The sequence below is a fragment of the Rosa chinensis genome, chromosome 4 (genome assembly GCF_002994745.2).
Source record: "Rosa chinensis cultivar Old Blush chromosome 4, RchiOBHm-V2, whole genome shotgun sequence".
NCBI classification, from domain to species: domain Eukaryota; kingdom Viridiplantae; phylum Streptophyta; class Magnoliopsida; order Rosales; family Rosaceae; genus Rosa; species Rosa chinensis.
In genome coordinates this window covers 46,361,628-46,422,575 of record NC_037091.1, presented here as the reverse complement: position 1 = coordinate 46,422,575, position 60,948 = coordinate 46,361,628, and the positions used below count along the sequence as shown (strand labels likewise).

At 40.6% G+C, this 60,948-nt stretch overlaps 4 protein-coding genes across 5 annotated transcripts; 1 reads left to right on the top strand and 3 right to left on the bottom strand.

The window, feature by feature from the left end:
• Window positions 1–826: 826 nt before the first annotated feature.
• On the top strand, window positions 827–2,671 carry LOC112201169 (peroxidase 24). The gene is made up of 4 exons (XM_024342201.2): window positions 827–1,142; window positions 1,383–1,574; window positions 1,689–1,854; window positions 2,080–2,671. Exons 1-4 carry the CDS (start codon window positions 930–932, stop codon window positions 2,478–2,480), a joined length of 972 nt encoding a protein of 323 aa, XP_024197969.1. The 5' UTR covers window positions 827–929; the 3' UTR covers window positions 2,481–2,671.
• Window positions 2,672–7,251: 4,580 nt separating this feature from the next.
• On the bottom strand, window positions 7,252–9,655 carry LOC112197798 (cytochrome P450 CYP749A22). The gene is made up of 5 exons (XM_024338654.2): window positions 9,340–9,655; window positions 9,026–9,249; window positions 8,519–8,751; window positions 8,053–8,431; window positions 7,252–7,852 (listed from the first exon to the last, which is right to left on the bottom strand). Exons 1-5 carry the CDS (start codon window positions 9,614–9,616, stop codon window positions 7,424–7,426), a joined length of 1,542 nt encoding a protein of 513 aa, XP_024194422.1. The 5' UTR covers window positions 9,617–9,655; the 3' UTR covers window positions 7,252–7,423.
• A 9,965-nt stretch (window positions 9,656–19,620) lies between these two features.
• LOC112198406 (cytochrome P450 CYP749A22) lies at window positions 19,621–21,928 on the bottom strand. 2 transcript variants are annotated; one of them, XM_040518439.1, is made up of 5 exons: window positions 21,611–21,928; window positions 21,306–21,529; window positions 20,864–21,114; window positions 20,299–20,677; window positions 19,621–20,195 (listed from the first exon to the last, which is right to left on the bottom strand). In XM_040518439.1, exons 1-5 carry the CDS (start codon window positions 21,906–21,908, stop codon window positions 19,767–19,769), a joined length of 1,581 nt encoding a protein of 526 aa, XP_040374373.1. In that variant the 5' UTR covers window positions 21,909–21,928; the 3' UTR covers window positions 19,621–19,766. The 2 variants fall into 2 exon arrangements, with proteins under 2 accessions (XP_040374373.1, XP_024195286.2); XM_024339518.2 differs by having other exon boundaries at window positions 20,864–21,096.
• A 21,690-nt stretch (window positions 21,929–43,618) lies between these two features.
• Window positions 43,619–45,471, bottom strand: LOC112199421 (cytochrome P450 CYP749A22). The gene is made up of 3 exons (XM_024340443.1): window positions 45,259–45,471; window positions 44,879–44,981; window positions 43,619–43,992 (listed from the first exon to the last, which is right to left on the bottom strand). The coding sequence occupies exons 1-3, from the start codon at window positions 45,469–45,471 to the stop codon at window positions 43,619–43,621; spliced, it is 690 nt and encodes a 229-aa protein (XP_024196211.1).
• Between the last annotated feature and the right edge of the window lie 15,477 nt (window positions 45,472–60,948).

The following is a 60,948-nucleotide window of genomic DNA, read 5'->3' as shown; positions in this document are numbered from 1 at the left end:
TATAACAAAAACGAAAATTGGGTCTTCCCTGTTAACTTAACTATTCAAATGCAAATGTGAACAAATCATTTGCTTCCTTTCTATTCTAACATCAACTACTTTTGCATATCTCTCCAAGAACCGTTAAAATGCTATTGTATAATACATATGCCAGCCGCTCATATAATGATGTCTTTTTGAAGGCAACAACAGAAGACAGTTGTACGTAGATATATACTCGATCTAGGGACGTGCACAATCATGTTACTAATTATTTAGAGACGAAGAACATTAATAATAGTTAAGAAAGGTAACTACCAATTGATGCATGAACATTGAAATTTTCTCGCTTAAGTAATAATTAAAACCTGCATGTAGTTCTGGACCAATTGAAATATCAAATATCACAATCGAGCCTAATCCATCTTTGTCTCAGTCATATACTCATATATATGGGAATATTGACTATACAGATTGATTATTGTAACAGTACGTTCGTCAAGGGTACCTAGCTTACTAAACCCATGCATCTAGGTTTTTATTTCTGTAATGACTTTCATTACCCAATTAGTTTCACTTAGTGTCTACGTTCTCTCCACCTAGCTACGTACTCTTTCTTCTCCTTTTCCTTTGGCAACAAAGCCATGATTCATTGAAACAAGTGCAATGATTGGCTATGCTAGCTAGTATTAATTAGTAGTAGTTGACTCTCTTAATCAATTATATTTCAATTATCATCTATATCATGAAAGGCAGTTGCATTGACAAAGAGATTTAAATATGTTTTCAGATTATACCTCAAGGAACAAAGAATCAAGTTCGAAAATGTGTTTGTCCCCAGCTAGCTACCTATAAATAGAGAGCTTTGCTTCATTCAACCAGCAAAAAACAATTGGCATTTGCTTCTTGCAGCCATACATTCTCAGAATTCATTTCTGTTGCCAGAGAATATGAGGGCAAACGTAAACGTTGTGTTGGTTTCACTTCTTGTTTTTCTAGCTATTAGTTCTTGTAATGGAGGTCAGCTAAGTCCGGTGTTCTACCGCAAGAGTTGCCCGCAACTTGGAAGAATAGTGAGGAACATTACATGGAGCAAAGTTGCAGCAAACCCTACCTTCGCAGCTAAGCTTCTACGGCTGCATTACCATGATTGCTTTGTCCAGGTGGGTATACACGCATTATCAACCTTCTATATACACACCTTGTTTTATGTGTGCACAAATAATATAGACAATTGCGATCATTTTCTTTTTCATATATTGTTTGAATTGATAATGAACCATTCTTAATTTGCTGGAAGTTGTAGCTTTAGTGGTATGACGATGATGATGATGATGACGATGAAAAGACTCCTAAATTTGGAAAGTAATTAACTTGCTTTTATATTATCTTCTTGTACGTAGGGATGTGATGCATCGCTATTGATAGATTCAACGGACGGCAACACGGCGGAGAAGGATGCAAGACCAAACCGGTCGATTGGAGGTTATGAAGTTATTGACGAAATAAAAGCCAAATTAGAAGAAGAGTGTCCCGATATCGTCTCGTGTGCTGATATAGTTGCTTTGGCAGCCAGAGATGCTGTTTCTTACCAAGTTCGTAGCTCCATTGTCATAATATGTTTTAGCATATATATAACAATGTATTTATAATGTAGGGATCGATTTGATATTAATGTTGATGATCATGAATATTTGGCATATGTGCAGTTTGGCAGGTCCATGTGGCAGGTTTTTGGAGGGAGGAAAGATGGAAGAGTTTCACTTGCCACGGAGGCTGCAAGGGACTTGCCTTCCGGAGGTGCAAACTACACCTCACTCCAAGACCAATTTGCTGGTTTAGGGCTTAACTACATAGATCTTGTTGCCTTATCAGGTATATATAATCGTCATATATATTTTCCGACCTTACTTTAGCCTAAACCCTGGTTTATTGCAAGCCCTAGTTCATCTCCATCCCTAAACCCCTTTAACTCACTCTGATTACCTTGTAAGTTCATTCCAAGCCTCTTTTGAAATCAAGGTGTCAGAAAGTTTTTGATGTACAACCGTGTGTTTTATGACATTCTCATGACTTTAAAGTTCAAAATAAATTGTGTAGGGGCGCATACCATCGGAGTAGCACATTGCGTAGTATTTGCAAGGAGACTGAACTTCACAGGAAAAGGGGACATAGACCCCTCACTTGATACAGCATATGCAGAGTTCTTGAAAACACAATGCCCCAGTAGACCTAATCCGGATACCACCGTAGAGCTTGACGAAAATAGCTCACTTTCTTTCGACAGCAACTACTATGTGGGCCTGAGGCAGAACAAAGGCCTGCTCGGATCAGATGCTGCCCTGCTCACTGACCGGCGGGCGGCTTGGGTTGCAAGAAGATTCCAAAATTTCCATGTCTTCATGGCTCGCTTTGGTAAGTCAATGATGAAAATGGGTGACATTGGAATCAAAACAGGAGATGATGGAGAAATTAGGAAGAATTGCAGAGTTATTAATTAATGCTTAAGATCGTCATCTTGGAGTGATTCTCAGTTTCTATAATGTAATTGTTGCTTCTCTTTTTTTGTTTTTGTTTTTTCTTTCTACTAATAATGGGATGTTACTGGATATATAAATAGATGGTATATATCTTACGGATTTGTTGCAAGTCCATCAGCAAAAGGTGTACGGTATAAAATAAAGAAAAGAAAATCGACCTTCTTCATTTTTGGTTTGGTATTTTCATATTTATTTGTTAAACCATGTTCAGAACCACCAGATTATTACCAACGACGTACTGGTTTTGTGATATTTGAAAATTGATCAAGACCACCGTTTGAGATATTGATCTAAACAAGGATGATTTTCATGAAAAGAATCTATACACACACGCAAATAATATTCGACGGCCGCAAGGAAATATAATATGCGAGCAACTTATGAAGGTCGTGTGTGGTGTGGGGGTGGGGAGCGTTTATGGGATGAGGCCAATGAACTAATTAATATTATTGTATAATATTGTTTGGTATTAAAGCCCACCATGTATATTTTTTTTTTTTTTTTTTTTTTTTTTTTGAGAAAACCCACCACATGTATACTTGAATCCCTGAATATGTTAACTACGACTTTGCCAAAAAAACGAATATATGTCAAGTACTAAAGCAAAATCCCCAACCTTGTGGACAGTTGCGCATGAAATACTTGCAGCATTGCAACCATCTCCAATTTAACTATTAAAGGGTTCTTGACCTAATGTCCAAATTTTAACTAAAATATTCCCACTTCCCCTGTTCCCACCCGTCTATATGGGAGGGCAGAAGCACGCCACCATAAAGAAGAAGCTCAACGAGGTCCACAAACAAATCATCGACGAAAGAGAATGCTACGAATTCTATTAGCTCCAGGAGCAAACCTACCTGGTCGCGGAAGTAATTTTATTCTCCTCTTCTTCTAACCAATCAACCTTATCTACGATTTAAGGTTAAGGTTTAGGCTAAGGTTTTCAAAATTCTTTGGTTAATCCCCTAATTATCTTGAATTTATTGTTGTAATACCCCGAGTTATTAATTTCAGATGATTTCCGGAAATTAATAAGTTGTTGGTTTGGGTGATTATTTGGTTGGGGCCGTGACCACTTACCTAATTTCAACAACAAAATTGCCCACTTGCTCCATTAACTGTTTTTTAACCCAATTTACCTACTCTAACATCTACTGATAGTTTTGCCCCTATTAATTAAATTGAAACTCATCTCTCAGACTCTCAGACTCTCTCTCTCTCCCCGATCTCCACCTCCAGTTTCTCTCTCTCTCTCTCTACCTCCGGCCGACTGCCAGACTCTCTCTCTCTCTCTCCTCTCAGAAAAGCCTCCTCCAGGTCGTCCGGCCACCTCTAGGCGTTTCACAGGCGTGGACAATCCGGACCAATCCGAAATCCCCTTGGCCAGATTGTTCCTGTCGATCCAATCCGATCCCTCCGCCGACACACTCGATTTCAGATCCTCCCACTTCTTGTACTCGACGAATCGGACGGCATAGTTTTGGGGACGAGGATCTAGGGTCGTGTTGGGCTCTAGGGTTGGGGGATTCTGGTGGGGTTTGAAAATGGAAGAGAGAGAGATGGAGACGGAGATGTTGATGGAGACGATGATGAAGAAGAAGGAGAATGATGACGTGGCGGTCAGAGGAGTAGTCATAGCAACTATGCAAGTATTATTTTCATGGCTCTCTTTCTATCCATTGCGGCAACTATTATTTTTTGTTGTTGGTAAATTTGGCAGAAGGCTTATAAGGAAAGAAGAAAGAAGAATGAAAAAAAAAAGTTTTATTGAGTAGTTATACATGTCTATTGCGGGGCAATAATAAGATTATTGAGAGGCAATGATATGAGTATTGGGGGGCAATAATATGCATATAAATTGATCAATTGTGCCTGTAGTGTATGGGAGTTTATGCAATTCACTGGAGGGCAATAATATGATTATGGGAGGCAATAATATGATTATTGGGAGGCAATAATGTGATTACTGGGGGGCAATAATATGGTTACTGGGTATTATTAGGGGGCAATAAATTTAGACGCCGGAATCCGGTCACCAGTCCTGTAGCCGGATTCCGGTGAACGGTCGCCGGATTCAGGTCACCAGTCACCGGAGTCCGCGGCCGGCCACTGGTCACTGGAGCACAGCAAGGTGGAGGATGACTTTTCTCTCTAAGTGAGAAAGAAGGAGAGGGCAAAAATGTCCCAAAAATAAATAAAAAGAATAATTGGGTAGTAGGGAAATAATCCTTTAGAGTGTTTTGGGTAAATGGGGTTAAAAAACTGTTAGTGGAGCAAGTGGGCAATTTTGTTGTTGAAATTGGGTAAATGATCATTTCCCCTTTTTGGTTACCTTTCATTTGTTTTGTGGTGAAGTGGAAGTATTTCGGACAAATAATTACTCGAAATAAAACGCGGAAGTATTTCGGACAAATAATTATTCGAAACGTTTTATTTCGAGTGGTCAAGAGTTGACTTTTTATTCATTGAGTTTCTTCAAAAACTTTCTTCATGAAAGTCGTAGAGCAAGTCGATATAAGTTCGTGGACATACGGCACGCGAAAATTGGAGAAAGAAGTTATGATCAACGGTAGTTCTTTCCATTTTTGGAAACTTTATTATAAATAGGAATTTTGGTCAGAAAATATCATATTTCTATTTTTGGAAAGATTTCCAAAAAAATTTGAAACCCTAATTCTCTAAAAAATCTGGTTGACCTGACCCGGATTTATCTCAGCCGTCTGGCGTTCTCCAACGATGCCACCACCACAGACTTGATCGCTTCAACCTTGTCGTCCTCCCCTCCGAGCTGGTTTCCTCCTATTCACACTGTACATGGCAGATCGAACCTCGATTTCACAGCGCGGCAGACCCGATTGGAACTTTCATTTGCAGCGATGGTTTGGCTCGAAACCACATGGATTTTGAAGCTCTCCTCTTGCTGATTCCACCCATACCAGCCTTGCAACTCCATTTGAAGTGTGGAGCTCCGATTCCCAATTTGAAATGTTTAGCTTTCAGCGGGGATCTAGGCCAAATCGGCCCTAGTCCCAGGTATGAAAGCTGTTCATCTTAACTTGATCTTCATTCTAGACGGTTACATTGACCTCGTTATGAGGCCATTGTGGCGGCACGTGGAGCTCACGAGCAGCCACTTGTGGCAATGCGTCAGGGCTTTGTTGGAGCTACTATTTGCTCTATTATCTTCTACTCGTAGATACGAGCTAGCGTGTTGAAATATGGGTTGTGGCATTTTTCGTTCGTTTGTAACATGCTAGGTTTTTCGTAGTCTCAGTTCGTTTGGTTTTCGATTCACGAGGATTCAACGTTGGATCGACTTGTTGACAGATTAATCCTAGGAGCGTTTTAGAGAACCTGGGTGGTATTGAATGAAGTTTTGTCTCAATTGACGAAATCTTCGGTTTTTAGTTCAAGTGCGTGATTCAAACTTTAAATGCTTTCGTTATTCGTTGGGCACTAAGTTGAGACCTTATTTTTCTTAGGTGCTGGAACAGAGTATGTTCCATGCGCCATCTTTGTGTGAAGACGCAGCAGGATTCTGATGTGAGTAAATCTTACTATGTTTTTTTACGAATGGAGTTACTTTATTATCTTTGGTCTTATTGCTAAACTGTTAACTATAGTTGGTATTAGTTACATTCCTAAGAGAATGAGTACGTGTGTGTGTATGTGTGTGTCTCTGTGTGTGTGTATCTTGGTGGAATTATCTTGTGGTGTAAACAATATTAGTGATGTTGATCATATTATTGTTTTGAGATTTGACTCTTTCAAGAAAATAATATATTGTGAGGAAGATGATTTATATTATTTTGAAATGCTTTGAGTTGTGGAAATGATAGTTGTGAAGATTAATATCATGATTCTAATACACTGACAATTACACTGACATTGTAATATCAAGATTAATATCATGATTCTCCTTATTGTGTTTCTTTTCTCTGGCTCAATCAATTATTTAAGCTTGTTGCTCTTAGATTGATTACTATTATTGATTTGATACTCAGCAGGCAAAGGAGTATGACAAACATGAAGCCAAAACTTGTCCACAGAGAGATATTACATGTCTTTAATTCCAAGAGGATAGATACATCGTAGTTGTCAAAGATGGTACTCAACTTTTAACCTTATGCATTCTTTTAGATCTTTGGTATTTGTCTTAGGTAGAGCAAGTCGGCTGAGGGTTTGTTGTTGGGCAAAATTATCACTTTGGTCACAGAATTTTGATCTGTTTGACGCAACTACTTACTAATTGTGAAAAGTATCACTGTGGTCACTCACATTAAGCAGCGTCTTACACTTCGGTATTTGTCACTCACATTAAGCCAGCTGAGGATTTGTTGCTATTTGAGTCCAGATGCAGAACTCAGTTTTTGGCTTCCTCTAGTCGAAGAGAATCTGGTACGGTTAATTGGTTCTGTATGGCCTGTTGCTTTGAGATATTTATAGGTGTTTGATGGACCATATAGAACTCTTTCCATAGACTGGTATTTTAGGCATCAACATTAATCTCCCTTACTATAAATTGGTATTTAGCTGTTTACAGGAATATAGGGGGCTTCATGAATCACATAAAAATTCCAATTTTTTTAGGAAATACCAATTCTCAAGTGACAGAAAAATTTATCAGAATTACACTGACAAGACAAACAACTCCACAAGCCATTGCATTGGCATATGTAAGAAACCTAGAAAGGCTAACCTTGTATAGACAGTACATGGCACTACTGGTGGATTGCATATATTAACTGAGAAATGTGATTTTTATTAATTTAGATTTGGGACTGGTGTTTAAGCACTGTTTTGATTCATGACAATCAGTTGATGCATGAGAAGCATTTTTGATAAATAAGCTAAGAATATCCACCATGCCAACTGCAAGATATTCTAGGGAATCTATTCACAGCTCACAGAGAGTGCAGTATTACTTGAACTCCATATTGTGGACGAAGCGTAAGAAACTGAAAAGGTGAGTGGACATAACCCGGGGAGAGGGTAAATGAGTAGCATTGTAGAATCATTGACAGAGCAATCTTTGCTTCATTGGAGGCAAAGTTGAATCCCACACACGTTCTAGGTCCCATTCCAAAGGGTAAGAATGAAGCCATGTTATCATTAGTAGCTTTAGCAACACCTTCAGAGAATCGCTCTGGTTTGAAAAGTGCCACGTCTTGTCCCCATAATTGAGGATCATGGTGAAGTGCTAGAGTTGGGATAACCAATTCAATATTTGCAGGAACCAGGATTTTTCCCAGTCTGACTCCCCTTGCAACTTCTCTTCCAAGAAAATTAGCAGGAGGATATAACCTTAGAGTCTCATTAATGATCATGCTCATCTGCATGCATCAAAATATAAAAACACGAGAGCAAACCAAGATTAGTTAACTACCTTAATTGCACATTTCTGTCAATTAGACAAGCATTATATATATATATATATATATATATATATATATATGTATGTATGTATGTATGTATTTGTGTGAGTGTGAGTGTGTGTGTGTGTGTGTGTTAATTGAGTTACTGATGTTCTTACTGTTTTGAGTTTGGAAATGCCATCAGAATTGGGAGTTTGCTTTCCAAATAACTGCAGCACCTCCTTTCTCGCTTCCTCTTGCCAAGCTGGATGTTGTGCCAGAAGAAAAACAGTCCAAGAAAGCAAAGTATTAGTTGTCTCTTGTCCAACAAAGTATAACGACTTGCACTCTTCAACCAAATCGTCTATAGAAATCCTCTGGTTGTCATTGGTGTCATGATGAGCCTTCAAAAGTAAGCCAAGAAAATCACTTCCAAAGCTCTCTTCTTCCCTGCTGGTTACCTTTTCTTCTCTTTTCTTAACAATCTCCATTATGGAGGCACGTATTCCTTTCTCAAGCTTGTCTGCTTCAATCTCGTCACTGGTTCTAAAAACCTTACTGCAATTTTGAATGAGAAGTGACATGTATCAACCAACTAAAGAACATTCAACAGCTTAAAAAGAAAGATCGATTCTCGGAAGCTACCTCATACCAGGAAACCTGATCTTGAAAAGATTTCTGAATACTATGACGCTTAACTTCATCAACATTTCAAAAATGTTTTGTCCTTCTAAGTAGCTGCTGCCAAAAGCTGTCCTGGAAATCACTTCTGAAGTCAACAATCTAAATTCTTCAAACACATCAATCTCTTTTCCTTCATGATTTTTCCACCTTTCTACCATCGCCTCGGCACTAGCTATCATTTCTGGAAACATAGCCTTGTAACAAAATACCATCATATAACTATTAAGTTTAATATTCTTCTTATCATAAACATAGGAGAATTTTATAGATAACTCTCTGTTTTTGAAACCTTTTAAACTAAAACATTTTGGTTTCAACATTTTGATTGAAGGACCTATATATGGATGGTACAATCCTAGTCTAACCCATGACTTCCGCGATGTTAGTTTCACAAATAACCAACAGCCACAACTCACGGTATCTAAACGTACATATTCTTGTAAGATACGACTATGAAGTGTAACTTACTTTTAAGCTCTCTCCATGGAAGGCAAGGTTGGACAGCTTTCTCAACTTGGCCCATTTTTTTCCTTCTGTCATGGAAAGGCTATCTCCAAATAGCTTCTTCACAAAGACACTAGGCGTCGGTTTTGGATAAACTCCGTCTTTGTTATTGAGGATCTCTTTGCACAAGTCAGGTTCTGTAACAACCAAAACTGGTTGAAGACCAAACCACTGAAGAAAATTCTTCCCTGTGTAACATAGCTCTTAGACTTATTTAAAACATTCAACAGAATTTATATAAACGATATATAGTCAACTAATTAAGAGTTAGTGAATACCATAGCTCTTGGTCCATGAGTGAATGTGAGGTTGAACTCTAGAAAATATATCATGTGATAGACTTATGGGTCTGCTCATGGCTTCCTTCTGCATGTTGATGATTTCTTTGGCGTTTCCATAGAGAAGTCTGTAAGGAGGACCTTTGATTCCCTGCAGAATCATCAAATTCTGAATGCGAAACGGAGTCCACCATAGTTTGTAAAAGACCTTGATTAGAACTAAGAGAAGAAGAAACAGACAGAGAAACCTTAACATCATTATCATCTTTGATGTCATATATTCTCCAGCTCAGTCGGCTATTTAAGTTTGCTGCTGTTAGTTGATAATTATTATTGATTTTTATACTCGGCAGGCAAACGAGTATGACAAATACAAGAGGCCAATCTTGTCCACATCTTGATGGCACTAAATAAATATATGACGTGGATCTTACTCCAATCATGGTCGTTTATTATTGGTATAATTCATTATGTAAGTAAGAAATCCTCCAATAGTCTCCCTAGTCCCTACCATAAACTGGTAAGTTTCTATAAAGCCTCTGTTGACTTTAGATATTTATAGGTGCTTATGGATCACATGGAACTTTTTCCAATTGGTTTTTAGAGAAAGAGTCAAAAAACCAAAAGCAATTTCAAGACCCTACCCAAGTTTTAGCCAAATTAAGTTGCAGAAAACTGAAATGGAATCACCTATGCAAGACTCAAATACCCAGAACTATTGCCTTGGAATCAAATCCTTGGAATATGTCAGCAACTGAGAAGGGCTAGAACATGAACTGGTACAAATGCCACCATTGGTGTGAAAGTTAAAATACCAATAGTTATGTTGATGTTGAAGGATGTCGATATAATGTCTGCCTCTACAAACTAGGGTTTAGAGTTTTAATAGGAAAGTGTTATAGGTATTCAATTGTATTCGGATTATATTACCTTTTGGGTACCTTGTAACTCCCTATATAAAGGGCTCCTATTATCAATAATAAACACACGATTACAATTCTCTACAACACGTTATCAGCACGAGCCCTAACCCTAGCCGAAAAAGAAGAAAAGAAAAAAAAAACCTAAACCCTAAAACACCAAAAACTGCCGCAGTTTTTCCGACCCTAGACGCAGCCTCCTGCTGCCCCTGCCTCCTACCGCAACCTCCTACAGCCTCTCCAAAACTGCTGCAAAAACTGCTGCTTGTTGATGTCCAAAACTGTTGCAGAAATTGCTGCTTGCTGCTGTCCAAACTGCTGCCCAAACTACTGCAGAAACTGCTGCCAAACCTGCTGCTGATTGCTGCTGCCGCTACTTGCTACCATCTTTTTGCTGCTGCCCCCAAAACACACCTGCTCCAACACGCGCGTGTTCTCAAGCCCAAAATCATCACGCAAGTTTTTGTAATTAAAGTTGCTGCTTTCTTGTATTTAAATTTCTTTTATTTTCTGCAGAATATTGGAATATATGTTACCAAATGGTTTTGAGTATTTAACAAAGCGGAATTGTGGGGATTCACGCTTAACGAACTAAGAGTGTTCGTATGAACTAAGAGTGTTTGTATGAACTAAGAGTGTTCATAATGCTTGGACTAAGAGCGTCCGCAAGCATCAAATTGTGACCATATTAAAACATCATTGTTTGGTCTAATCCAAAAGAGATTCTTGAAAATTGATTTCTTGGTAGCATAGCTCGGAAATCTTATTATTTTAGTTTTCGTGGAAGTTTAACTCCTAAACTAATATATCTTCTCTTCTTATTTTCAGGATGTCGAATGAACCTAGACTCGACTTTCCCATGCTTGACTCAACAGGCTCGGATTACCACAGTTGGGTAACCGATGTTGAGAACCATCTCACTTCAAAGGGAATATTACCCATAATCCAGGCACCTAACCCGGATCTTGTGTTTGTGCGAACACCTACAAAGCATGCTCAAGCAGTTATCTTGATGCGACGCCATATGGACAAGGCACTCATATTGGAGTATATGTCGATCAAGAATGCAAGAGAGCTATGGGTAGCGTTAGAAGAGCGCTTTGGCAATGTCCAAGATTCCCTCTTCCCTGACTTGAAGGTTCAATGGAACAATCTGTGCTTTGCTGATTTCAAGTTTGTTGCTGAATATAATTCAGAAACTCTTCGCATATAGTCCATGTTGAGGTTTTGTGGACAACCTGTCACAGAGCAAGAGCTAATTGAGAAAAATCTCTCCACCTTCGCCATTTCAGCCATTGTGGTATCAAAGCAATACCCTACTGAAGTCAATGCTGGACGGATCACGAGGTTTCATCAGCTTATCAATGTTATATCTGTAGCTGAGAAACATGATAACATACTCGTGAGGAATTATAATTCAAGGCCCATTGGAACAAAGAGAGTTCATAATGCACCCAAAGGAGGGCGCAAGGAGCGGTACCCTAAGAATGAGGGACATAAGGGACGTATGGGCCCATATAACCGCAAGTTTGGTGTGGATACACGTGGTGGTAATGCCACACGTGGGAGAGGGGGTCGTGGTATCCTTAGCCGTGGTGGTGGCGCCATGGGTCGTAGTGGTGGCACCAACCCTCCTAGGGAACGCCGTCAACATGCACAACGTGCATCTCAATTAAAGGGAGGCAACCACAATAATGTGTGTCATCGATGTGGATCAATTGAGCATTGGTTCAAGCAATGCAAGGCAAGCGAGCAACTAGCTGTAAGATACAGGGCATACAGGGACCTAAGGGAGCAAGAAGTGTACCTTGCAGAAGAAGAAGAAGAAGATAGTGGAGATGTCAATCTCACCATAGAGGACTTCAAAGCTGAAGATGAAGTGCACAAGGATACAACAGACTTTAATTAGATTAGTCCTTTTATTTTTCCAAGAACTTTTGTAATGCCAATATGCCTTAGTCAATAAATGACAATTGTATTAACTCTTTCTTATGTGGCGGACCCAATAAAATGTGATGTCTAGGAAAGTCATTGAGGTTATTGGTACTTAAGAGAGCCTCGCTCCACCAACATCTCTCTCTACTTTCCTGGTCATATTTGATTGGAGTTACCAAACGGATAGAGTGACTACAATGTGTCTTAGTTTGATTTTATTTTGGATTAGATTTTGGAAAATTTGATGTAATCATCGGCTATTAATAAAGTGTCAATTCTTTTACTTAATGTCTTGGACATACCTTAATTCGAATTTTATTATATAAGAGCCAATGGTTTTCATGTGGAAACACATTATGAGAATGGACAGAGTTCCTTTGCATCACCTCTAATGACTACGGACATAAACGAGTATTAGAGAAACTTATGTGTCGCTCTAGTGGGTTGTATGCAACTACTATTCTAGTTATTGAATCCAACCATGTCATGAGAGACGACTTATGGGATTCTGACATATAGAGGCTTTGACATGATGATCCATGTATTAAAGACTTTAGAACGAAGAAAAGTAAGAACCAAGAATTGGTTCGAGGAGCTTTACATGCGCCTCATCGCGCCATGATTGTGCGAAGACCGACCACACATGGCCGGTGCCGCCTACCCCCTGCGGTAAATACATGGCATTGACGCCATAAACCCTTATTCAACTCCTCTCCCTACTTCTCAAGTCCATTGTGACATTGTGGCTTAACCAAAACCTTCATTGGTTGATTATAAGGCCCATGTTTCATTCTGTAAAGCCTGTTATTTAGGATTGAGACCATCCTATGCAAAGGAGATTGAGGAAATAATTCCATTCTCACAAAGAATCTAAGGGAATTCTGTGGATTTGATCAACCAACTTGCAGACCGTATAGATGTTTTATGGTGTTGGTTGATACGCAAACACGCTGGTCAAGTGTTGTGCCATTATCCACTCATAATGCTGCTTATACTACACGCCTAGCATAACATATGGCTACGGGCTCACTACCCAGATCATCCCATTCAGTCAATTTGACTTGAAAATGCTAGAGAGTTTACATCGAAAATTTTCGATGACTATTGCATATCATTGGGTATTGATATCAAGTATCATATTCCCATGTACACACCCAATTGGTCTAGCGGAAAAGCCACCATTAAAAGACTACGATGGTAGCCCGGACTTTGGTAATGCGCACCAATATTTCCGCTTGGGTTATGCAATATCGCATGCAGCTATGCTCATTCATCTACGACTCATAGCATCCACTCAACTTTTATTTGCGTTACAGCTAGTGACTGGGTTCGAGTCTAAATATCTCGTACTTATGCATATTTGAGTGCACGGTTTATGTGCCAATTGCGCCGCCACAGCGCATCAACATGAGTCATTGCAATGAATGCATATATATATATATATATATATATATTTGTGTTGGCCATAGGCCTCCAACTATAAGTCTGCTACGTAAAACCTTGATAGGCGATCTCCATTTCGCTGGATTTGTGAATTGTCACTTTGATGAGACAGTCTTCCCGTCGTTAGGGGGAGATTAGAACGTCAATGTTCAACAGGAACGACAGGAATTGTCGTGGTCTGTCCCCACTATGTCTCATCTTGATCCCCTAAAAGTGACGAGATCACATATACCTGCGGCAAACATGCCTGCAAGGATTGATGTCCCCACAAGAGGACATGGTGCCACCCAGAGAAGATGGGTACAGCAACACCACTATGGATGATGGTATGGTGACGCCACAAAGGTGGCATAATGGCGTCATAGGCCATGGGTTCCACTAGAGAGAGTAGGAGACCTATAGGTTCGATGGATTCTCGCCCTAAGAAGAGAGCGAGTTTGGCACAACTTAATCCATTGATTATTGATACTCAAAGTCTGTCTCATGAGAATATTTTGGATTGTGGTTATGTTCAAGAGACATCGTTGGGGGACGCCTCAATGTTAGAACCAATTCCTGAGAATATAGAGATCTCTACGAACTACACTAGTATACATGAGGACGTGGAATTGTTGAGACCAATGACATCGAACCTTACTCCGTTGAAGAATGCCAACGTAGAGAAAATTGGCCTAAATGGAAAGATGCGATCCAGGTTGAATTGGATTCACTAACGAAGAGAAAGGATTTCGGGCCTGAGATGCCAACACCTCCTAAAATAAAACCTATTGACATTAATAGGTCTTCGTTAGATAGCGTGATGAGAAAAAGAGATGGTAATCTCACCTTATGGCGCAAGGTTTCTCACAATGCCCTGGAATCGACTACGAGAGGACATATTCTCTCGTAATGGTTGTCATTGCATTCCACTACCTTGTCAGTTTGGTAGTTTCCAAATAACTGAACATGCAGCTTACGAATGTGGTCACTACGCATCTCTATGGGGATCTAGATACGAAATATAATGAAGGTTCTTGTGGACTTCATTTACCCAAGTCAAGTGGCTCTAGACCACGGAGCGTATTTGCAACGAGGTTGAAATGCTCACTAAAATGACTACTTGATTGGGAAGGGATATGATGAACTATGCCCACGCGTTTCCATGACAAGTTCCGGATTTGCAATTGTCGCGGTTTATGTTGATAAACATAATTGGAACCCTTGAGAGTTAAGGAAAACCGTTGAACACCTGAAATCCGAGTTTGAGAGGAAGGACCTTGGGAGAATACGGTTTTGTCTAGATTCAGAACTTGTATACCGTGTCAGTAGATGCTTAGGCATTTTTGACAAAGTCAAAGATGCACCATGGTCGTCCGTAGTCTTGGCCCTAAAAGGGATCCGTTTCGTCCTAGGGATGATGACGAAGACGTGTTAATAGCATTAGGCCTCATCAAAAAGCCCGCGGATCAAGTGGGCCGATGGAGGCCCGCCGGCCCTGAGGGCTAAAAGCCCGGCCCAGCCCGTCAAAAAGCCCGCAAAAGCCCTCCTCAGTGGGCCGATGGAGGCCCGCAAAAACCCTGCCCGGCCCATAGGCCCGGCCCCCCAAAAGCCCGCTAGGCCCGGCCCGTAAAAGCCCGTAAACTATCATATATTATATATATATATATATATATATATATCTATATATGTATGTTGATGTGCTCATATTTTCTTATATTTCTATGCCTCTTTCTCTTGGAGTCTTGGTATATATGTGTAGTCCTCCTTATTTATGGTTCATTTAAGTTAGTTAGTTTAGTGTCTTTGTAGGTGTGTTTCAAAGAAAGAAAAAAAGAAGCTAAGCTGAGCTAACTAACACAGAAAATTGTTGTGCAGAACACCTAACTTCGCTGAATTACTGGGAACTTCTCGAATGGAATTAGAAGCTGTACTCTATATGCACGGAAAGCCCTATGTGTCTAGTTTCTGAGGAAATTTACGGTTTGCGATTCTGACTTTTCTAGAAGGAGTTATGGCAATCTAAGTGAAGGCAGTTCAGCTTGGACGGGAATCTGCAACATCTTTTACAAGTTCATGTCTAGAACCTAAGTTCGCTGAATTACTGGGAACTGTTTGGATGGAATTAGAATCTGTACCCTATATGCACGGAAAGCCCCATGTGTCTAGTTTCTGAGGAATTTTATAGTTTGCTATTCCGACTTTTCTAGAAGGAGTTATGGCAATTTAAGTGAAGGCAGTTCAGCTTGGACGGGAATCTGCAACATCTTTTACAAGTTCATGTCTAGAAGGCCCAACACATATATTTGAAAATCTTCAGTGTGCCGCATCATCATTATTGAAGATTTAGGACTTTTAGACATGTTTATATATGTGTGTTTATATATATATATATATATATGTATGTATGTATATGTTATATATGTGTGTGTGTGTGTGTGTATCTTCGTGTGAGTGTGAATTTGTTGTAATTTGGCTTATGGTGAAATTGGAAGTTCTCATACTTCTATATAGAATATGTGCATATATATTCTACATGTCATGAATACGGTTGACCGATTCGATCGGATTCAAAAATATGGTGAAATTAGCCAAATTTTTTACCACACTCATAATTTATTATAATAATGTCATCCAATGGTCGGTTTTTCCATTTTATTTGAATTGATAGAGGTTGCCCTTTGGAGTGTATGATATATAAATATAGGTTTATAAGAGTAATTAAGTTTGACCTAGTTGATCGAATTTGAAATGAGACCCAAATTGGCTGGATTTTCTACAACCACCATAAAACATTACAATCTCTCCATTGAGCGGTTGGTTTCTCCGAATTCATGTTCAACTTCATGGTTGCTTTAGAATGAACCTCAACCATTTAAATGCAATGTATAAGTCATACAACTTTAGGAGGCAAATTAGTATAGGCCAACGTATTTGTAATTAAAATTGAAATTTTTATCTTATGTCCACTCACATCCATTGATAGAACATTTACATACTTGATAGGAAGCACGTTTCGCGGTCGTCATGTCATCGGTCAACCAAGAAGACATATAAGTGACAACGGTTGACCAATTCGATCGGATTCGAAAATATGGTGAAATTGGCTAAATTTTTAACCACACTCATAATTTATTGTAATAATCACATCCACCGGTCAGTTTTTTCATTTTATTTGAATTTATAGAGGTTGCTCTTTGGAATGTATGATATATAAATATAGGTTTATAAGAGTAACTAAGTTTGACCTAGTTGATCGAATTCGAAACGAGAACAAAATTGGCTGATTTTTTTACAACCACCATAAAACATTACAATCTCTTCATCGAGCGGTTGGTTTCTCCAAATTCATCTTCCACTTCATGGTTGCTTTAGAATGGACCTCAACAATTTAAATGCAATGTATAAGTCATACAACTTTAGGAGGCAAATTGGTATAGGCCAACGTATTTGTAATTAAAATTGAAATTTTTATCTTATGTCCACACACATCCATTGATGGAACATTTACATACTTGATGTGAAAAAATAAGCACGTTTCGCGGTCGTCATGTCATCGGTCAACCAAGAAGACATATAAGTGACAACGGTTGACCAATTCGATCGGATTCGAAAATATGGTGAAATTGGCTAAATTTTTTCCACACTCATAATTTATTGTAATAATCACATCCACTGATCGGTTTTTTCATTTTATTTGAATTATAGAGGTTGCTCTTTGGAGTGTATGATATATAAATATAGGTTTATAAGAGTAACTAAGTTTGACCTAGTTGATCGAATTCGAAACAAGAGCTAAATTGGCTGGATTTTTTACAACCACCATAAAACATTACAATCTCTCCATCGAGCGGTTGGTTTCTCCAAATTCATCTTCCACTTCATGGTTGCTTTAGAATGGACCTCAACAATTTAAATGCAATATATAAGTCATACAACTTTAGGAGGCAAAGTGGTATAGGCCAACGTATTTGTAATTAAAATTGAAATTTTTATCTTATGTCCACACACATCCATTGATGGAACATTTACATACTTGATGTGAAAAAATAAGCACGTTTTGCAGTTGTTATGTCATCGGTCAACCAAGAAGACATATAAGTGACAACGGTTGACCAATTCGATCGGATTCGAAAATATGGTGAAATTGGCTAAATTTTTTACCACACTCATAATTTATTGTAATAATCACATCCACCGGTCGGTTTTTTCATTTTATTTGAATTTATAGAGGTTGCTCATTGGAGTGTATGATATATAAATATAGGTTTATAAGAGTAACTAAGTTTGACCTAGTTGATCGAATTCGAAACGAGAATTAAATTGGCTGGATTTTTTACAACCACCATAAAATATTACAATCTCTCCATCGAGCGGTTGGTTTCTCCAAATTCATCTTCCACTTCATGGTTGCTTTGGAATGGACCTCAACCATTTAAATGCAATGTATAAGTCATACAACTTTAGGAGGCAAATTAGTATAGGCCAACGTATTTGTAATTAAAAATTGAAATTTTTATCTTATGTCCGCACACATCCATCGATGAAATATTTACAAACGTGATGTAAAAAAATAAGCAAGTTTTGCAGTCATCACGCCATCGGTCAACCAAGAAAACATGCAAGTGACTATGGTTGACTAATCCGATCGGGTTTGAAACTATGGTGAAATTGACTAAATTTTTAACCACACGTATAATTTATTCTAGTAATCACATCTAACGGTCGGTTTTCCTATTTTCTTTGAATTGCTAGAGGTTGCTCTTTGGAGTGTATGATATATAAATATAGAATTATAAAAAATTAGTGTCTTTAAAAATTTATTTATAAATAAATTAGTGTCTATATATAAATATAGATTTTTTTTTGGTACAATATAGATTTGTTCCGTTTGGTTGTATATGATCATTATCCAATGAATTTTCAAACCTTGATTAAAAAAAAAATATTAGTGTCTTTAAATATTTATTTATAAATAAAGTCCGCAAGGCCCGGCCCGAAAAAGCCCGCAAGGTCTGGCCCGAAAAAGCCCGCAAGGCCCGCTATAGATGGACGGGCTTGGATCCCTTGATTTATAATAAAGCCCGGCCCAGCCCGTTGACGAGGCCTAAATAGCATAAGTGCTTACTTATGTACAATAGGCGCATTATTGTACTTAGCACAATACAAGACCGGACACCTCAATTATTATGAACTTGTTGGCTAGATATAGCCCCGCTCCAACGCAACGCCATTAGATTTGTATAAAGACAATCTTTCGATATTTGAGAGGTACGATTGATATGGGCTTGTTCTATCCCTACAGAGAGAAAAGAAATGACGGAAGTGTGGGATCGGACCCCACAAGGCAAAATGCCACCTTCCGTGCTCCTCCTCCCCTACATCAAAATAACAACAAGCACTTCTAAATATTGAAGTGAACCAAATCCGATCAGAGGATAATGTAGCGGACTTATTTACTAAGTCGTTACCAAAATCCACCTTCGAGAAACATGTGAAGAGCATCGGATTGAGAAAGTTATCCGAACTCCCATGATTGTAGCAATCAGGGGGAGATACTGACATCAGGGGAGGCATGATGTCTACATGTTCGATCTCGAAGAGTGAAGGATGTGTTGTGCTTTTTTAGTCCTTCGACCAGGGTTATTTTTGTCCCACAGGGTTTTTGTTACCTGGCAAGGTTTTTAACGAGGCAACAATCAAAGCGTCATCACCAAGTTTGAGCGGCACAAGGGGGAGTGTTGAAGGATATCGACATAATGTGTGCCTCTACAAACTAGGGTTTAGAGTTGTAATAGGAAAGTGTTCTAGGTATTCAATTGTATTCGGATTCTATTACCTTTTGGGTACCTTGTAACTCCCTATATAAAGGGCTCCTATTATCAATAATAAACACACAATTACAATTCTCTACAACAATGTGTGCCTCTACAAACTAGGGGTTTAGAGTTGTAATAGGAAAGTGTTCTAGGTATTCAATTGTATTCGGATTCTATTACCTTTTGGGTACCTTGTAACTCCCTATATAAAGGGCTCCTATTATCAATAATAAACACACAATTACAATTCTCTACAACAGTTTATTCATTTTACAGGCTACAATATCCTATATATGGAATGCAAGATTTTACGTGAAATTTCGGTCTTCGCAACTCATACTGAGTGTAAAATTACTTGAAGTCCATGCTGTGGACGAACTGTGAGAAACTGAAAGGGTGAGCGGACATAGGCTGGGGAAAGGGTGAAGGAGTAGCGTTGTAGAATCATTGAAAGAGCAATCTTTGCTTCAATGGTGGCAAAGTTGAGGCCAACACAAGTTCTAGGTCCCATTCCAAACGGTAAGAATGCAGCCATGTTGTTGTTAGTAGCACTAGCAACACCTTTAGAGAATCTCTCAGGTTTGAAATGTTTCACTTCTTGTCCCCAGAACTGAGGTTCATGATGAAGTGCTAGAATTGAGACAAGCAATTCAACGTTAGCAGGTATAATGAGGTTTCCCATTTTAACTTCCTTATCCACTCTTCGTACAAGGGCAATGGCAGGAGGATATAGCCTCAGAGACTCATTGATGATCATACTCATCTGCATGAAAATAAAATATTGAGATCGTAACTCACGGTTAACTAAAACATTTCTCCCATTTGGGCAAACATATACATGAGGGCAGAGTTTTTGACTTTCTTACCGTTTTTAGTTTGGCAAGGCCATCAGGATTTGGAGTTTTTTTGCCAAATAACTGCAGGACCTCCTTTCTTGCTTCCTCTTGCCATTCCGGATGGAGGGCCAGAAGAAAGACAGTCCAAACAAGCAAAGAGTTATTCGTTTCTTGTCCAGCAAAGTAAAATGTCTTGCACTCCTCGACCAATTCATTCACTGAAATTCTCTGCTTGTCATTGGTAGCATGGCTAGCCTTTAAAAGCAATCCAAGAAAATCAGTCCCAAAGCTGCCTTCTTCTCCAGTCACTGCCTCCCTCTCTCTTTTCTTAACAATCTCTAGTATGGTGTCTCCTATTCCTTTCTCAAGCTTCTCTGATTCTTTCTCATCACTGGTTTTATAAAACTTGCTGCAATTTTGAATTTAACACTAAGCATGACTGTTACTTGAATGAAGACAGACTTTTGAGAGTAACTACATTCAGCAGTTGACATCAAAAAGTCTATCTTCATTCAAGTAATCCAGAACATCATATAAAAGAAGAGTCAACAATATCTACAAGGAACAACAATTCCTTCAATTTAGAGGAAGCTACCTGATGCCAGGAACCCTGAGTTTGTGAGCATTTTTGAATATTACAGAGCTTAACTTCATCAACATGTCAAAAATATTCTTCCCTTCTAAATAGCTGCTGCCAAATGCTGTCCTAGAAATCACTTCTGAAGTCAACAACCTAAAATGTTCACACACCTCAATCTCTTTTCCTTCATGCTTTTTCCACCCTTCGAGCATTGTCTCAGCACTAGCTATCATGTCTGGAATCATACTCAAGCAAAACCCAACACCCTAATTCAATTAGCAAATTGTCCTACAATTTGTTCTTCTTTTATAAACAATTGAGACAACTACCACTACCTAATAGTCTACTACTACACTAATCTTTGCAAGGATCACCATTCACCAGTAAGTAGTACTATTTATGCATAAATTAAACGACTTTTTTTTAAGTCAGAGATACATGCAACAAAGGAACTTACTTTTAAGCTGTCTCCATGGAAGGCATGGTTGGAAATCTTTCTCAGTTTTGACCATTTTTCACCTTCTGCCATGGAAATGCCGTCTCCGAATAGCTTCTTCACATAGATACTGGGCTTCTGTTTTGTATAAACCCTATCTTTGTTATTGAGTATCTCCTTACCTAACTCAGGTTCAGTAATGACCAAAACTGGTTGAAGACCATACCATTGTAGATAATTCTTCCCTGTAGCAGATAGTGACCATAAAAATACAGACCAAATCTTTGAAGTAAGACTTGATTTTGAGTTAAGAGTTGGTTAATTACCATAGCTCTTGGTCCATGAGTGAATGTGAGGTTGAACTGCAGATAGTACATCATGTGATAAATTCGGTATGGGCCTGCTCATGGCTTCCTTTAGCATGTTACTGATTTCTTTGTTGTTTCCATGGATGAGTCTGTAAGAAGGACCTCTGATTCCCTGAGAAGCCATGAATCTCTTTGTTCGAGTTGGAGTCCACCATAGTTTGTGAACTATCTTGATGAAGATCAAAGCCAACAGAAGAAGAAAGGTACACGAAACACCGGGAAGAGTGAGGACCGTGTCTCTCACCCAACTCATCATTAATTCTTCCTTGTTGTCTGTTTTCTCTTGGTTGTTTTTATCATAAATTTGTGATGTGTGCTGCATGCTATGCAGGCTGGCTGAGTGCGTGCTCACGTGCATCGCACGTGATTGAGATATACGTGGACCCGCCGGATGGGGAGGTGATTTGAAGGAACGGTCCAGAGTTGATGACCGGCTAACCCGTTGGCCTCTGTTACTTTCGTGACAATCCAACGGTAGAGAAAGCCTACCGGTGCGAGATCCGATCTTCAACCAGGACTGTAGCTTTAAATGGGGCGGGGGGAATTTGTGGCTTTCGCACGTGTGGAGATACCTGTTATAACCGGTTTTCTAGACAGAGATTTGCATAAGAGCAAGTTCACTTGTGGGTCACCTACTATTCACTGATTTTTATGTGTATTTTCACTCTCTGCGTCACGGGCACAGTGTATTTCATGCCCTGGGTCGCCATGTGTCATCATGGGTCACTTTCTGGGTCACCCTGGTGACCTGCAAGCTGACCTGGTGACCCAGGTCTTATTAGAAACTGTGCCCCTGACTCAAACAGTGGAAATAAACACTAAAAAAGCAGTGAATAGTATGTGACCTGATGACCCAACAGGTGAACTTGCTCTAATTACTCAATACATTGACCACGACCCAAGCTAGTTGCCACATTTGACCAAGACCTTACATTGCCAAAAGAAAAAGATAAAAAAAAAAGACAAAAGACCAGGTCACAACCTTAAACTAAAAGATTACTTTCTGAATATCAAGTCTATCTCATTTTGCACCCCAAAACTTTATCATTTTTGGTCTCACGACAAAACTGTATTATTTATCTACGGTGTTAGAGAAGTTATAAGTTCAAATCCTTGCTTTTCTAAAACTAAAAAATATATATTGATTGGTCTCACTTGACACCTTGAGGATTTGAAAGAATCTTCTAGAAAATGTTGAAAACAAAATTGCTAGTGTTGTGGAGATAAAGAATATTAGTCTCTGCCGACTGCTACTAGTGACCGCAATGCCGCATTCAAGTAACTTGATCTCCTCTATAAGAAGTTCCCAACTCACGCATCAATCCTGTTCTTCTTCTCTGTATTCTGTTAGGGAAAATCAAATTTGTCGACATCCAATATAAAACCCCTAGCTTTTGTTTCGGTTTCTTAATATTCTGTCATTACTTCATTATCGACCTTGAATATTATTGTAGTGTAATTCCATTTCCATCTCTGAGTGCAAATCAATATGGGAATGACCTATTGATCTCATGATCGAATAGTGTTATGAAAGATAGATGAGAGATAAAAATAAAAATAAGAAAAATTCATTGAAGATGAATGACTACTATGATGTACTTATATGAGCAATTGTCAAAGCATAATTAGCTATAATAAGCCACGCTCATACCACCGCCAGCGGTACCAACGGTGTGACCTACGAAAACACTGCCAAGCAGCTACTGCCTGAGCTCCGGATCACCCCCAGATCACCGCCGACGCACCGCCACACGCCGCGTCAAGACAGCCTCGCTGAAGCATCAGAATCTGGGAACTGAAGCATATCAGTCCCACATCGAAAATAAGGAAGAGATCAGTCTCTTCTCCACCTATGAAAGGTCCACTCCTCTCTCCTAATTAATTACGCATTTACTACTTACCTACTGTTATTCTGTCAACATAAATACATTGACTAACTTAGGCATCAGAGAAGAGAAGACCGCCCAATGTGGTCTCCCTCTGACGCCCCTTTGTATTTTATTTGACAGATAGCGGGAGCTCTGAGAACATTACAAGTAGCGATCCGCCCACCGGACCAGCGTTAACTGAGATTTGGGCTACCGCTCAATTTTAGACATTAACATTGGCGCCGTCTGTGGGAACCCTTGAACAAAAGGCCATCCTACCACAAAATCATCATGACTAACGGTAGCGGGGCAAACGCTGAAGAGCAGGCGGACAATCCCGCCAACCCCCATCTCGCCAACCCCACGACTAACGTTAACCCAGTGGTTAACATTAACCGTGCATTATTCAACACTCTGGTCAACCCTAGCGTGGAACCCCAGGACACATCCCAGGTCCCGCTGACTCAAATTGCAGCGGAGGCCCGACCAAGCAGAAGTCTGTCACCAGGATAGGATCTCGCCGCTATGTATGAGTTAGCATTAGCGGACCTCCACAAGGCAAACAGGGAGCGCGAACAAGAGAGCAGAGAAAAGGCCGAGGCCCAAAAGCAAGTGGCCACGCTGATGTCAAGATTCGACGAGCTAAAGAAGGCACTGGAGGCAAATGCCAACCCAGCGCAAAGTGAGCAATCGCAGAGCACCAGACGTAGTCGACCCAATACTGGCGGATTGGTACCCGCACCAATCATACAAATGCAAGTATCGCTGAACACCCACCCACCCGCGCGCGCGCGTACTCGCGCGCAAGAGTTATTGGCAATGGGACCACCTCCCCTGACCCGACTAATGCTAGAGCAGGAAGCAGAGTCACAACCACACACCAACCGCTCTGCTACTAGGGCTAGAACCGAAGGTAATCAACCTGTCCGCAGGCGGGAAATGGTCCAGCGGAACCTCCAGGCAGGGCCCGCGGGCGACGCAACCACCTTGATCTTGGAAAGGATGCAGCAATTAGAACAAAGGCTAATTCAAGCAGAGGCAGGCGCCCCAGCACCAACTCCAAATCCGCTCTTTGCTTCTAGACCAAGGCCACTAACCGCCAGGATTTTGCAGCGTCAGACTAGCACATGCAAAGAGCCAAAAATGCCACATTACAGGGCCATGACTGACCCCTTCGTTCATATGGACACCTTCAAAAAAGTTACTAACAACAAGGGATTTGATGACACCACCCTCTGCCACTTGTTCAGCGAAACGCTGGATAATGAGGCAAGGAGTTGGTACTTTGAATGCCCACTGGGATCCATCGATTCATTCCACGCACAATCAAACGCTTTCCTATCCCGGTTCATCCTATTGGCCGCTGGACATCACAACACTACTCAGTTGTTCAACGTCAAGTAAGGTGCAGAGGAAACATTGAACGCATTTGTCACCAGGTGGCGAGTGGTGGCATCTCAGTGCCGCGATCTTGATCAAACAATGGCATTGGCAACCTTTAAGCAAGGACTCCTAAAGGGACAGTTTCTTTATCATCTCAATTATAATCATCCAAACGCCGCGTATGACCACGTCATGAGCGAGGCAGTCATCCACGCGCAGGCATAGTTCATCATATATGGAGAGACCCCACCACATCGCCAACGCCAACAAAGTCCACTCAACCTTCCTCCACCTAGAAGGAGACAGCTAACAAAACCTCTGCTACGCTGCCAATTGATAAAAAGAGAGAGTGGCAATAAGGCAACTACCAGAGCAAGCGGCAAAGGGATCAACATTATCACAAAGGCAACCGCTCATCCCACGGGGATAATCGTAACAAGCAGACCAAGTCCTCCCAATGGTACGCAGTGTTTACAGTCCTCACAGCCTCGTATGAAGAGATATACGACCAATGCAAAGACCAGATCCCACCGCTACCCCCAAGAAAGTACCTAAGGGTGGGAAAACCAAGAAACACAGGCAAGTGGTGCAAATACCAAGAGGACAGCGGTCACAATACCAACAACTGCAACGCTCTCAAAACGACAATTGAGATTTTGTATCGTGATGGTAAATTGGAACAGTTTAAGGTGCGTAAGCCGCCACCTGTGGTAGCCCACATCGAGCCCATGCGCCGCATCAACACTATTGACGGCGGTGCTTCGATCACCAACATGTCCCATAGGGCAAGAAAGGGCTATGCACGCGCCAACCACCCCAAAGAAATTTGCAACATCCACTATGAAAGATCTGCGAAACTCCCAAAGTCTGGTTGGGAACCCATTACCTTATCGGAGGAAGAAGAGCACGGAGTGCATCTACCCCACGACGATCCATTCTTGATCGACGCCATGCTTGATAAATGTCCGTGGGAAGGGTCCTCGTTGACAGCGGATCAGCCGTCAATGTCATCTTCAATGGCTGCTATAACCAACTCCAGCCAAATAGGAAATTACTCCAGGATCACGAGCCCTTGCTCAGTTTCTCCGGTGACGTCACACAACCGCTAGGTTTTGACTACATGCGCCTAGTCATTGACGCTAGCCCCTACACAGCTGAGATACATACAGAGTTCATCGTTGTCGACTGCTTCAGTTCATATAATGCCATCATTGGTCCATCGGCGCTCAACAAGCTAAAATGCATCATAGCTGGGTACATGCTTCTCATGAAATTCCCTACACCCAACGGGACAGGCTGCGTGAAGGGAAGCCAACAATTGGCACGAGAATGTTACTTAACAGTGGCACGATCGACACACCGCCATGAGATCCTAACAGTGGGAAGCCATGTACCATCAACAAACATTTTTGAGGATCCTAGGGATGACGAGGAGAAATACGTGAAAAAGGAGCCTGTCAACCCAGAAACATCCTTGAAGGTTATCAGCATCTCCGACGAGTATCCTGAGCCGACTGTCAGCATTGGCGCTCAGCTAGCCCCAGAGATAGCGGCAGAACTCACCCAGATTCTACGAGACAATGCCGCCGTCTTTGCATGGTCCTATGCTGACATGCGCAGCATCTCCCTTGAAATTATCACTCACAAATTGAGCATCAAACTGTCTTTCTATCCAATCAAGCAGAGGTAAAGGGCCTTTGAGGAAGAAAGATATTGTGCAATAGGAGAAGAAGTAGCCAAGCTCCAGGGCATTGGGTTCATCCGCCAAGTCAATTACCCTCAATGGATTTCCAACTTGGTAATGGTTAAGAAACCTAGCGGAAAGTGGCGGATGTGTGCAGACTTCAAAGGTCTTAACAGGGCATGCCCCAAGGATAGCTTCCCGCTTCCACGCATCGACCAACTGGTTGATGCTACAGCGGAACATCAGTTGCTCAGCATGATGGACGTCTTCTCAGGATACAACCAAATCAAGATGCACCCCAGCGACCAGGAATGCACCACCTTCACAACCGACAAGGGCCTATACTATTACAATGTCATGCCTTTCAGTTTGAAGAACGCTGGGGCAACATACCAGCAGTTGATGTTCACGGAACACCTTAGAAAAATAATAGAGGTCTACGTGGACGACATATTGGTCAAAAGCATCAAGGCCAGCGGACACGTGACAAACCTCAGCATAATATTCGCCATTCTCCTGGCCTACGGTATGTGCCTTAACCCAGAAAAATGTTTCTTTGGCGTCACCGCTAGCAAATTTCTGGGCTAATCGTCAGCGAGCGGGGCATAGAGGCCAACCCTAACAAGGTACAGGCCATCCTCAACATGAAATCCCCAGTGTACAAGGTGGACGTGCAAAGCCTCCAGGGCAAGTTAACCACCCTTTCCCGGTTTATTTCCAAACTCACCGACAGATGTCTCCCATTCTTCAAGGCCATGAAGAGGACCCACAAGAAAAAAAATTGACTGGACCCCGGATTGTGAGGCGGCGTTCTAGAGCTTAAAGGAATATTTGGCGGTAGTCCCACTTCTGTCCATTACTGTACAAGGCAAGGTACTCTACATATATCTAGCAGTATCCTCATTAGCAGTTAGTTGTGCAATTGTAAGAAGGGAAGGACAGGATGAACTCCCAGTATTTTACGTCGGCAGAGGCATGATCAGCGTTGAAACTAGGTACACCCCCTAGAGCAGCTAGCCCTCGCACTCATCGTCGCCGCTAGACGCCTCCGCTAGTACTTCCAAGCCCACACAATCCACGTCTTGACAAACCAACTGCTGAGGCAAGTAATCCAGAAGTCTGAGCACTCGAGATGCCTCAGCAAGTGGGCTATCGAGCTCAGTGCGTTTGATATTGAATACAAGCCAAGAACCGCTATGAAGGGCCAGGCGATAGCTAACTTCATCGCTGAGCTCACGGAGCGTCAAGATGAACCCAACCCCATGCCAGCAGAGGGCCACACAGCAGTGGTAACCGCTGAAGAACCAGCACCCACACAGCAGTCAGAATGGAACCTTCATGTCGACGGCTCAGCCTGCTCTAAGGCCTACGGCGCCGGAATTATCTTGACGGGACCTGGGGGATTGAACATGGAATATGCATTGAAATTCAATTTCACAGCCTTAAACAACATGGCGGAGTATGAAGCACTCATCGCAGGTTTGCCTCTAGCCATTGACTCAGGCGCTGACAGAGTTAACATATTCAGCGACTCCCAACTAGTTATCAACCAGGTCAGCAACAATCTCCAAGCCAAAGATAAACAGTTGGCGGCATACTTAGGATACGTCAAGACCCTCCTAAAAAAATTTAAATTCCACAACATCACACAAATCCCCATGGAAAAAACGCCAAGGAAGATTCCCTGGCTAGATTGGTAACCGCTCAACCACACCAGAGTCTGGCGGACACAAGGGTGGAATGTCTTGACAGGCCAAGCATCACCAAAACCCTGGCGGAAATCTTCAACATCGAGGTCAACCCCAGTTGGATGGATGAAGTAATTGAGTACAAGGTCAATGGCACATTGCCAACTGACAAGGTCGAAGCACGACAACTCAAGCGGAGAGCAACCCGCTACAACATCCAGCATGGCAAACTTACTGCCAAGGGTTCACCCATCCCAACCTCCGATGTCTAACCCCTGAGGAGGGCAAGGCCGTTCTAGCAATGATACAAGCTGGGGAGTGTGGAAATCACTCAGGTGCCAGGTCATTGGCAAATCGCACAATGTGACAAGGATACTTTTGGCCCATGCTCGGCGATGACGCCAGGCAAGTCTCTAAATCTTGCCACAAGTGTCAACAATACGCTGACCTACCCCATGCCCCAGCGGACCCCCTATTGATAATCATCGGCCCATGGATCCACTCCACTTGGGGCCTCGACCTACTTGGCAAATTACCAACCGCTAAAGGGCAATTCAAATATATCATTGTTGCCATCGACTACAATAGCAAGAGGATTGAAGCGGAACCACTAACCGCAATAACCACCGCCAAGGTCACTCACTTCCTCTGGAAGAACATCTACTGCCGTTACGGCGTCCCCCACACCATCATCACAGACAATGGGACACAGTTCAACAACAAGGAACTCATTTCTTTCACCGCTAACCTGGGCACCAAGATTAGCTTTGCATTTGTCACTCACCCTCAAACCAACGGCCAAGTCGAAGCAGCAAACAAGATAATAAAAAAGATGCTAAAAAAGAAGCTCGACGACGCCAAAGGTTTATGGGTGGAGAAGCTCCCAGAAGTCCTGTGGGCCATCAGAACTACCCCAACATCTGTTACTAGTAAAACATCGTTCTGTATGATGTTTGGAACTAAAGCCGTCATTCCCATCAAAGTAACCCAACCTACTGCTAGGGTCGAGGGCTACTGCCCTGAAACCAATAGTGAGGGTATCAACCTCGATAAGGATCTCCTCGAGGAGAAACGCCGCAGGGCCCACTTGCACAACTTGCAAAACAAATAGCGGGTATCGCGTTTCTACAACGCCAGAGTTAAAGCCCGGAACCTCCAACTGGGGGACTGGGTCATGAAGGAAGTCATTCCACCTCCAACGACACTCCATCCAACTTGGGAAGGACCATGCAAAATTGTGGAAGTCGCCAGCCCAGGCACATGCTACTTAATGGACAAGGATGGCGTCACAACGATCCACCATTGGAATACCGAACACCTTCGGTATTATTACACATAGTCCTTCAATATTTAGCTAAGAGAAGCTACCCAACGGGTACAACCCCGCTTTTGTAAACGCTGATCTGTCAGCTATCAATGAAACGAGGAATTATTCAAACCATTGTCACCAAGTCTAGCACAAAAGTTAACTGGCAACGCCAACAACATTCAGCGGACAACGTCCGGTATATCGTGCACTTGGAACAATTTTAATTCCTTTAATGTTTCATTTATTAACAAAAGCACAAGTCAAAACTCTAGCGGTATATTAACATTCAAACAACTCAATCATGCTATCAACAACAATCACACTTAGAAAATTTCGAAGGCAAATAAAGATATTTCATATATTTAGGGTCGGGACTCCCCGTCCAAAAATATTGTATTACATACGAAAAACGCCTTAACGGTAGCAATAACAAAAATGAAATAAAGGCGCGGCGGAGCTAGAAAAATCTTCAAGGATTGATGCCAGCAGCTACAACATTTTTGCCATTAGCCGCTAGTTGTTGGTCGGCTAGGAGGCTTGTTTGGTCAGAACCATGGGCGGTAGGACTCGGCGTCACCATGGTGCCGTCTGCCCGAGTGTAGGCAGCCATGGAATCAGCACGGGACACTTTCGACTGGGTAGGCGGTGGGGTTCGATGCGAATCATCCGCCGGTCTATGCCCGCTTTCACCGCTACCAGAAAGCATACCTTCAGGCTGATCGGCAGTAGGCTCACCGGCCCACAAGAGCGGCTGGCTCGACGTACTGGCAGGCCGAGGAGCCTTGTCCCAGTTGATCACGCCCTTCTAGTTCAGCATCTCAAAGTTAGCCGCTGCACCAGCCTTTGCCGCCTCCAGCAGAGCTTGCTTATACTCTGGCGATTGTTTATATGCCTCGATGGCAGCAACATTGGCATGAGTCCTGTCCGACCCCAGTCAGGCAACCTCGCTTTCCAGCTTCTTCAGCTCAGCGGTTTTCCGGGCGGACTCCCGTTGAAATATTTCGCAACCCCACCTGCTCCTACAGCAAGGCCACATCCTGCTCCAGCTGGTTCACCCTGGCATTTCGCTCTAGGTCCCGCTCGATGGCCACATCCAGCTTGCCCCTCACATCCACCAAGTCACACTTCGCCTTGGACAGTTGGCGCTCGATGTTCGCCAGGCTCTTGGAAGTCTCTTCCAATGCCTTTCGGAGGCCCTCAACCTCTTCCCTCAGTTGTTGCTCAGCTGGAAACGACTTCGATGGCGCCAAGAACAGCTCGTGGAGCCCAATGGACAGATTCCCGAAGGCTGAACTAAGCGGTGACTGCTGGAGGACCGTCGGCCGTACCGTACAGTACCGTCCCGTCCAACCCACCAAACTCGAGCCTCTCGCAGAGATGGAATAAGAACTCCAACTCGGGATCAGTCAGAAACTCCGCATAAGCAGAGAATGAGTCCAAACCACCCTACGGCACCTCCTCAGCCGCGAGGCCTGCTTAGCCTTCTTTTGTTGGTGGGTCCTGATGGTCTCCGCATCATCTGTCTCATCTCCCTCGTCGCAGTCATTCTTCCGCCGCTTCCTCTGAAGAACCCCCTGTGTGGCACCAGCAGCGATAGGCCTCGAGGATGCCTGAGACTCCAACCCCGCAATGGTAACGGGTTCCATCCCTGACACCACCCTTTCCCTTTGGGGCCCACGTCGATTGGTGGGCACTCTCTCCTTCGCCTTCTCGAGAGTGCATTGCGCCTTGCTCCCGCCAGCAGCCCCACGCTAGGCGACAGTCCCCGCTTGCACCACGGGCGTACCGGCGGCGCCAAGATGAGAATGATGCGACATGGGCATCACCACCTCAGTCTCCGATTGGCTCACCGCCAGAGTCTGAGGGTCAACGACCTTTTTCTTCGCAGCCAACCTGGCGTTGTACGTGCCTTCAAGGAAATCTTGCAATTCTACGCAATCCATGGCTTTGGCAAATGCGTCGCGGTTGGCTTTGTTCCCAAGAAAGGAATCTGCACACGGCAAACTGAACAAGTTAGCATAAGAATAGAATGGGTTCGCAAGGGCACAAATTGGCGGACATCCCTTACCAAGGGCGCTAGTCAGTTTCAAATCAACTTACAGCTCCCAGCCGATCAACAGACGGAGATTTAGCAAATTGCGGTTCCGCCAACACCCTTTGATCCTTGCTACATGACACTGCTCCTCGCGCGTCAGGGTAAAGCGCAAGCCCGCTGCACAGGAACAGAGGCGGTGTTAGAAACATTATAAAGGTACATTACACAAGGGAAACCGCGACGGCGGAAACTAGCAACAACCTCGGATAGGTTGGAACTCCGACTTAATCCTAAATGTCGGCGCCCCATCGTTCGCCCCCACGTCATACTCCCATCCCGCTGTGGCAATACAGAAGGTCGACCACCAGGGGGACATCGAATCCTTCAAATTCTCTATTAACTTAGGCACCCCCTGGTGGCGAGTGAGATTCACCTGTCCGCTACAGCCCTGGCGCCTTACGAAAACCAGCTCGTAGAAGTGCATCACCTCCTCCACGGTCGGACCTTCTTAGCCAGAAAGCCGGCAAAGTGAGTTTAGCGCCATCAATAGTCTCCACATATTAGGGAAAATTTGCCCAAAGGCCAAGTCAAATTCGTAAATCAGAATTTGGAGGTTAGGCAGTAACGGAAACGTACTCCCTGGAGGAAAATGGCCTCATGAACGGCGGCGTACCTCATCGGAATAATCGAAGCCTTCTCGTCCTTCGTCGGTGGTTGTAACTTCACCACCCCAGGCAGACGAAATACCCTCTTCAGTCAGCTAACAGCCGACGCAGTCATCGGACCGCCGGCCTCGTCAACCGGTGTGCCATCGCAGAGAACCCAAGCCGACTCTATCTCTTCACCACCAGCATCTTCCTCGCCAGCAGAACTGCTAGCCGCATTGTTGCTAGCTACCCTATCCTCGCGCCTCTTACGAGCGGCAGGTTCTTCCCTTGCAGTCAAACTTTCTGGGAGACCAGCAAGAGCCATCGCTACGTCCCACGGTATAGTTTGCAAGGGTTGGATATTCAGCGGTTTTGAAAGTGAGGTTCCTGCAGGGGCAGACGAACGCAACGAATCAATAAAAAACCCTATCGGGACCGTTGAGTGACAAGACAGACCTGGAATCCTCACTGCTCGAGATCTCTATGACGCTAGCCATCTAAAAAACCCTAAAACCCAGGTTAGTCAGTTCCAAAATGATCTAAACTATCCCTATGACAGACTTTTTCCAAGAACACCAAGAACACCCAGAAAACCCAGAAAATACCAAAACAAGAAAACAACAAATGCATACCCAAAACCCAGATTCGACCATCTAGCAGGTATACAAACATAAACTCTCTGCCAAAAACACCCAAACCCACACCCAAAGCCCTTCTAGACCCTCACACACACCTTCGAATAACATCAATCACTTCAAATACCAAAAATAGAAACTGACAGAACCAAGAACCAATAAAACAGGGACGAGGCTCAGATTACCAACCTGAAGTATGGGAACCCTTGTGCGCTTGGGGAGGCTTGTTTTCACTTCGACGAATCTCCCTCGTCAAAGGGCAACACTCACTCGATTCGCAGAACACACCCCTCAACTCCCAGAAAGCAAAGCTTGAAGACAACGAGTTCAGTTTGAAGTGCAGAAGATGTCAAAACCCTGTTGAGTTCCCTCTCTTTTATGTCAACATCAAACCGATCCAGGCCATCCGCTGAAAAACAACATCGCACGACAGCCGTACACGTGCCCCACGATCGCACTTACTCTCCGAATTAACCGAGGCATCGCCTCGATTACAAAATCGATAATTACTAGCATCAATGGCGAAGAGACGGGTCTGCTGAGGCGACGTGCACTCACATGCCAACCCAATGCATGATAGCTATATGTCGGGCGCTATCAGACGAAGCGTCCATTAAAAGTAACCAGCAAAAAGACACCAATCAGCAAGCAAGACAGTCTCCGCTAAGCGCAACACCGCTAGTGAAACTTCTCCTTTCCATCTTGCAAGCGAGACAGTCTCCGCTAAGCGCAACACAGCTTGCGGAACTTCTCCCTTTCATCTTGCAAGCGGGACAGTCTTCACTAAGCGCAACACCGCTAGCGGAACTTCCCCCTTTCATCTTGCAAGCGAGACAGTCTCTGCTAAGCGTAACACTGCTAGCGGAACTTCTCCCTCCCTTCTTACAAGTAAGAATCCCCGCAACGCGTCACACTGCTGACCATCAACGGAGGGACTTTCGCCAACGGCGATTCTCTCGGCAACGCCGCATGCTGACGACAACCACCACGTGGCATCGCAGTCAAGCTACGTCCCCCTGGGACAAGTAAGGGGACATGTCAACAGTATTCGGCAGCCCTGATCAGGCACGCTGACCCCTGACACTCGAGTTTCAAGATTGGGCTCGCTACCCATACTACAAGAGAAAATAGTAAAAATGAGGAATTTCATTGTGACAACCCAAAATTCGTCGCAAAAACTTGACAAATACGAGGAAATTTCAGTTATCGCACATGATCCTATCGGCGACAACCAATTTGTCGCATAAAGTAGGTCTTTGCGAGAAATTGACAGTTGTTGCCAATATGATATTATGTGACACACGATTTCTCTCAAAATGTCAATTAGGTGACAATTTCTACTAATTGTTGATTAATGTTTTTGTGACAACTTTAACTTCCTTGCAAAAGATTAATTATGCGAATATTTTTGCAGATTGTCGCTTAATGTTTATGTGACAACTAGATTTTTGTCGCTGAATACTGATTTAGCGACCACTTCTGTGAGTTTTCTGTTAATGTTTATGTGAAAACCTTAAATTCCTTGATGAAAATCAATTTGGCGACAACTTTAACGGGTTGTCACTTAATGTCAATGTGACAATTTGAATTTCCTCACTGAAAACTAATTAGGCGACGACTTCTACTATTGTCACTTGTTAGTTAATATTTCTGTGACAACTTTAATTTTCTCGCAAAAGACTAATTAGGCGACGACTTCTATAGGTTGCCGCTTGGTGATTATGTGACAACCTGAACTTCCTCACTAAAAACCAATTAGGCGATGACTTCTACGAGTTGTCAGTTAATTTTTATGTGACAACTTTAATTTTCTCGCAAAAGGCCAATTAGGCGACAACCCGTTGGGGTTGTCGCTTAATGTTTATATGACACCTTGAAATTCTTTGCCAAAAAGCAATTAGGCGACGACTTCTATCAGTTATCGGTTAACGTTTATGTGACAACTTTAATTCTCTCGCAAAAAACCAATTAGGCAATAACTTCTGCAAGTTGTTTCTTAAAGTTTATGTGACAACTTGAAATTTCTCACTGAAAACCAATTGACTTCTATCAGTTGTTCGTTAATGTTTAAGTGACAACTTTAATTTTCTCTCAAAAGACCAATTAGGAGACAATTTCTAGGGGGTGTCACTTAATGATTATGTGACAACTTGAACTTTCTCACAACCTATCGATATATCATAAAGGAAAAATATCTTATCTTCCACTGCTTCTACAAAATTCCTCTGATATCATTAAATATCTCCAATAAAATAAAGAAATATTTGTAGAATGTGAGAAGAGATAAAAAAAATCAAAAAGTTACTCGATTATTCATAGAGAAACATACATTACCGAATATGGAGGTTATGTGGTGGGGGGGGGGGGTAAAATTTAAAATCAGTTTCTAGTCAAGAAATTGCCTAATAGAGAAGCAGCACAATCTACTTGGGGAAAATGCTTCGAGAAAAATCTAGGTGAGGTGAAAGCGTGAAACCTCTCAAGGTGGATGGGTGAGGTGAAATCCCCTCAAGGTGAATCTAAGTGAGGAGAAACCTCTCAAGACGGATTTAGGTGAGGTGAAATTGCCTTAAGGTGAATCTATGCGAGGAGAAATCCCCTCAAGATGAATATGGGTGAGAAGAAATCCCCTCGAGGGGAATTTGGTTAAAGAGAAATCCCCTCAAGAGTAATCCAAGTAATGAGAAATCTCCTAAAGGCGAATATAACTACAACGTACCTACCCGCAACTGGATACCAAATACTTTAATAAAATTAAAAGTTAAGCATGTATCACAGCTCATGGAAAGGATGATAATGTCTAAATTTAAGAAAAATTGAAGTTACTAAAAGAGCCATCATTTCTATCAAACCATGAGCATTTTAGGTATATATATTGCTTCAGGATCAGTCTATCATTTCTCTCATATCCCAACACCCTCTGCTCGGTACAGATCCCCCTCATCAAACAATATGTAGGCCAAATGGAGGCCCATCTTAGCCTGGGAATAGGGGAATCCCTAGGGGGCCTAACAAGGGCCCACCCGAAAGGGTATAAAGCGTTTGCTCAGTAAATCCATGGTTGACAACGCACTGACGCTAAATTATGCTGTTGCAAGTCTAGCAGAAGTAACGCTTCAAAACCGCTAGGCAACTCCCCAACCAAGATTGCCCTCCTTGACTGGGGACTTGGGGGACTTGTACTTACATGAGCATTTGCTAAAGCATAATTAGCTATAATAAGCCATGCTCATACCACCACCAGTGGTACCAACGACCACCAACGGTGTGACCTACGGAAACACCGCCAAGCAGGCTACTGTCTGAGCTTGGCTCACCCCCAGATCATCGCCGACGCGCTGCATCAAGACAGCCTCGCTAAATCATCAGATATGGGAACTAAAGCATATCAGTCCCACATCGAAAATAAGGAAGAGATCAGTCTCTTCCCCACCTATAAAAGGTCCACTCCTCTCTCCTCATTAATTACGCATTTACTACTTACCTACTGTTATTCTGTCAACATAAATACATTGACTAACTTAGGTATTGAATAAGAGAAGACCGCCCAACGCGGTCTCCCTCTGACGCCCCTTTTTATTTTACTTAACAGATAGTGGGAGCTCTGAGAACATTACAAGTAGCGGTCCGCCCACCAAACCAGCGGTAACCGAGATTTGGGCTACCACTCAATCTTAGATATTAACATATGAAGTGTTCAATAATCTTCATTCAAAGCTGATGCTGGAATATTGGCATAACTAACTCCAAAAAATGGATGAATGCTTCTTCACAGTATTAATGTGTATCCTTAAAATGTGTCGGTCCTTAATGAAGGATCTATTACTCTTAGAAATTTGCTTGCTAGTTAGTATTGGCATAATATACTGGAGTGATTCTCTAGAAGCATATATACAAAAATCATACTATTATATTGAGGGTGTGACTTATTCTCTACATTGTCAGTCAGCCTCCAATGTCCCTTATATCTTTAAAAAAAAAAATTAAAAAATTACTAACTAGGAATTGTCGTCTTCAGTCCTGACAGTTCACAGCGAGTGTAACATTACTTGAACTCCATGCCGTGGGCGCAGTGCCAGCTGCCTCAAGGGCAAGTGAACATAACCCGGTGACAGCGTAAAGAAGTAGCGCTATAGGATCATTGAAAGAGCAATCTTGGCTTCAGTGGTGCCAAAGTGAAGGCCTACATAATTCCTAGGTCCCATTCCAAATGATAAGAATGTCGCCGTGTTGTTGTTAGTTGTTTAGCAACTCCTTCTGAGAATCGGTCTGGTTTGAAAAGATGTGCGTCTTGTCCCCAGAATTGAAGGTCATGGTGTATTGCTAGAAATGGGATGATTAACTCAACACCAGTAGGAACAATGAGCTTTCCAAGTCTAACTGTCCTTTCAATACTCCTTGTAACGTAAAGAATGGGAGAATATAGCCTCAAGGATTCATTGATGATCATACTCATCTGCATGAATATATGAAAATGAATATATTGCAAGGTAGTAAGAATTTCAAAACTTCAAAAACCAACATCTTTTCCCCTAGCTTAGAGAAGCAATAAGTTCAAGGTTTCTTTAATTACTGTTTTTAGTTTGGAAAGGTCATTAGGATTTGGAGTCTGTTTCCCGAATAATTGCAGGACTTCCTTTCTCGCTTCCTCTTGCCAATCGTTATGGAGTGCCAGAAGAAAGACAGTCCAGGAAAGCAAAGTATTGACGGTCTCTTGTCCAGCAAAGTAAAACGACTTGCACTCGTCAACTATATCATCTATCGAAATCCTCTGGTTGTCATTGGTATCATGATAAGCCTTTAATTGTAAGCCGAGAAAATCACTCCCAAAGGTCTCTTCTTCCCCACTCATTGCCTTCTCTTCTCTTCTCTTCTCTTTCCTTAACAATCTCCATTATGGAGTTGCGGATTCCTTTCCGAAGCTTCTCTACTTTGATCTCATCATTGGTCTTAAAAAATTTGCTGCAATATTAAGTGAAAGATTAAATCTATGAAGATTGCTGCAATATGCACGTGTGTAATCTCCTCCAAGTATATATGAAGTGTTGTTAATACTAGTTTCTACTCTCTAAAGCTGCTGCATAACAAGGCTATTCTACAGTGTGTTAGTGTAGAACTGTTAACCTGATGCCTGGAAGCTTGAGTTTGAGATCAAAGTTGACAAGTAAGGGGCTTAACTTCATTAACATTTCAAATATGTGTTGTCCTTGCAAATAGCTGCTGCCAAATGCTGTCCTAGAAATCACTTCTGCAGTCAACAATCTAAATTCTTGAAACACCTCAATCTCTTGGCCTACATGGTTTTTCCATCTTCCTAGCATTGTCTCAGCACTAGCTATCATTTGTGGAATCATACTCTAGTAAAACAAAAACAAGACCATGCATCATGCATCATACAATCAACAAGTTCAACTAATAAATTAGTAGAGATCTTTAATGGTGTTCTCTATTTTCGGTTATATTTGTCGAAAATATGTAGTTAAAAGTTAAACCATGAGCTACTTTTCAAAGCCTTAAAAATTTTAATCCAACCATGCATACTCAAAACTGTAGGAAGGTATAACTTATTTTAGTCTTCTTTTTTTTTTTTTTTTGGTAAATAGTAACTTACTTTTAAGCTTTCTCCATGGAAGGCATGGTTAGCCAGCTTCCGCGATTTTGCCCATTTCTCACCTTCTAATAACGGAAGGCCATTCCCAAGTAGTATCTTTGGAACTAGGGACGTGGGTTTTGGATGAGCTCCATCTTTGTTATTGAATATCTCGAGCTCCTTGCACAATTCAGGTTCCGTCACAACCAACTGAGCTCGAGTACCTTGCCACTGAAGAAAATTCTTCCCTGTTTGCACGACCAAAATCTAATTATACGTGGAACCAAAGAGTGGTTAAAAATACCATGGATACTGCTCCATGCATGAACATGAGGTAGAACTACGGGTACTATGGCGTGCGACAAATCTAAGGGCTTGCTCATGGCTTCCTTGTACATATTGGCGACTTGTTTGGTGTTTCCATGGATGAGTGTGTAAGGAGGACCTTTGATTCCCTGCGAAGCCATAAATTTCTGTACTCGAGTAGGAATCCACCATATTTTGCGAAAAGATGTTGAAGATCAGAGCTACAAGAAAGAAGAGAAGCAGAATATTTGAATGACTGATTACCATGTCTGCCAAAGCCAAAGAACTCATATTTTCTCTGTTTGAAAAGCGTTATCTGTTAGAACCAATCAGTATATACGAACAGTAACCGTATATATATATATATATATATATATATATATAATCTAAATCACAAATTGAATATATAATAATATTAATCAATTGAAATCAAATAACTTTAATTTGAAATTGAATCACTAACTTGATCAGATAGAGGCCTGCAATGCAGTGACCTAAGACAGAAATTCGCCCCTACTTGTGCTGTAGTTTCAGACGTCTATCTAGAGGATACAACTATCTGGTACAAGTTCTTGCACAAGAACTTGACCCTGACGAATTCTACTTTATGTTTCTCAGAATAACTTTTTGGGGAAAGGAAGAAGAAGATCGATCGATTGATAATGACGACCGAAGGTCGTCCTTATATAAAAGCCAAGATGAACAGTTGCGTCGGCAGTTGTTGACGTTGTTTGATTCCATCTATTGCAACTGTTAGATTTTATCCGAAAATTGAACAGTTAAGCAAAAAAATAAAATCAGATTTAGTCAAACCGAGCCCAAGAGCCCCAAGGCCCAAGGCCCATCTTTGACTTATATATATTTGCATAATCCAATGGGAAACCCACTAGAAAAGCCCACAAAGCCCACTTCTATACATGTCATCCATTTACTTCTTTACATGGGAAGCTCCCTATAAAGGCCATTAGCCTTTAACACTTCTTCCATGTGGGACTAAAGTCCCACAAGTTCCAACATTATCACTAGTAGTACTGCACGAAATCTAGCCACGCTAAGATCAACCACTTGGAGAACGTGAAGCCGTTATTTCTCGGCCGATTCATGTGGTCGTTTGGCTGTATATAGAAACAGAGGAACCGGGGATTGGGATCACAGAGATGGTATAATGGACCCCTTTTAATTTTCGTTTGGAGTCAACTACAGAGAATACCAGAGGTGGAGGCACATAGGGAACTCATTTTTTAAAGTATAGTTTCCTTTTTAATTTTTTTTTGAAAGAATTTGATTTTATTAGATATGAAAGCCATGAATAAACAGGCCAGAGTCTAACAGAACTTACATAAGAAGAGCCAGAACAAACCGGATGTCCTATCTAAGTCACACCTAAACTCATTAAAGTCTAAATGGTTGCTCGCTGAAACAGCAAGCCAACAAACTAAGCAAGAATAATCTCACTTCCTAAGGCAAAATCATTCATCTAGTCTAATCTGCCAGCACTCAATTGTGGTACACATATCAACTAGAAACATCTTAGAGAAGCATATAGAAATCACTCCCACTTGAGAAGGCTTGAAGTTCAGAATGTCTTGAAATTTTTGATATCTTAAGCAAGCACCTGCTCTTTCCCCTTAGGGTTAGAACTAGTACTTACCTCAGACTCATCAGCAGCCAACAATCTTGGCATCAGGTTGGTCTTCTTGCTCTTCGTCTTGTCAGATTCTCCATCTTTCTTTGCATTCTTCCCTTTTCCTGCTGTCCCATATGGTAGTTTGTTGACACTGCCAATTGGCCGTCCCCTCTTCCTCTTAGGCTGTTCGATAGTATTGGAAGGTCCCTCTAGTAATCCCATGTTCACTGCATCCAGATTGTTCTTTCCAATGGTAAGACTCAAACGGAGTTTTTTAGGAGAGATTGTTATCTCATCATCTTCCCGAATCCTATGTAGTCCGATGATTGGGTTCTCATTGAGTCTTGGTTCAGGCAGTTCCCGAATCTGTACCTGTCTCTTGTGTCGTGGCATGTTCATCACCGATTGAGGAATAAGAGCTTCTGGTATACTCCTTGGCACCTGAGCTTTGAATATTAGGGTTTGGTTATTGATCACCACCCTATTAGAATGAGGGTTCGGTACAGGTTGTTCCGGCATGACAGCTAAGGCCGTGGGTGGTGCTACTGCCCCCATCGGTGTATCATTGTCTTCAACTAGTTTCGGCCCGGCCGGAGCAGGGGAGGCCAACATGAGTAACCAATCCACAAGTGCCGCATCGACCGAAAATCTTGTCATACCTGAACTGCACTATGAACTGGACTTCATCTTCTACCCAGAATTGACGACGGAACAACAGAGGTTTCACATAGTCGATCTCAACCTGAATACGCATGACTCGATTCCTGAACGCCGGACGATCGATTTCCTTGAGGTTTCACATAATGCGCTCCGATCTGAATGCCGGTGGTATTCCTTGTAGCGTCATCCAGTACGATGACTTCGTGAGGGGTACATCCACCGCCGAGCTGACACCGTCATACAGTGCAAGGGCTATCGGAGCTCTGTTATAGCCCCATGGTCCGCCTTTCCAGACACGATCAACATCAGATGGGTCTGTGAAGGAGAGCAAAACTCTGTCATCTTCTCCGACTTCCTCCACCCGGAGGCTTCCATTAATCCTCCATGCAGCTCGGAACATGCCCAGGAACGATCTGCGACAGTATTCCCTCGCCGTAAGGAGCTTGCCAATCATGAACGCTTCAGGTTGTCTCAACCCCTTGGATGGGCGCAGATCCACCGGTTTCTTCCGGTCAGCCAGGGCTAGCTAGGGAGGAGGCCAGGCGGGCTGCCATTGCATCGATCGTTGTCATTGACGTGACAAATAGAAAAAGCTACGCAGGAGGCTAAAAAACCCTAACCCTAGGTTAGAGAGAGCGGCTGCGACTTGAGTTCCTACAATTAGTTTCCTTTTTAAATTGCTATGTGACTATTTTACATTTAATACTTATTATTTCTTCTACGTTTTCTCTTTTCCTGAAATAAACACAATAAATACTCTATTTTTTTGGCTTATGTAATTATTCTCTCATTGAATTATTTCTAAAAGAATTTTGATAATAATGCTCAAATTAAGTAATGACTAGTGAGCGTGTGTCAATTGACATTTTTTACTATTTTTTATACTTTATTTGTGTCTATAATATTTTATTTAAAAAAAAAAAGAGTTTATTTTAGTAATTTCGTTAAAAAAATGTTTATTTTTTATGAAATTATGAATAACTTTTTTTTCTTCAAAAAAAAAAGTTAACTTTTTATTTAATAAGCAATTTTTTTTATTTAAACTGCCAACTCTTAAAAAAGAAATAGAAACTGCCATTGCAGTTAACAAAACAACGAAACGTCTAAGATCTTTTTTTTTGTAATTTCTTCAATTCAATTTGCTATTATATTTACTATTTTATCCTTCATGTGTTAAATTATAGATTTTTAGACTATTATCAAAGAAGGGTAAATTGTGGGTTTTTGAAAATTTAACCACAAGCCTTATTGGCTTAATTAATACTGATTTAAACTGCCAACTCTAAAAAAAAAAGAAAATAGAAACTGCCATTGCAGTTAACAAAACAACAAAACGTCTAAGATCTTTTTTTTTTGTAATTTCTTCAATTCAATTTGCTATTATATTTACTATTTTATCCTTCATGTGTTAAATTATAGATTTTTAGACTATTATCAAAGAAGGGTAAATTGTGGGCTTTTGAAAATTTAACCATAAGCCTTATTGGCTTAATTAATACTGATAAACTCGTTGTTATTCGTGCTCTTAATATTTGATTTCCTTTTTAGACTGCAATTCTTATTTTACTCCTTTTGACTTTTGATTTCAAGATATTTACTAATTAATTAATTCTAATAGTTATTGCAAATTAAGTTTTGTTCTCTCTATCGATTGCTCTAATTATAGAAAGATCTGCATGCAACGTACAAAAATTTATAGGCCCCATCAAATGTAAAAGCATGACTCCATCTGGGACTGGTTTTTGAAGTTGAAATGGTTACCGACTAGTACAGATATTCTTGTATTCAAGTGTATTCAAGTGATAGCAAGTTAGCAACGATACATATGAATCATAGCTGTTTGATGCCTCCATTCTAATTAGCTGGAAATTAATAGCAAAGTTGTTTGATGCCAAAAGTGGAGCATACTATTTCAAGTTCTGTGAATATTGCATGAACAATTGCGTTTCTGCCAAAGTATGGAAATTAAGGAAGACAATTTGAATGAGCATACAGACTATCACACATTAATTGATAAATCAACAATCTCTTCAACCAGAATGAATGTCGTGACGGTCTTGCACAAGAGAGGAGATAAGAACTGGGCTGGGCCGGCTTTTTGGGCCTAGGGGATTTTCTGGGCTCGTAATCTTTTTTTTTTTTTTTTTTTTTTTTTTTTTTTTTTTTTTTTTAAAGGGGATTTGGAACCTAGCCGAACTGGGAGGCTCAGCCCCTTTTCCTTTCTAAATTGTCTCTATCTTTTTTAGGAATCTATGCACTTTTTGTGTTTTAATAAGTTAGCATGGATGTCTTTTAATGAGTGGTACTATTTGCTCTCTATATTCAAGGCAGTGGAAATGTATGTAATGTATTACTATATTTTGACTTTATAATGAGAAATCGTTTTGATTTGATTCAAAAAAAAAAAATTAATTAAAATAGAAAAAGTTGGTACTATTTCATGTGATTAGAAGATGCCTTATTCCTGATAATTATTTAATACAGCTTTATAAGCTAACATATCAAATACACCAAGATCTTAGGAATTGTAGTCTTCAGTCCTCACAGTTCACAGTGAGTGTAGCATTACTTGAACTCCATGCATGCTGTGGGCTAAGTGTCATATGCTTTAAAGGCATGTGAACATAGCCTGGGGAAAGGGTAAAGGAGTAGCGTTGTAGAATCATTGATAGAGCAATCTTGGCTTCAATGGTGGCGAAGTTGAGGCCAACACAAATTCTAGGTCCCATTCCAAAGGGTAAGAATGTAGCGATGTTGTTGTTAGTAGCTTTAGCAACTCCGTCAGAGAATCGTTCTGGTTTGAAAAGTTGCGCGTCTTGTCCCCAGGACTCGGGCTCATGGTGAAGCGCCAGAGATGGAATGATCAACTCAACTTTAGCAGGAATGTAATCACTAGATGGAATAATAACTAGATGGTTTTAAGTAGTGAAAGAAGTTTTGTGATTAAACTACTCAAGAATGAAGAACACATGAATTACTGACGCAGTGTAAACCTCACCACTGAGGAAACTTCACTGCGTGGCTTTTAACGTAGCCAACACGAGGAACAAATCCAATATGAATCAAATTGTTACAAATCACAAGTCGTGGTATTCAACACAACCACGTTACAAGCAACAACGCTAACTTGTATACAATTTGAATAACCTATACTGCAAACTCAAATCTCTCAAAGTCAGGTGAGCTTTACAGAATCAATCTTTCCCTTTCACCTTGTATCAAGGACACACTAATCTCAAATACGATATAAGAGAAAGGATGCAGTGAAATGAATAAGTAAGTATGAGGGAGAGTTTTTCCAGAAATCAGTTTGTGAAGACTATGCAACACACAAAAACAAAAATACCTAACACCAAAAACTCTCCCATAAAATGCAGATTCAAAACCTTTTATAGAGGAGCAAGACTCCCCCTCAATCAAATCTTTTCTTAATCACCGAATAAGAAAAATATAGAAACTTTTTAACCTGTTTTGAGTATGCAATCAAACATGCGATCAAATCTCTATCGGATATGCAATTTTGAACAAATGAAATTTTTCAGATCAATTAAAAACAATGCATATCAATTTAGAATCATCAAAATGATACGGATTTAAAGACACCTTTATCTCAAGATCAGTGAGAGTTATCTTCCTTGATTTTTTCTCTCCTTGATACGATTCTGTAATCTTCATTTAGTTCCCTTGAGTCTTCGAACAAGTAGGAGAAATACTCTCCTAATGCTTTGCAACTTCTGATTTCCTAGTAGCTTTAGGAAAGTCATGTGTTGAATAGAATAGTCCAACTTACTTACAAGGAACAATGAGCTTTCCCAGTCTAACATCCTTTTCAACTCTCCTTGTGACGGAAACAGCTGGAGAATATAGCCTTAGGGACTCATTAAAGATCATACTCATCTACATGGATACATGAAAATGAATAAAGTGAGAGAAAGTTGGGATGTAAAATTTCGAAAGCAAAAATTTCTCCGAAATGGCATGCAGTAATATATTGATTGAGTTCATGGCTTCCTTACGGTTTTCAATTTGGCAAGGCCATCAGGATTCGGAGTCTGTTTCCCAAATAATTGTAGGACTTCCTTTCTTGCTTTCTCTTAATTGTCGATCAGTATGGAGTGCCAGAAGCAAGACATGCAGTCCATGAAAGCAAAGTATTACTGTTCTCTTGTCTAACAAAGTAAAATGACTTGCACTCATCAGCCAAATCGTCCACTGAAATCCTCTGAATGTCATTGGTATCATGATGAGCCTTTAAAAGTAAACCAAGAAAATCACTCCCAAAGCTCTCTTCTTCCCCATTCATTGCCTTGTCTTCTCTTTTCTTCACGATCCTCTTGATGGAGTCGATCGCGTATTTCTTTCTCAAGCCTGTCCAATTCGATGTCATCGCTAGTTCTAAAAAGTTTGCTGCCATATTAAGTGAAAGACACAAATCTGAGAAGTGACAACTGACACATGTAATCTCCTCCAAGTAGTGGAAAGTGAAAATACAAGGACAAAATATGATTTTCTGGAAAATGAGGATTGCAGTACATGGATCAATCCCTACTGGGCAGCAGAAACCAAAACAGAAAAGACAGCACACCAAGTTTTGGTTACGCAGTGAAAACCTCAAATATGAGATTAAAAACACTGCGGGGCTCTTACTCTTGAGAACCCAAAATAATAATCATCTTATTCAAAAGGATATGTTCTTGTACAAACTAGTATAGCACTTGCTTGGCTATAAGATTTAGACAAAAGCTAACTCTAAGTTTGTCTTTCTTCTGGAACTCCTTCACTTGAATGATCTTCAAATCTTGTTCTTCTATCTTCACAGTCTCTCTACTGATCTCAAGAGAGTTTTATGCATATGCGAACACAATCAATGACACTTATTCATGGACCAAGTGTTTTACTCTTTGTGAAGACACACTTTCAATCTAACGAGCAAGACTCTATCAAAAATTCTTGCCTCTGTGATGTGTGTAGACCATGTATATTTTTCCCCCTATATGGACCTGCGGCAACTACTCAAAAGTCATCCAAAGATTCTACCCTAATTCCCAATTAATTTGGAAAGAAACTTCCCATATATGACTCCAACAAATCTTAAGGGAAATCTAGGAATAGACATGTCCAAAAAACCCTAGAACATCAATAGTATGATTTTCACAATCAGAATACTCTTTAAACACGTAAATACATAATACCAAAAACCGACTTTCCAAAATCGGACTCCACATGAAACTGACTGCAGACTCGGGGATTGCAACACATGTTGCAATCCCATGCATATGCAGACACATTTACCTGTCCTGTGACTCTTCGAGATCAGTAAAGAGCATTGTCATAGCTTTCTATGGGAATGCCAATACGACAGATACAAAATCTGTACCTACAATCTCCCCCTTTGGCATTCCTATACAAAACTGTTCTATTACACGAAACTCCCCCTCAACAAGTGCTTGAGAAAATTCACTTGAAGAATTCATCAATCCTGAAACACTCATCACACACACATTGTGAAATAAACATGATAGTAACACACACATATGAGCAATATAAGAGAGTCATTTTACCACTAGTCCATAGTCAACTACTCACTTAAAACATAAGGAAACCTAGTCACACTGAACTAATAAAAGCTAGCAGAAAACAAAAAACCAAGTTAGGTCCAATCCCAGTCAAAAGTCAAAATAAGATTGCTTCGTCTTCTTCTCCCCCCTTAATGGATAGGTATGCCAAAGCTCAAGAGGAATGGGCAAAGGTGGCACGAAGAGAGTGAAGCTCCCCCTCGAGGTGATCCTCTCGCTAAAGAAGGGCACCCACATCAGTTTGAAGCTGGTCCAACTTGCGGTTCACCACTGTGAAATGATCAAGCAAGGTGCAGGAGATAGAAGTGGTGTCAACAAAGATACCCTTTGTCTTGCTTTGACTGGTACTGCGAAGAAGAGAACTCCGGGAAAAGATCTTCAAGGGAGGAGCCATTTCATCAGAGGCGTCAAAGACAACACCTTTGGCCTTGCAAACAGCAGTGATTATAGAAGGAAAGACCAAAGCTGCCTTTTTGTGATGGCGACCTTCAATAGCAGCCTTCCGGATGGCAGTATACATGTAATGCTCTGGAGGAAGATAAGGACCCTTAGCTTAGAGAACATATATGAGACGGGCTTCCTCCAAGGTAATCTTGCTGCTCTGAGTGGAAGGATAAAGCAAAGTGCGAACCAAGTGCCCCAACAATCGACAGAACTCACTAAGAGCACCAGCAGAAAGGTCCACGGGAGTGGCATCTAGACGATCCTCATATATTGCAGCCACAACGGTATCAACAGATAAAGCTGCAAGCTCCTTATCAATCGCAGACATCTCGGAAACAGGGGCAAGGAGACCCAATATTTCGCGGATAGTGGTGGGTGTGAAAGGGACGGAGATGCCACGAATATCCATATTGCAGCCAATCAGAGTAGCAGCATTTAGCAAGTCAACCTGCGAAGGCATATTTGGAGAACAACAAGCATAGAACTCTCTAACCACAGTGAGGTTAGGAATGGGCAACACATCCAACACAGATTCCCAACGAAAAATGCGCACAGTCTCAGCAAATAAGGAACCCAATTTAGTCACAGTAAAATGTTTTTCATCAACAACAAGGCGCAAGCAAGTATATGTTTCATAATCAACCCGTTGAGTACTAGTCACAAATCGAGAATCCTTACGGGGTTTAGGAGGCTTGGTCGACTGGGAAGTGGAAGGAGCAGAGCAACCGGAAGGGCGAGGACGCTTGGCCAGCGGAGCAGGCGAGGAAGGACTGACCGAGAGGTGGGGCGAAGCCGGAGCAGGTGAAGGAGATACCGGAGCGGCCTAGGAGGCAACAGAATTGGAGAGAGCAGCGGCGGCGGAGGAGCGTTTGGACCTAGAAGGAGACGACGGTGCTTGGGTGGTAGACCGAGAAGGAGAATCTTCTAATTCCTGAGGATGCGCGGCGGAGGTAGGCGGTCCAGAATCCTTCGAGTGGAGGAGGCGATTGGAACTCCGAGAGGGACCAGAGGCCGGAGGTGGGGCCGGAGGCAAGGTGGTGGCCGGAGTGGAGGCCCGCTTGATGGTATGCTTGATGCGAGCCATGGTGAGAGGAAGGAGAGAGAGAGAGCGGCCTCAAAAGGGAAGGGAGAATTTTGGGGAAAAATAACCTAGCTGAAAGCTTTAACCAAACCGTGAAAAAGGAAAAGAAAAAGAAAAGATAATGTTTTTTTTTTTTTTAAGTGTGAGTAGTACAAGGAGACCCAGAGACCAGAAAATGCAAGGGGAAGCAAATAGAATGCGGCAAAGCGACCAAGTTCTGAAACTCCCTCTTAATTTAATATGGTATGAGGAATGCAAACATGCTATGCAACCATACAAGAACGTTGGGCTGTATCCACGGGTAATAACAGACTGAATTTGCATAGCTTTTCCAACAAGAGCAACACCACTTAACCGTAAATAAGAGTGCACTAAAATGAGTTTACACGAGTGAACGTATTCCGACAACCACAAGGTAAAATAGAGGATGAGCGAGTATTCTATACCTCTTGTGGGGAAGAGTGAACATATCTCAAGATAGGGTGTGTAATATTTTTGGAAACCTGAAAAGCAAGGCTCACATACGAAACACATTTAAGCACATAAACTTTATTCCCCCTTATAACACCATGTGGGCATGATTTTGAATTTTTCTTTTGGCCTTTCACACAAAGTAACATTTTTGCTCAAGAAGACTACGACCCATGTAACGAGTATTATGCTAGCAACTCCCAAGTCAGATGACTTTAGGGTACTAGATGTAACAAGGACATCCCAAAGAGCACATCTACTCGAGTCAATAGTTTCACAATCTACCGGGGTGACCAAACCATTCCCGTTTCTTCCCAATCCTCGTATCGTTCGTCACAACCGAGGCCTGTTTACTTTGGGAATAGCCTGGCCATGCTCCATAACCCAACTACAATTTTTTTTTTTTTTTTTTATATATATCAAGGAGCAACCAACATGAGTAATTTCGTACAGAGCAATGAGAACAAGCCAACCATCAATTAAGACGTATCACCACTTAGAGTATGTGTGCAAGTGAGGTTACAAGATTGTAGAGAATATGTTGTTCAAGCTCACAATTACAGTGTGATGTAAGTACAAGTTCAAAACGTGCTAGGCACCTTATTTCACACAGATTTAAAGAAAAGAGCATGACCCTTGGCAATCTAAGTTCAAAAATAGCTGTCAGACACTCGGGGATACAAGCCATGATTTCAATCCTGAAGTTCCAGAAACGGAACTTAACAATGCAGAAACGAAAAGAAAAATGCACCTATGCTACCATGAAGACATACAAAATGAATGCATGCTGTGAGATATGGAAATTAAGTAAGAGTTTCAGAACTTAGAACACCAATGGCACTTCTAAGTGATTCAAATCGTGCATTATCCAATGGTTTTGTGAATAAGTCCGCTAATTGATACTCAGTGGGAACAAATACAAGTTCAAGTATTTCTTTCTCAACTAAGTCTCAGATAAAATGATATCTCATGTCAATATGCTTAGTGCGAGAGTGCTGCACTGGATTTTTGGAAATATTGATAGCACTTGAGTTATCACAAAATATGGACAACGTACCTTGGGAAATTCCGTAGTCACGGAGCATTTGCTTCATCCATAACATCTTAGTACAACAGCTACCTGCAGCCACATACTCTGCTTCAGCGGCGGAAAGTGATATGCAATTTTGCTTCTTGCTATGCCAGGCCACCATGTTGTTTCCCACAAAGAAGCAACCACCGGATGTACTTTTTCGATCTTTCAAGTTTCCTCCCCAATCTACATATGAATAACCTGTAATTTCAACGTTAGTATCAAAGGTAAAGTAGATGCCACAATTCACTGTACCTGAGACATAACGGATAATCCTTTTTACTGCTTCCAAATGAGATTCCTTCGGATTTGCCTGAAAATGAGCACAAACTCCAACACAATAGGCTATGTCAGGCCTACTAGCAGTGAGATAAAGAAGACTACCAATCATACTCCTATAGAGAGTTTGATCAACAGATTTACCTGTGAGATCCTCACTAAGTTTGGTACTTGTACTCATTGGATTAGTGACAATTTTTGCGGATTCAAGTCCAAACTTTTTCACAAGATTCTCAGCATATTTAGTTTGTGACAGAAACATACCTGCTTTCAGTTGACGAACTTATAGACCCAGAAAGTAATTTAGCTCCCCACACACGCTCATCTCAAATTCACTTTCCATGATGTTAGTAAATTCTTTAACATAAGTATCAGAGGTAGAGCCAAATATGATATCATCAGCATAAACCTGAGCAATCATGACATAGTTTTTATCCCTTTTCACAAACAAAGTTTTATCTACTGAACCTCTATTGTATCCTTTACTCTCTAGGTAGGCAGATAAAAGCTCATACCAGGCTCTTGGAGCCTGTTTCAACCCATACAAAGCCTTTTTGAGTCGATACACATGATCAGGTTTACAAGGGTCTATGAATATTCCCTGAGGCTGTTCAACATAAACTTCCTCTTGCAAAACACCATTTAAAAAGGCACTTTTTACATCCATTTGGTACAACTTAAACTTAATATGACAAGCAATAGCAAGAAGAAGTCTAACAGATTCAAGCCTTGTAACTGGGGCAAAGGTTTCATCAAAATCAAGTCCTTCAACCTTTGTGTACCCTTGAGCAACAAGCCTAGCTTTATTCCTAGTAACATTATCATGCTCATCACTTTTATTTCGAAAAATCCATTTGGTACCAATAACATTGAATTCACTAGGCCTAGGAACGAGATACCACACATCATTTCTTGTAAACTGATTCAATTCATCATGCATGGCGTTTATCCAATCATCATCATTCAAAGCCTCTTTAACATTCTTAGGTTCAATAAGTGAAACAAAACCACAATTGGAAATTATGTTTATGTTCACTTCATTTTCAGTCAGAAAACAAACAAGAGCAGAATCAATACTAACCTGGGATGCAGCTTGTCTGCGCGTTTGAATTCTCCCATGTAAGTCCCAATAACATCCTGAGTGGAGTGATCTTTCTGAACTTGTTTGAACCCTGTTCTCTGAACTAGCGGAGGATCAAAAATAGGGTCATTTGAGGAATCATCCGTTTCTTCATTCAGTTCCACATTTACTCGGCTTCCTGAGGGTTGATCCTCATCTAGATTATCCTGAACAGTACTCACAGCACAATCATCAATAGATACATTATAGGATTCCATTACAGACATGATTCGCTTGTTGTACACCCTGTAAGCTCTACTATCCAAAGAATAACCAAGAAATATGCCTTTATCGCTCCTAGCATCAAATTTATCAAGATATTCTCTATCTCTATAAATGTAGCAAGGAGAACCAAAAACACGAAGATGACTTACATTGGGTTTCTTACCTTTCCATAACTCGTATGGAGTTTTGTTAGTACCTGGTCTCAAAAATGCACGGTTGGCAGTAGCTTCGGCCCAAAGGTTTGGAGTAAGTCCAGCTGAGTGTAGCATCACTCTTCCCATGTCTAGCAATACCTTGTTCTTTCTCTCAACTACACCATTCTGTTGTGGGGTAATTGGAGCTGAAAACTCATGTGAAATTCCATGTTCAAGAAAGAATTCAACAAACAAAGCATTTTTAAATTCAGTTCCATTATCAGTCCTAACTCTAACAATGCATAAGTTTGAGGAATGTTTTGCATTTGTTATTCTTTTGCACAATCCCTTAAAGCTTCCAAATGTATCACTCTTCTCTCTAAGGAAGTTTACCCAAGTAAAATGTGATAAGTAAGTCATCAACAACAACCAAAATATATTTCTTACCACCCATGCTTTCGGTCTGTGAAGGTCCAACAAGGTCCATATGCATAAGTTCTAATGGATGAGTTGTAGTGGAAGAATTAACTGCTCCATGTGAGGCACGAGTTTTCTTACCTGCCTTGCAACCGTCACACATCTTGTCTGATTTACCACTGAGAGAGGGCATACCTCTTACACTTTCCTTGTGTGAAAGTTTCAGCAAGTCTTGAAAATTTACATGCTCCAGACGCCTATGCCAAAGTTCAAGAACATCATCTGATGTCCTGGCTTTCAAACATGTCTGCACTTCAACAGATTTATTAGCACGTACATGATAACAATTATCTTTAGAACGTAAACCACCCATAATATTTTTGCCATTGTTATCAGTAACAATACATCTTGTTTTATTGAAATTTACATCCTCATAATCATCAGTTAATTGACTAACACTTATGAGATTTGCATGAAGTCCTTCAACAAACAAGACATTTTGGAGATTAGGAATACCTGGTGTACTTACCGTTCCCTTACCCATTACCTTAGCCTTTTTTCCATCTCCAAATGTGACTGATCCAGTTGTGAATTCACTTGAAAAGGACACAAACCAACTCTTTTCACCGGTCATGTGTCTTGAGCAACCGCTATCAATGTACCAAAAATCACCTTTCTCATCTGCAAGTGCAGTCAAAGCCACAAGACAAGTAGCTTCCACATGTTCAGTCTCATTGCTGGAACTGTAAGATGAAAGCAAACACGTTGCATCAATACATTCAGAAGATATGTCATAATTATCAATCTTAGTTGAGAAGCATTTGGGTCCTTTCTTAACCCAAGTTTGTTTTGTTTTCGTTTCCAGATCCAAGGGGATTGAAGCCAGCTTTGCAATCCTGGCTATCAGGTTCAGACCTTCTTTCAACTCAGCTTGCAGCGAGGCATGTGCTTTAAATCTCAATGTTCTTCTCTGATTTTGAGTGACCCTGCGAAGCATGTTGCACCTAGGACGTATATGTCCCAATTTTCCACAATAATGACAAGTAGGAATGAAGTTTTTGGGGTTGGAATCATACCTAGGCTGATGCACAGAGGTGTGCTTGTCAGAACTTACCGAAAGATTTTTCTGATGTGAATGAATGACTTTATGAGGTTATGTTCTTTCAGCCAACTTGGAGCCAGATGGTTTGTCACTAGAGCTTTGTGAATTGCTTGATGGGCTCTCACCTTCCACACTTTTTACAAAAATCAAAGGTTTGCATGACTCACCATTATATCCTAATCCTTCCTTATTACCATGAGCTTTGCCAATTCCTATCATCTTAGAGACTTTTTCAGACCCTATAGAGAATTTGTTAAAGCTCTCCTTGACCCTCAATAATTCATCCTGCAATTTTTCATTCTCAAGAGTTAGAGAAACATTTAAGAAAGATTGAGCCTTTATTTCAACCTGCAAAACCTTGATTTTGTTAATAAGCTCATCATTCTCCTTGCTCCAGTCTTGAGACTTGGACTTTCCCTGTAAAACTTTAATCTTATCAACAAGGTCAGTTCGTTCATCTTCCCATTCTTTCAAAGATAGTTCAAGGTTTTGCTTAATTTTTTCTTTCTCACTCCTTAAGAATTCAATTTCCTCTTTGAGTTTATTATTTTTCTTAAGAACAATTCTTGAGGCATTGTACAATTGCTTGCATTTTTCATTTGTTTCTTCATCAAAAGAGTCATCTTCTAAATCAGAAACATCAGATAGTTTAGAATTAAAGGAGGAAGTAAGAGCAAGATTTACCTCTTCACCATCGGATTGAGTGCTATCATCACTGTCACTCCAAGTAGACTTTAATGCCTTGTTACCACTCAAATTGTACCTCTTGTTGCCACAATCGGCAGCAAGATGTCCAATTCCACCACACTCAAAACACTTTGGTTTTTCAGGAAAATTTTTCTTTTGAGGGAATTTAGCAAACTTTGGATTTTTGTCAAAACGATTTTCAGACATTTGATCCCTCTTTGAATTAGAGAAAGTTTTTGAAGTATTCCCTGAAGAATTTTTGTTTTTCAAAAAAATTTTAAATTCTTTAGTTAGCAAGGCTAAATCAACAGAATCATCGATAACTTCTTTCTTTTTTATAGAAGAAAATGCAACACTTTTTACCTTCTTTTCAGGCTTGAGTCGCATCTCAAAAGTTTTGAGATTTCCAACCAGTTCATCCAAGGTGTATGTGTCAAGGTCTTGAGCTTCCTCGATGGCAATCTGTTGGATTGGAATTTTGAAGGAAGAGCCCTGAGAAAATTCTTGACAATTCGGTGCTCCTCAAATGGATCATCAAGGCTGCGGCATTGGCTTGTAACATTGAGAAGTCGAGCATGGAAGTCATCAACCGATTCCTCTTCCTCCATGGTCATGTTTTCAAATTCCAATACAAGTCTTTGAAGCTTCCGACCTCTAACCTTCTTGTTTCCCTCATACGTGACTTGAAGCAAGTCCCAAGCTTCTTTGGCTGTGTCACAGTGGCTAATTCTCATCCTCTCTTTCTTGGACAAGGACGTGAAAAGTGAATTTCTAGCCTTAAAATCACAATTTCGGTCACGAACTTCCTCTTCAATCCATTCCTTCCTAGGTTTAAGAATTCTTGCAGATGATCCTTCTGCTTTCTTTGATTCTTCTGCCTTAGTTGGGTGCTCCCATCCATTCTCAACAACGTTCCACATGTTTTCGTCTTGAGAATATAGAAAAGCCCTCATCATAATTTTCCATTGTGAATAGTCTTCACCATCAAACAAGGGCGGGCAATTTATAGAACTGGAGCTCTGTCACGTTCACGTTCCATCCTTGACCACGGATCAACTAAAAATCTTTAGAACCTGCTCTGATGCCAAGTGAAAATACAAAGACAGAATATGATTTTCTGGAAAATGGGGATTGCAGTACACAGATCAATCCCTACTGGGTAGCAGAAACCAAAATAGAAAAGACAGCACACCAAGTTTTGGTTACGCAGTGCAAACCTCAAATATGAGATTAAAAACACTGCGGGGCTCTTACTCTTGAGAACCCAAAATAATAATCATCTTATTCAAAAGGATATGTTCTTGTACAAACTAGTATAGCACTTGCTCGGCTATAAGATTTAGTCAAAAGCTAACTCTAAGTTTGTCTTTCTTCTAGAACTCCTTCACTTGAATGATCTTCAAATCTTGTTCTTCTTTCTTCACAATCTCTCTACTGATCTCAGGAGAGTTTTATGCATATGCGAACACAATCAATGACACTTATTCATGGACCAAGTGTTTTACTCTTTGTGAAGACACACTTTCAATCTAACGAGCAAGACTCTATCAAAAATTCTTGCCTTTGTGGATGTGTGTGTAGACCATGTATATTTTTCCCCCTGTATGGACCTGCGGCAACTACTCAAAAGTCATCCAAAGATTCTACCCTAATTCCCAATTAATTTGGAAAGAAACTTCCCATATATGACTCCAACAAATCTTAAGGGAAATCAATTAGGAATAGACATGTCCTAAAAACCCTAGAACATCAATAGTACGATTTTCACAATCAGAATACTCTTTAAACACGTAAATACATAATACCAAAAACCGACTTTCCAAAATCGGACTCCACATGAAACTGACTGCAGATTCGGGGATTGCAACACATGTTGCAATCCCATGCATATGCAGACACATTTACCTGGCCTGTGACTCTTCGAGATCAGTAAAGAGCATTGTCATAGCTTTGTATGGGAATGCCAATACGACATATACAAAATCTGTACCTACAGAAAGTTTCTAAAAGGCTACCAGACAAGAGTGTAGGAATATAGATATGTGTACCTAAAGCCTGGAAACTTGAGTTTGAAATCATTTTTGAGTAAGCTTAATTTCATCAACATATCAAAAATGTTCTTCCCTTCTACATAGCTGCTGCCAAATGCTGTCCTAGCAATCACTTCTGAAGTAAACAATCTAAATTCTTCATACACTTCCATTTCTTTCCCTTTTTCATGGCTTTTCCACCTCACTAGCATTGTCTCAGCACTAGCTATCATGTCTGGAATCATATTCTAGTAATACAAAACAATACCACCATGCCAGATCAACACATAAACCACAATGCAGGGAAAAGAGAGACTGGCTTTATCAACAGTCATCGGACTCATAATTTTTTTTCAATTTTTTCTTATCCTTGAAGGAATAAAATATAAGTAACTACTGTAACTACTTACTTTTAAGCTATGTCCATGGAAAGCATGGTTGACTAGCTTTCATGATTTCGCCCATTTCTCACCTTCTAATTGTTGAAGGCCATTCCCAAATATCTTATTTGCATAAGCTCTGAACTTGGGTTTCAGATAGAATCCATCTTTATTACTGAGTATCTCCTTGCACAACTCGGCTTCCGTCACCGCCAACTCAGCCCGAGTACCATGTCACTGAAGATAATTCTTCCCTATTGCAACACCAAAGTCTAATTTTATTCTTATACTTGAAAACTATAGGTGACTCGAGAATTTGTAAATACATACCATAGATTTTGGTCCATGCATGAACATGTGGTAGAACTACTGGTAATATGTTGTGCTATCAATCCAAGGGCCTACTCATGGCTTCCTGTTGGAAAATTTGGTCGATAGATGCTATTTTCGTCACTGGATTTCATCTCCTACAAAATCACATAAATACAATATATTAATAACAAATAACAATTATCATTTCATTGTGATAATAGACTAAAATACCAAGAATCATAACACTTATCTATTGGATTTGTGGGCTTCAGGAGGACAGATCATTCAAAAAGAGTTTGTGATTGAGGCGTGTAAACACTGCCCTTAAGAGTGGATTTCGCCCCTCGGAGACAATGTCTCGGTGTAGCAGGTTTGTGGCCCCCTACCCTCCAGGGTACAACAACCGTTAATCCTTGTAAGCGTACACTCGCAAACTTGGATCCTAGAAATGCTTGATTTTTTCCTTTGGCATTATGAAATAGTAAGAGCAAGGAACACTCTACAATATGTATGAACTCACTAGAGAAATGGCTATGGAGAGGACTATAGAAGACAATGAATTTCATTGTGTGTGTAAGACCAAGAAGTGATAGGTATATATAGTAGATGAAAAGGCTTAGAGATATTATGCAAATTTAATAAGATAATTATTGGAATATTGTAACTCCCGTAACCTTAATATGCCCTAATATTATGAACATAATGAAGTAGTAACGTTTAAGCATAAATGTATAGTAAATAGTTTTTCAAAGCATTGGGAGTTACACAAAGTATTTTGAAATACACAATCAAAATTTCCAACAATCCCCCACATATTTCAAAATACGGAAGCTGCTAACTGAACAAGGAAATTATAGAGTGCCAAAGGAAAATAAGAATTCAATGCTTCTAAACTGGTGTCTTTTGGACTATGAACCAGCCATAGGATAAATAATTGTGATCCACAAAAATTTGGTGAAAATTAAATTTTCTATGAACCAAAGTTTCTTAATATGAATCAGAGAACTACCATCCACATTCAACTCTCAAAATCAAGCATTTTCCGCGGGTGGGTACGAATAGGCCATGCACCCCTACCTGGATATTCATGAGTGCTCTAGAAGACTTGCCCAAGTTTCATAGGAAGCGGCCCCACTTCCACACTCATATAGGTAAGTCCATCAAGTGTGCACTGGAATCAAACACACCACCCATGTTTAAGGGCTATGGTACTTATTAAGAACAAAGTTCATCCTTATACGTTCCAGTTAAAGCACTATCTATACATCATAGGGGTAGACTCAAAGTTTAATTTGATAGTGTGTCACTGATCAACAAGTGACTTGTTATTACCCATATGAACCTACTTCCTGGGATCGCCATTCACATAGGTTGGGTTACCATCACTCTTGACCTTTGTTATAGTCATAATCTCATCCCCCTCGATGTATTAACCACCAGCTTCGGCCTTTAGCCTAGTGTTTTTGTCAGAGTATTGGCCAAAATTAACTCTGACCTACATCGCTTGTTGAATAATCTCAACAATAAGTAATCTTCATTGGATTTTTTGTTATCCAATCTCACTTAGATATAAGAGCCCATTTTTTCTTGTCTTTCCTTGACCCCCCACATTTTTTGAGTTTGTCTGAATTGACCTCAGGCTTATATAGGCAAGATTATATCAAGCCATATATATTTAGGCAATGAATCTTCGCATGTCAAGGACTTGGGAATTTAATAGGCAACAGTATTTACCGATTTCGTGACTTCGGATACCTTAGTCACACCCACATTTGGAGCCATCAAATGTCTCTTTATTCTTGATCAAAATTAAATTTCATCATGGAGGTACATCGAATGTCCATTTTCTCAAAGCAAACCGAACGCAGCAATTAATGTGATAGTTTTTCAGGCATCAGCATAAGGGACAATATCGAGGCGTCAGTGAATAAAATTTTTTGAGTCAACATTGACCGAAAGGCAATGAAAATTCGAAAGGCAACCCAAAAACTTAAGGCAGCATATACTCCATCTGAGCAAATATGGCTAGGGAACCATGTTTAGAGACTTGTTGTCTCTGCATTATATCCGGAAGCACCGATAATATAGAATCAGGCAACTATTTTCTTGGTAACCAAATTCTCAAGGCAACGTACCATGTTCATTACCATTAAAGTATCGAGGCAACCGTTATATCTAATCTATATGATAGGATCCGATTCACCATTCAAGATGTAAATGAGGCAACCTTTATTACTTGTGACCAAACTTTAAGGCAACATTATTATTTTTTTCTTTTCATTTCGAGGACATCAACCGTAGGGACATTAATCTTCCGAGGCATCAAATTGCCATAGGCAACCGTCAATGTAAAATTGACAAAATAATTTCTCAATGCATTATTCATGATAACACATTTATTTTTCAGGCAACCGAGGCATCATCTTAATCAAGAGGCACTGGAAATATTGAGAGGCAACAACTTTATTATTTCAAAAAAAAAAAAATTTCTTCCTTGAAGAAAAATACTTTGAAGGGACCTAATCCGAAGGCAATAACAAAGGAACAACTTTTCGAGTTATAACGGTAAAAATATTTTAATGCATAGAGAATAATTATGGTTCAAATCATATAACAAAGAGAATTAAAAACTCTTGCTAAACCATAAGGTTAATAGCAATGATGCAAAATAAATTGTACGAAAATGGTAAAATGATATTAATACAGCTATTAATATAGAAAAGTAGAAATGCAAAACTGTTTGTTTTAAGTTACAAACACAATGCATTGAACAATGAAGTGAATGCAAATTAAACTAAAATTAATAGTATCACACAACTTAAATCATCATTACACCATGCATTACTAACTCAAAAATATACATTATAGGATCAACATTCAAATGCAAACTGAAAACCCATTAACAATTAAAATATATATTTTACCATTATAACATATATTAAAAGATGTTAAATTATAACAAGATCAAGTATGTAACTATAACCATACAAACTAAGTAATATTAAAAGAGAAAATCATCTTGAGCAAAGCAATAATTGTACTGTTTTGTTTTTCAACAGACAACTAAGACCTCAAGAAAAGGAATGAATGCAATAGACTAATAACAATCTGGACATATTGAGATCTTAATTGAAAGGCTAAGCAGACACTTTATAATCATAAGCAAAAATCAAATAAAATTGAAACTTAATGCATCATTAAAATGCAACGGACATTTTGCAATCTGCAAGAAGCTAACTGCCATACTAATAATTCTAAACCAAGAAGAACAAACTCATTCATAGATATATCCTTTTCAAATTTCAGAGCGGAAAGGCAATCTGTTGAATGAGAAAGAGTTATACTCACAACAACTAAATGAATACCAGACTTATCTTTATGTCCAAGCTTTCCACAAGGAAACATCCACCAACGATTTCTACTCTTAAGATTGTTGGAAAATTTGGTCGATGGATGCTATTTTCGTCACCGGATTTCATCTCCTACAAAATCACGTAAATACAATATATTAATAACAAATAACAATTATCATTTCATTGTGATAATAGACTAAAATACCAAGAATCATAACACTTATCTATTGGATTTGTAGGCTTCAGGAGGACAGATCATTCAAAAAGAGTTTATGATTGAGGCGTGTAAACACTGCCCTTAAGAGTAGATTTCGCCTCTCGAAGACAATGTCTCGATGTAGCAGGTTTGTGGCACCCTACCCTCCAGGGTACAACAACCGTTAATCCTTGTAAGCGTACACTCGCAAACTTGGATCCTAGAAATGCTTGATTTTTTCCTTTGGCATTATGAAAGAGTAAGAGCAAGGAACACTCTAGAATATGTATGAACTCACTAGAGAAATGGCTATGGAGAGGACTATAGAAGACAATGAATTTCATTGTGTGTGTAAGACCAAGAAGTGATAGGTATATATAGTAGATGAAAAGGCTAGCTTAGAGATATTATGCAAATTTAATAAGATAATTATTGGAATATTGTAACTCCTGTAACCTTAATATGCCCTAATATTATGAACATAATGAAGTAGTAACGTTTAAGCATAAATGTATAGTAAATAGTTTTTCAAAGCATTGGGAGTTACACAAAGTATTTTGAAATACACAATCAAAATTTCCAACACTTCCTTGCACATGTTGGAGACTTCCTTGGCGTTTCCATCGATAAGTCTGTAAGGAGGTCCTCTGTTTCCCTATGAAGCCATTAGTTTCTGTACGCGAGTCCGAGTCCACCATGTTTTGTGAAAGATTTTGAAGATCAGAGCTACAAGAAAACACAGAGATATTGAAACAGTAATTACCAGGGCCATCCAAAGAAGACATTTTTTTGCTTTTGGATTTATGTTTGAACCATAAGCATTTGTTGAGTCTGCTCAGACATGAAGCACGGAATTTATACTACTGAGAAAATTGATTTCTATTGATTAAGAGGCCAATTATAAGCATTTGGGTCTATGTAAAAACTAGAAAACAGAGAACTGCCTCCTCTAGAAGGACTGGCTGGTGCGATCATGACATAATGT

Coding starts and splice junctions, on each gene's coding strand:
- LOC112198406 (XM_040518439.1), bottom strand. CDS start 21,908: ATGATGAGTTGGGTGAGAGACACGGTCCTCACTCTTCCCGGTGTTTCG. Junction 21,530..21,610: donor CTCATGGACCAAGAGCTATG/GTAATTAACCAA, acceptor TATCTGCTACAG/GGAAGAATTATCTACAATGG. Junction 20,678..20,863: donor CTCAGGGTTCCTGGCATCAG/GTAGCTTCCTCT, acceptor TCAAAATTGCAG/CAAGTTTTATAAAACCAGTG.
- LOC112199421 (XM_024340443.1), bottom strand. CDS start 45,471: ATGACATCGAATTGGACAGGCTTGAGAAAGAAATACGCGATCGACTCC. Junction 44,982..45,258: donor AGTGCAAGTCATTTTACTTT/GTTAGACAAGAG, acceptor GTATCCATGTAG/ATGAGTATGATCTTTAATGA. Junction 43,993..44,878: donor GGGAAAGCTCATTGTTCCTT/GTAAGTAAGTTG, acceptor AAAACCATCTAG/TTATTATTCCATCTAGTGAT.
- LOC112201169 (XM_024342201.2), top strand. CDS start 930: ATGAGGGCAAACGTAAACGTTGTGTTGGTTTCACTTCTTGTTTTTCTA. Junction 1,143..1,382: donor ACCATGATTGCTTTGTCCAG/GTGGGTATACAC, acceptor TCTTGTACGTAG/GGATGTGATGCATCGCTATT. Junction 1,855..2,079: donor AGATCTTGTTGCCTTATCAG/GTATATATAATC, acceptor TAAATTGTGTAG/GGGCGCATACCATCGGAGTA.
- LOC112197798 (XM_024338654.2), bottom strand. CDS start 9,616: ATGACATCAAAGATGATAATGATGTTAAGGTTTCTCTGTCTGTTTCTT. Junction 9,250..9,339: donor CTCATGGACCAAGAGCTATG/GTATTCACTAAC, acceptor TATGTTACACAG/GGAAGAATTTTCTTCAGTGG. Junction 7,853..8,052: donor GCATTTCCAAACTCAAAACA/GTAAGAACATCA, acceptor TGATGCATGCAG/ATGAGCATGATCATTAATGA.